This window comes from Borostomias antarcticus (assembly GCF_949987555.1).
Source record: "Borostomias antarcticus genome assembly, chromosome: 1".
In the NCBI taxonomy this organism is placed as follows: Eukaryota; Metazoa; Chordata; class Actinopteri; order Stomiiformes; family Stomiidae; genus Borostomias; species Borostomias antarcticus.
In genome coordinates, this window is record NC_140234.1 from 42,700,429 (window position 1) to 42,772,517 (window position 72,089).

A 72,089-nucleotide genomic window follows, 5' to 3' on the forward strand; every position below is an offset into this window, starting at 1 on the left:
ATCCCAAATGTAATTTGCCTCCCTTTTGTCAGCCATCACGCGCTTATGCAGACCACACACCCCTATGACCCCCAATGTTTCCCAAATGTCATCTGCCTCCCTTTGTCAGCTCCCTTATGAGCCAGTTGAGTGCCAGATGCATTCCTCCTGTCCCAGAGGCACAGTACTTCACACACAGAGCGGACGCGGGGCCTAATACCACGGTGCAAAGGCTAGACTGTCCAAGTCCACCAGATTTTTGGGGGGTGAGAAATCTCCGCCCAGATGATGTTGGCCTCGGGGCCGCTGACCCCCACGGCGAGTCTGGGTCCGATCGGAGACGCTTGTTTCTGAATGTCCTATCAGCTCGGGACCACTTCCGTCTGACAGCCCCCGCAGTTCCACACGCAGGCCTCTTGGAGTCTTTCATAGAGATATGGCGAATCCCTATGTTACACAGTAGAGAGTTGCGACCTATCGCACATCAAAGTTGGCTTTGAGGACAGTGCTACACTGGTTTGAATCCTACTTGAAGGACAGGGATTAATTTGTGTCTATAGGCAATTACAAATCTGAGCGGACAAAAATGACCTGTGGAGTTCCTCAAGACTCCATTCTGGGGCCTCTTCTGTTCAACATTTACATGCTCCTCCTAGCTCAAATTATGGACAACACCAAAATATGCTATGCTACCATAGCTACACAGACGACACACATTTATATCTGTTGTGGTTTGGCGCTCTCCGTCTCGCGACGGAGAGCACCAAAGCACACCTGGGACAATCAACATCGCGGTCAAAAGCTCTCCCAGATCGTCTCTCAGTGCGTCGACGTACTGACCTTTGTGGTAAAAGCTCTGACAAACCTACTGACCAAACCTCTAGCTAAACCCCTTGTTGTTTCACTACCTAATCACCGTTGTTTTTTCTCCCTCTCCAAGGACCCTCCCGCTGCGTCTCCCTAGCTCCCTGCGTTACCCCCTCCTCTCGTGTACCACCCCGGATGGACCTCCCTGGCTACGGATACGGACAGCCCCTCGGATACCCCCACGGATTTCCCTTGCACCGGACGGTCCCCAGGACAAACGGACACGGACCCTCGCTCTCAGACACCCCACCTCGGACACGGACTTTGTGCTTCAGCCGACACACACATTTTCAACACGCTCAACACATTCGCATGCACGCACACACATGGTATACACACACACACCTCAAAAACAGAACCCCAAGACGCACCACACATCCTCCCGCACTTCCCTCCCTATTGTAGTAAATAAACGCCCTCGGCCTTAATCTTGCCCTTGTGTCCGTCTGCCTTTTTGGTCTGTTACATTGGTCTGGCTCTGATCATAATATCACCATATCACCAGGGGACTATAATCCCTTACAAGCGCTGAGTAAGTGCATTGAACAAATCAACGATTGGATGTGCCAGAACTTTCTTAAACACAAATAAAACTGAAGTAATTGTCTTTGGAGCCAAAGAAGAACGATTAAAAGTCAGCGCTCAGCTCCAATCAGTCCAATCTATGCTAAAAACCACAAACAAAGCCAGAAATCTTGGTGTAGTCATGGACTCAGACCTGAAGTTCAACAGTCAAATTAAGACAATTACAAGTCAGCCTACTATCACCTGAAGAATATATCGAGGATTAAAGGATTTATGTCTCGGCAGGATCTGGAAAAACTTGTCCATGCGTTTTTCTTCAGTAGACTTGACTAGGCCTACTGCAACGGTGTGTTAACAGGTCTCTCGGCCAGACAGCTGCAGCTGATTCAGAATGCTGCTGCTCGAGTCCTCACTAGGACCAAGAAAGTGGATCACATCACCCCAGTTCTGAGGTCCTTACACTGGCTTCCTGTCTGTCCAAGAATTGACTTTGCTGCTGTTGGTTTATAAAGCACTGAATTGTTTAGGGCTGATCTGCTGCTACGTTATGCACCTCTCAGGTCGTCTGGCACAGGCCTGCTTTCTGTCCCTAGAGTTAAAACAAAACATGGAGAAGCAGCGTTCAGTTTTTATGCTCCACATATCTGGAACAAATTTCCAGAAAACTGCAGGTCTGCTGCAACTCTGTTCTTTTAAATGAAGACTGAAGACTTTTCTTTTTGCTGCTGTTTGTTATTAAATCAAATAATTATTCATGCATACACTAACTTTTAACTTTTGTAACTTTTATTCCTGTATTTTATTTTTCCTGCATTTTTTGGTCATTTTTTTGCATTTCATTTTATATGGCCTTTTATTGTTGCACTTTGTCTTGATGCTTTTAATGTCTCATGTGAAGCACTTTGAATTGCCTTGTTGCTGAAATGTGCGATACAAATAAACTTGCCTTGCCTATAGATGTCACTGAAATACAGCGTTGTTTTAGGTGATTTATGAACACCTATCACAGACAGCAGAAATGTATAGGAACACCCAGAGAGACAACAATTTTTCTCGCTGGGCTACCTCTGGTCCACAAATATAAAAATGACAAGGAATCACCAGCATACATGACAAGATAGAAATGACAAAAAAAAAATTTGTACATGATTTTGATCTTGGAATTATGAGTGCTATGGAATCATCTTTTTTAACTAGTCAGGTGGGAGACCGCGGGTCCATGTCGGGAAGAATATTCTATGGTGTGATGAGACTAGAATCTGACTTTTTGGCCTCAACACTAAGTGCTATGGTTGGCGCAAGCGTAACACTGCAGGTCAAGCTAAGAACGCCATCTCTACCGTGAAGCATGGTGGTGACAGCGTCATGTTACAGATGTGGGAACATAAGAATGTAACTTGACCCGCGGTATTCTAACAGGCGCTTTACGTCATTCCGCACCACCGCTCGCCTGCCCATAGGGGCGCAGTAATACCATTCATTGACCCATTGCTGTAGCTCATCTCGCACATTAGATGAGCCTACCGTTCTCAAACTCCTTGTTCTCTGTCTGGTTGTAATTTAATTATTACGAACAAAGCCTATCTATTTATAGTTTCTATCTCTGTAACTGTCGCCGGGTCTATATCTGTTAACTGTCGGGACAAGTAGAAGTTAAATACATTAGGCTAACTGAGTGTTCTCATATGGAACATGGCATCAGGACGAGTAAGATGGTTAACGGAGCTGACCAGAGATGTGTTTGAAATGGTTCTGTTTCTCGGGCAGGAACGGAGACGAACTCGCATTAGCAGCAAAGCAGCTAGAGGAATGATCTTAACATTAGCTAACTGCTTTAGCTACTGCTACCGTCTTCTTCACTTCTCCTTCGGTAAAACATGACACCGTTGTGTTGTGGTATTGTGGAGGGCTTAGGCAGAAGCAGGAAGAGAAACCACTTTTGCCCCATATAAGTAAAATAATGGTCTCATAAGCATTTTCGATTGTAAAATTGTGTTCACTTGTTTTAGTTTGCAAACATATGCAATTTTCATAGCATTCCCAGCTTTGTATGTAGTTTTAATGTGAAAGATACATCTTGAATGCAGTCAAGACAAATTATTTTGCCTCATAACTTTTGTCAAACCCCCTGGTTCCAGTCAATTGGATTATATAGGCTATAGGCTACTTTCGTTTACAATGACGTTACCTTATGAACACAAAAAGCTTAACCTATAGGCCTACATAAAAAGAATAGCCTAAAACCATGTTTATTTACAATGTATTTTCTTTCATTGATAGCATGCCAATAGGGTGAGGAAAACGACGCGCGGTCTCTTTAGCCCTGAGACCATCAGGCAGGCAGCTCAGGAGGTCATTATGTTGGTTATTATGATATTATGTCTAATAATACATTCGTTGAAAGTACACAGGCTGATCTACTATACGGAATTGGACCGAGGAGTGTTCTCATGGAACTAGGCTGCGCGCCCGCCCGCGACAAGAGCGGAATTGTAGTCAGCATTCCCCGCTGCGCGCAGGACGCGTGCGTCCCCCGCTCCGAGCGAGAACGCAGGAGGAATGTCGCTCCCCGTCTGAAACGGCCTTGACTCCTGGAATCCCAAGGTCTTTCATATTCAAATTCTCTTGATGCGAGACGTGTTAAGGGAGTGCATCAGCCGTGAGCCTTGACAGTAGGCTACCAGCCTGCGCTGCGCTCAGAACAAAGTTGGATGACTGGATGGACTTTTTGGAATCCTGGAAAATGTTTATTGCGCTCTAAAATCATGAAAGCATAAATGTAAAAATGCAGCAACAGAAGTAGTCTAGATGAGATGGTGGTTTAAATGAATGGCAACACATAAATTGAGACATAAATTGAGACTGGTGATAATGCTGATAATCTACAGTAGGGCCTACCTCTGGCTGAGTTCATGGTTACAGCCATTCATCTCTTACACATGGGCCTATACAATACTTGCACAATCTACTTTGGACGTTAATCCATCCATCTATCAATCAAACTAGCGAATTCAATGGCCGGTCATGGCAGGCTACCCCCCTCCCCATGATCCAGGGCTAGGAAACCGGTTCATCCAGTTTATTTGAATATAAAAGAATTTGGGGGGGGGGGGGGGGGGGGGTTACAATAGTCTAGTCCAGGTTCGCTGGAGGACCTGTATTTTCAGTGTTTGCTGGTAGCGGACTGCATCGATCAATGCAATGACTCTCTCAGTTTTACCCTTTTCATCAATAAAACATCATTTTTACAACCATGTCTCATTGATTGGGAAGGCATATAGAGCTGCCGGTCTATTAGCCTACATTCGGACTCAGAGGATGACATAACTGTTTATTGAGAAACAATTGGCTATATAAAGAAATACCACAATGCATGTAGTCTAGATATATTACATTATGGTTATACACTTTATGGTAGACTGCCCTCTCGCTCGCTAAGCAGGCTACATTGTGGCTGTTTTGTTCATCGCAGAAGCCTATAGCCTATAGGCTACACATTAGAAAAATGTTTTTGTTTATATAGACCTAGAAGGAATCAGAATATGTGGAAATTTAATTTTAGCCTATTTTAATACAATTCAAATTCTGCTTAGAGGGAATTATTTTTAACGGACATTATGACCTGAGCATAATTAATAATTATCTAAGTTAATATAGGCCTATGAGAACGCAACGCTTTTTACGATAGGCTAGGCCTATGCGTCTTGTGATTGTACTGTAGCCTAGGCTTATTTATAATAGCCTACATAGCGCGAAACTGTGCATATAATAGGCTGTAGACAGCGCGAAACTGCGCATTCCCTATAGCCGTTCATTGAACAGCTGGCGGCCGGTATAAATAAATAAAAACATACACGATATTTTGTTATTTGAATGATCTTGAATATATATATATATTCAAGATCATTCAAATAACAAAATATTGTGTATGTTTTTTTCATTTATAATTTAACAATAGGGGGTGCAACAGAACACAATTTTATGGAAAGTCATTGACAGGCGGACTTCAATGTTTTATTAAAATATAGTTATGTGCAAATGAAAACCCACAATCGTCCTATGGACCTTACCCCGATTTTGGAAATCAGATAAAGGCGTTCACAAGACCATTTCAATAATTGCATTATTACAATTATCGGTTGATGTCTCACTGTCAAACCTGCCGCTATGCACAAGATAGTTAATGTCCGGATATGATTGGCAATGAGTGATCTTTACTCATGGCGACTATTTCAATTTTGTATGGATCCACACCTCCGATCAAGCTTATTTTTTCTTTGTATCGTGCTGAAGCCATATAGCCTACTGCGCTCAGACTTGGCTACATTAGCTGGTGCCCTGTCTTCAAATTTACTTCCGGGGTTTACGAGTAGCCTACCAGTTGAATGCGTTCCAGAAACAAAACGCAAAACCGTCACGTTCACCACATCTTTACTAACAAATATATTAGCAATACTGTTATTTTGCGCATTTGACTTAACAGACACCACGTCTTGACCCGACGTCAGTTGCCGAGATAGATAGGCTACTGTAGGCCTAGATATATTATAGGTGTTCGTAATAATTTAATTACATCGAGATGGAGAAAACATGTGTTTGAGAACAAGTTAATAATAACAATTAAACGTTATTTGTATAGCCCCTTTCATACAGATAAATTCAGCTCAAAGTGCTTTACAACAGAGCATTTAAATTAAAGAATGTGAAATTTAATGATGCTTCATTCGTAGACTATAGGAGAAAAACTCTGAGCCCAGCCTGCTAAATCTACTCAAAGACGCCACCTGGCGGTGGTGCATCACTAAAACGAAATAACACCCGTCTGAAATCCCACGAGATTTCCAACGGGATTTCCCTGCCAAACCGCGAGGTGAAATGCTGCAGCATGTGACATTTCTAACTTCCCACATCTGTAGTGGCTCCATGTGAAGCACAAACTCGCAAAGAGCAATTTGAGCATTTTCGATGTCTGACATGCTGATACTTGATTTGGTCAGTGAGTACAGTGCAAAAGCCAGGATTAGCCAATGGTTAAAATATAGATTAGGGAGTAAACCTAGAAGGACAAACGGTGAAATGAGAAGGAAGGTCTTCCACTCACTTCCTTTCCACAAACGTCTCTGGTCTACTGATCGAGGCAGTCCAGTTACTTCACTTGGTGGTCTGACAGACTTCAGCCGCTCATCAATTTGTCGCCTCACTCTAGGTGAACTAATTTGTACAGCATCCACTTTGTTATCAAACCACAAGCCTGCGATCTGTTTAACTACTCCAAGAAGTACAGAATGTAAATAGTCAGGTACAAAGCTCTCGGCCATGTTAAAATGCTCAGGTTTTGACAGTGGACTTAAACCCTTCACCCCATTCACAGGGTTCTCTGATGTGGCAAATTCACCATCATGGAGAATGTCTTCGTGGGTTTGTGCACGAGGGAGTGGTATGGACAGTGGGTACACCCTAACATAGCCTCTCCCTTTCTTCACTCTTTCTCCTGGATGCTCACAGAAATTACATCCATACTGTCCATTGAACTGTTTTATGTTCTGAATCGGAGCCCTTGCTACTGAATCAACTGTGCACAGCAGATTGACAACTTTCGTGCAAAATCTAATCAGATCACTTTGTAACTTCTGGACGGCCCAGAAGCGGACAGGCTGTGGTCCATCAGGATTAAAATCTCTAGGCACAAAAACTGTTTCTTTTTGACTGCAACTGCCCTCATCAACAAGGCATGAGACCCCCACTGACACTGACTATTTCGTACATTCTTGTTTTATGTATTGTATACTATTGTATTTGCCACTGTTTTTTTTAACTGTCTTGTTCTTGAGCTGAGTTTATTGTCACACACCAAAAGACCAAGGCACATTCCTCTTAAGTGTTGTGTTAAGTGTAGGCCTACTTAGCCAAATGAAATGTGGCTGATTCTGATTCAGAGTTGAGCAAAGAGGATCCCCTTCCAAAAATACCACCAGTCACCAGCGCATATCAAGCACGTTACACAGCGAAATGCAAAAACATATTTATTTCTCTCATATGCAAAAAATTCCTCAAATGAACAGGAACAGTATTACAATAAGCATACTCTTTTTTTATCCTTTGACATATTCAAAAAAATAAACACTCAAACACTCTCAGTGCAAGAAAGACAAAACTGCCACATCACTGTGCTTCCTTCTTCATCTTACCCACAGTGCAAACGTATACACAAATATAATATATATACACTTCCTTAGATTCGATATCTGCCCCTCAGAGGAGCAGGAGAGTGAAAGCTAGACAGTCACAACATAACTTTCCTGTGCACATTAGAGTTGGTAAACATACAGTATTCAGATGGATTGAATAGAATTGACATCATTGATAATGTACAGTCAGTGGAGTATGAAATGGTAGTGCCCTGTATGTTACCTACCCAGTCCATCATGGATGGGAGCGTGGGAGGGCCTTGTCCTGTCTGTCTATCTCATGGCTATGACTGCATACAGCAGGAGTACCTGCCCTGTGCCCCACTCAATCCAGAGCTCAACGCTCAGCTCCCATGTTTGGCTGCTCTTTCTTAAATTCCCTAAATGTGTATCTATACATATTTCTTTTTATTTTCCACCTTGTGATCCTCTTTGATCGTACAGTATACATTTCCATCTGTGGTGATGTGTTCAGTTTTCTCATGATTATCACGTGGTCATATCTATATGATCATCACCTGGTCATATCTCTGCATGTCTGTATATCTGTGACCTTTCACCTCCGGAAGTGACCATCTCTCTTAGTCACAGTGAACCTTGGTCTCCAAGGCAACACATTTATTAAGGGTCTCCTTTAGTGCACAGCTTGGCAAACATCCTAGGTGTGTGTGTGTGTGTGTGTGTATGTACAGTATGTGTGCAAGCGTCGGTTTGGTAGGTGTGTGTGTGTATGTGTGCAAGTTTATGTGCGGTAGGTTTGTGTGTGTGTATGTCTGCAAGTTTATGTGCGGTAGGTTTGTGTGTGTGTGTGTGTATGTGTGCAAGCGTACACTATGTGTGGTAGGTTTGTGTGTGTGTGTGCAAGCATGTGTGCAGTAGGTTTGAATGTGTGTCTGTGTGCAAGCGGATGTGTGGTAGATTGTGTGTGAAGTGTATGTGCGGTGGGTCTGTGTGTGCAAGCGGATTTGCGGTAGGTTTGTGTGTGCGGTAGGTTTATGTGTGTGCAAGCGGATGTGTGGTTGCTTTGTGTGTGTGTGTGTGTGCAATGGTGTGCAGTAGGTTTGTGTGTGTGTGTTCAAGTGGATGTGCGGTTGGTTTGTGTGTGTGTATGCGGTAAGTTTGTGTGTGTGTATGTGTGCAAGCACATGCGGTTTGTGTGTGTGTTCAATGGTGTGTGCGGTACTGTAGGTTTGTGTGCAAGTGTGTGTGGTAAGGCTGTCTGTATGTATGTGTGTGTGTGGTAGGTGTGTCTGTGTAAAGCGTGTAATGTCCAGTAGGTTTGTTTGTGTCTGTGTGCTAGCGAGTGTGTGGTAGGTTTGTGTGTGTGTACTTAATGTGTGCAGTAGGTTTGTGTGTGTTTATGTGTGCAAGTGTATGTGCAGTAGGTTTGTGTGTGTTTATGTGTACAAGCGTAGGGTAGGTAGGTTTGTGTGTGTGTGTGTGTATGTGTGCAAGCATGTTTGCGGTAGGTTTGTGTGTGTATATGTGTGCAAGCATGTTTGTGTGTGTGTATGTGTGAGGTAGGTTTGTGTGTGTTTATGTGTGCAAGCATGTTTGTGTGTGTATGTGTGAGGTAGGTTTGTGTGTGTTTATGTGTGCAAGCATGTTTGCTGTAGGTTTGTGTGTGTGTATGTGTGCGGTAGGTTTGTGTGTGTGTAAGCATGCGTGTGGTAGGTTTATGTATGTGTGTGCGGTAGGTTTGTGTAGGTATGTTTCAGGAAGAACAGGGAGCTGAAATAAGAGTTACAGGCAAATCAAATGTGGGTATCATGTAGGGTTGAAAAATTCTGGGAATATTCACAAACGTCCCATTGGAATTAACTGGAATTTATGGGAATTAACAGGAATAAACTGGACAGCTGAATGTATCCCTATTAATTCCTATATATTTCAATTTCTTGGAAAGCTTGTGAAGTTTGTGAATATTCCCAGAATCGCGCAGCCCTAGTGTCATGTTGCTTATGGGAAGGGGGCGTTGGAGAGACGGAGGAGGGAGGGACAGAGAGAAGACTAAACCTCGCTGGCCGCTCCCCACGTATGCTTCACCTGTACCTCCCCTGAGCAGGCTGCACATCCCCCATGACTCCCCCATGGTCTCACAACCATCATGGCAGTGCAAAAACATCCAGTTCATCTCTACTCCAAGGTTTCTACAAGCTAGCAGGCTGTGATGCCATAGACCCTCCGGTCTAAGTTCGAGTTAAGGCCTGATGGTTGGTATCGTCCTAGTGGCCTGCTTGGCTGTGATGTGGTCATGTGACTGGCGTGTGTAGATATCGTCCTTATTAGCAGGCAGCAGTCTCCCACACTGACGGCCCACGTTGTGCAGTCTTACACACACCCCTCAAGGCAGACGGCCACTAATCTAAATGCCCTGCCACAACCCAGCCAATCACAGCGTATTAGATGACACAACCCAGCCAATCACGGCTCATTAGATGACACAGCCAGACAATTATGGGTGATTAAAATTACATTGTCGACCAATCACTCATGTTTGCATGTCTGTTTGTGCTGAAGCTATGTGGTCTGTATGGATAGAAAAGAGCCCGTCATTTATCTAGATTGAAACTGCACGGACGAAGGCCCTCGGTAGATCATCGAGCGATGTTCAAGTTCACAATTATTGGTTTCATTTGGCAAAAATACCCTTTAAATACCCTCCTATGTCTCACATCTGTCATGACATCGTGTAAATTCAAATTCAAGCCGTTCCCGCCTAAAAAGTTTTTTTTTTATCATCTTTACAGGTGTTTTTTTTTTTTTCCAAGTAAAACATTTCACTTCCATATCCATCCACACTACAGACACGTCAGCCATCGCCTGGTCAGCGGTCTGGCCTAGCACACCCACAGCTTTAGGAAGAGTCATGGATAAGTGCTAGACACTAATGTCACCCTAGGAGGAGGCAAGCACCTGATGTTGGCTAGCGTCCCAATACTCTTACATCGCTACCTGTACTAATCACACTCCTCCTGGTCTCTTCTGTGACTCCTCGTGGGCCTAGAGGCCCTAAGGAGCACTGGCATGTTACTGTGCCTGTAATACCACAAGCCTGTCTTTCTCCACAGAGCACATGGGACAATGGATCACCACAGCATTCCAATACAACAACACCTAAACTCAAGATGCCAAAATATATTCAATTTAAAATAGTGCTTTTTTCCCATTGCAATAAGAAAATTAATCTTTGAGATCGTATACAAAACCATGGTGTACTCACTGAAGCCATGGTGTACTCACTGAATTGGCTCAACATACTTTGTTTTTTTGTTGTTTTTTTAAACACAGACAAGTGTCATAGCAACAGATACCAAAACAAGGTTGCAAAATCATTTCACACTTCACCCCTATAGACTACCATTTCCAGTTAGTTTTTTTTCTTTAGAAAATAGCTAATCATACTAAGCATATCCAATATTAAGACAATTATTTCAGATACAAAAATATTAAATATAAATAGTAATAAGAAACCAGCGAGATCTCAAATGTTTCTTCTGCTACAATGGGATGAATCCTCCTTTCTTCCGGCCACTACCCAGCCAGAATAGCGCCCTGGTGAACACACTGAGAGAGAGTGTAGGAGGGTTTGTGTTTAATGTGTGTGTGTGTGTGTGTGTGTGTGCTTGCGTATGTGTGTGTGTGTGTGTGTGCATGCATGTGTGTATGGATGTGTGTGTATGTTTGCATGCATGCATGTATGTGTGTGTGTGTGCGTGTATGTGTGTGTGTGTGTGTATGTGTGTGCATGCATGTATGTGCATGCATGCATGTGTGTGTATATATGTGTGTGCATGCATGCATGTATGTATGTGTGTGTGCATGTGTATGTATGTGTGTGTGCCTGCATGCGTGTATGTATGTACGTGTGTGTGCATGCGTGTATGTATGTGTGTGTGTGTGTGTGTATGTGAATGTGTGTGTGTTGGGTCAGTCTGAGAACCGGCTGTCCCGTCAGATGGCGGTGTCCCAGAACACGGTGGTCTGCGCGGCGTAGGGGGGGGGGGCGTACTTCTGGGTCCCGTTGCTGCTCTTCTTCCAGCTGGGCAGGATGGGCATGCTGTCCTGCTTACACAGGTTCTTGTCTGGACGCTGGCGAGCCTTGATCTCCCTGCACAGGCTGCGTTTCCTCTCCACCATCTCCACCATGGTGCTGTCTCCACAAGCCCACGGCCAGGGGGGGATCTGGGGGGCGGGGGCAGAGGGGGAGAGGGGGTGCCCAACAGGTTTGGTGTTGTCACAGGTACACAGCAGCAATATCCCCAATGAGAGCGTGTTTGTGTTGTGAGCACAGAAATTGTATTTGTGTTAGATCTAGCAGTGTGTGTGTGTTGATAGTGATTGGGCAAGCTGTATTGTTTTGTGTGTAGTCTAGGAGTGTGAGTGTGTGTGTGTGTGTGTGTGTGTGTGTGTGTGTGTGTGTGTGTGTGTGTGTGTGTGTGTGTGTGTGTGTGTGTGTGTGTAGCAGAGGCTGCATAACAGCCTCTATCCTCCGCCATGTAAGGTAACAAGTGTGATGTTCCCAGATGTGGTGTCATGGCTGATATTCCGGGAGAGTGTGTTCTGGAGACGAGTCATGAAATAGTCAGACAGTGCTCGCAACAAGCGGCGCCAGTCAGCGCTAAGATGGCTGTCACCTAACTGGGACAAGCCCCACTGCACACAGAGACTGATGCACACGCACGCACGCACACACACACAGTCATATGCACACACACACACGCACACACAGTCATATGCACACACACACACACACAGTCATATGAACACTAGGGGTGTAACAATACACTAATCTCACGATACGATACACAATATTGGGTTGACGATAACAATACAATACGATACACTAAGGGCAGGTGTGAAGCGTTGCAGTAGCGCTGCTGTTCACACCAATAGTGCATTTCTCCACATCTCTACTCCACTACACTTTGTGAATTTAGAGCTTAACTGGTCATCATGGATAGGCTTAGAGACAAAAGACGTGTTTGTTACCAGCGTTGTGTAGCCAGCGTTCACTTATATACAATAAACATATCACAATATTGTTTTCACCTTGACGATACGTATTGTGACGTTTCTGTATCGCGATAAATTGTGGCACGATATATTGTTACACCCCTAATGCACACATATGCACACATGCACACACACACACACGACACACACACACACACACAGTTATGCATATGCATGTCATAGTAGTTTCACTGCAAATAAAGACACAAAAAGGAGACAACACGGAGAAGGAACAACAGGGTTTGACACAGTTTTATTTCCTTGACTCTTGTTCTGATTACGGGGTTGACAGTAGGATGCTGTTCTGATTACGGGGTTGACAGTAGAATGCGGTTTAGTTATCTATTTTCTAAGAGGTTTCAGGTCAATTGAAGAACTGGGGAGTGAGTGTGAATAAGGCAGTAAAGCGATTGGAATTATTTGGATTCGTTCCTGATTTGTGATAATATTCAGTCAATAGTGCAAATTTGTTTGAATCAAATGGGCTTCATATTTTAACTTGGGTGGATGATGTTTACATAGAATGCAATATGTGTAAATTCATCTAGGAGAGAGTGAGAGAGTGTGAGAGAGAGAGAGAGAGAGAGAGAGAGAGAGAGAGAGAGAGTGAGTGAGTGAGTGAGTGAGTGAGTGTGTGTGTGTGTGTGTGTGTGTGTATGTATGTGTGTGTGTGTGTGTGTGTAACACGCACAGCCAAAAGCGATTACTAAGCAAAGTCACATGCTGACTCCCCAGTTTGTAAAGACATGTATACATCAACATGACATGAGTAGAGCATGATCAGTCACTCACATACAATAGACACAGTTCAAGCTTGTTCAAAGACAAACGACATACACCAACACATAAGTGCGTTCAATAAACATTCCACATATGCTGTGTATATATGCATACATCAAACACAATTAGTCAAGTTTGGTGTTTTGAGAAAGGAGAATAGAAACGGCATAGCTGCTTGGGGTTTGGTACCTGACCAGGGTCTACTGGAGGTACCTGACCAGGGTCTACTGGAGGTCTGGTACCTGGCCAGGGTCTACTGGAGGTACCTGGTCAGGGTCTACTGGAGGTCTGGTACCTGGCCAGGGTCTACTGGAGGTCTGGTACCTGGCCAGGGTCTACTGGAGGTCTGGTACCTGGCCAGGGTTTACTGGAGGTACCTGGTCAGGGGCTACTGGAGGTCTGGTACCTGGCCAGGGTCTACTGGAGGTCTGGTACCTGACCAGGGTCTACTGGAGGTACCTGGCCAGGGTCTACTGGAGGTCTGGTACCTGGCCAGGGTCTACTGGAGGTACCTGGTCAGGGGCTACTGGAGGTCTGGTACCTGGCCAGGGTCTACTGGAGGTCTGGTACCTGGCCAGGGTCTACTGGAGGTACCTGGCCAGGGTTTACTGGAGGTCTGGTACCTGGCCAGGGTCTACTGGAGGTCTGGTACCTGGCCAGGGTCTACTGGAGGTCTGGTACCTGGCCAGGGTCTACTGGAGGTCTGGTACCTGGCCAGGGTCTACTGGAGGTACCTGGCCAGGGTCTACTGGAGGTCTGGTACCTGGCCAGGGTCTACTGGAGGTACCTGACCAGGGTCTACTGGAGGTCTGGTACCTGGCCAGGGTCTACTGGAGGTCTGGTACCTGGCCAGGGTCTACTGGAGGTCTGGTACCTGGCCAGGGTCTACTGGAGGTCTGGTACCTGGCCAGGGTCTACTGGAGGTCTGGTACCTGGCCAGGGTCTACTGGAGGTCTGGTACCTGGCCAGGGTCTACTGGAGGTACCTGGCCAGGGTCTACTGGAGGTCTGGTACCTGGCCAGGGTCTACTGGAGGTACCTGACCAGGGTCTACTGTACTGGAGGCGGAGGCAAAGAAGGGAGATGAGGACCACAGTGGCTTTTTAAGAATTAGTTAAAGAAACCAGGTGACTGAGGAGGCCAGTTTAAGTACAGGTCTAGGTAGATTAAAGGATTAGCTAAAGAAACCAGGTGAGTGAGGAGGCCAGTTAAAGTACAGGTCTGGGTAGAATAAAGAATGAGTTAATGAAACCAGGTGAGTGAGGAGGCCAGTTAGGGACCAGATGAAAGTGCAGGTAAAGGGCCAGCTGAAGTTGCAGATCAAGGCACCGGTGAAGGCAGGGCAGAGACACTGTAGGCTGGAGTTACAGGGAGCTAAAGGAGGAGCCAGGAGGCGCTAGTGGGAGGAGGGAGAAGGGGAGCTGGGGGGGCTTCCTCTGGTTACTTATCCTGAGATGAAAACCCAATTCTCTGAGGTTTGATGTCTGTATATATGAGTACACCCGTCATTGGATCAAATACCACAGAGGAAGAACAGGTCTCCACAAACACATAACACACACCAACGCCAAGGGCCTCTGGAGAAATGCACATGAAACAGGACAAATAGCAAGGAAACAGCGACAGAGGGGAGGGGAGGACGGGGGAGGGCAGAGCACTGGAGGGGGGGGACACACAGGTGGACACAAACGTTGACAGACGGGTCTCCACACGAGGGGGGGGGGGTGGCTCACGTGCTCGCTCGCGCGCGCTCTCATTCGGCGGTGTGCGGCAGTACCTGGCTGAGGCCTGGGTGGGGCCCGGGGTTCTGGCGCTGGGGCGTCCCGCCCGGGGAGGGAACGCCCGACGTGGAGGCCGACCGGCCCAGCTTACACACCGCTTTACACTCTGCTGGGAGACACGGGGGTCAGAGGTGAGGAGACACGGGGGTCAGAGGTGAGGAGATGACCGGTTTCCACCGCCGTCCTGATCATGTTAAGAAAACGTTTTGGGAACAGTGTTTCAGAACAGTCACGACAGGCCTTTTTTCCTACGTTATGACGATTTCATGGGGTGGGGGAACAATCAACGCACTATGAACCTATCAAATCAGAACCCAACGGCGTTTTTGCGGCAGACGTAACGTTCCAGAAATAGTCAGAAACATTTGCATCCCTCTGCTGCCCTCCCAGTAAATAGGACCTTTTTTAGTTTTTTTTTATTGATATTTTTTGGACATATCAACATTTGCATCCACACAATGCATCATGAAACAAATATAGACATACCTGTCCTCTTTTCCTTGTTTTAAACACACACTGGTAGAACAGACCAGTTCCGGTGAACATGCTAGAACTGCATAACACAGTCAATATAGGCACATACCAGAAAATATAAAATCTAATAAATAAAACACACACAACAAATAAAATAAAAAACACATTAAGAAAAACAAAAAACAAAACAACATACAGAGTCAAGTACATAGCCAAAAAGCTCATCATAACATCACCATATCATATTTTTCAGAGTCCAGTATTACGTCCCTCAATTTCAGTGAGGAATAAGCCCCAGACCTCATTAAATATATTCTCTTTACCCACAACTCTGTAAGTGACTCGTTCGTATGCTGCCATCTTGCGCATTGTTTCTAACCATTTATTGTAGGTAGAAGGAGTGGGACCTCCAGGGCCTCAGGTTTATTCTACAGCCTGTCCTCAGAGCCTATTCATCCTTAATCTCCTACGATTAGACATGTTTATGTTTTCTGGTAATAGTCCCAAAAGACACAATGCTGGGGTTTTAATCACTGATAACTTAAACAAACATAAAAAATCCCCAAAACTCCAAATTATCTAGACCATATTCTATCTCCACTTCTTCAAAGGATCTCATCCCATCTTTCCCAAATAGATCTCGAAGGAGATGTATTCCTGACTCAGCCCATTTTTCCCACATGAATGTCTTCTTGCCTATCTTAAGTTTCTTACTGTATCATAAAGATGCTTTAGGTGTAAGATACAGACAAGATTTTGTGATATGATGTGCCATTTTCCAAGAATCCCTGGCAAAAGATAACACTGGATTCCTAAATGGTAATGCCCATCCCAGTTGTGTTCAAAAGGCCTCTAAGGAAGTACCAGCTCTTCTTCAATCCTAACCCAAGTTGGAGCTTGGTCTGGAGGAACATATATACAGTACCAGCTCTTCTTCAATCCTAACCCAAGTTGGCGCTTGGTCTGGAGGAACATATATACAGTACCAGCTCATCTTCAATCCTAACCCAAGCTGGAGCTTGGTCTGGAGGAACATATATACAGTACCAGCTCTTCTTCAATCCTAACCCAAGTTGGAGCTCGGTCTGGAGGAACATTCATTTTAGAAAGCTGGGAGAGAGAAAAGGCATAGTGGTACCAGTCCATCCTAGAAAGCGATAAACCCACCTTCTCTTTAGCCGTGTATAGTTCAGAGCGATTAAATAAGGGCTTTTCCCCCATCCAGATGAAATTCTGAACTACTGTATTATACTGCTTTAACAACATGCATGGAAGTGATAAAGGTATTGCGGAAAATGGCTGTTTTCAGAGAAATGTCTTGGTTTAACCTGATCCTGTTAGCTGTTTCTAATTATGATGTTGACTCCTGAGTGTGGCTGTCCGTCAGAGTTTTCTGTAAGAAAAGTGTCTCCCTTCGCATAGACATACATCCCATCGGAGATAAGGGTGACATTCCATGGTTGGTACATTCTGTGGACAACAGTAATTGTTGTGGTTAGAGATAGAGACCTGGGCGCCGAACTATCGGCCGGTTATCTCGGCTACAAGGCCATAAGCCGCAGGAGAGACCAGACCAGTCTGATCGGGGAAGGGGGGGGGGGGGAGGGTGGAACGCCCCCGAACCATAAGAACTTTGCTTGAGCTCAGATGCTTTGATTTGGAGCCAGACAGCCACAGGCAGGCAAGCTGATTAGACTAGATGCCATCATCTTTTGTATGCTATAAATCTCCTGTAATAAACAGCTTTTGATTGTCGCTCAAATCCCGTGTTGGAGAGACTAATTTTTGGGATACATCAGAACGAAGGGACACTGGAATGTGTGGTATTCGTGAGACATTGGGTGCCGTCTTTTATTGAAATCAAAATACAACGCAGAGCTGAACAAGGACATCATAAAAGACAACGAAAGTCAACACTATCATAATATGTATTATACAAAACATACTGTATCTTAGGCGCTATAATCAGTCACCAGGTTCACTTTACCCAACAATGATATATTCATTTTAGTACAATTATGTAACAGAGATTGTATGTTTTGAATGATGGGAGCAATATTACATTTCATGATTTTATTCACACCCGGTGTTAGTTTAATCCCCAAATATGTCAGACCAGATGGCATCCATCTAAACTACCATTCTTCCCTAATGAGTGGGGGGCATAATTTAGATAGCGGCATGGCTTCTGATTTTGTCCAACTGATTGTATATCCAGATATCTCAGAAAAGGGAGCCAATTACTAAATTAATCTCTGACGCAGCTGTTTCAGGATTTCTAGAAACCACTAAAATGTCATCAGCATAGTGTGGAGTTGCAAGGAGCTAAAGCCAGGAGGCGCTAGTGGGAGGAGGGAGGGCGGGAGTCAATCTTGTCATTCTTTGACCTTTCATTATAGCATCTAAAACCACCCACCTACCTTCTTTATCTGAGACGTGCTTCAGCACTTGAAAATCTGTTTTTTCTTAATGAGAACAATCACCCCTCTTTTCCTAGCAGAAAACGTGCTATGCTAGACCTGTCCCACCCACTCCCTTTTCAAACTATCAGATTCCTGCTCATTCAAATGAGTTTCCTGAATAAGAGCTATATCAGCCTTCTTCTGTCTGAGATATGTCAGCATTTTTTCCCTTTTAATAACATGTGTAATGTTATAATAACATATGTGCACCCCGCTATATTCCAAGACACTATTTTAAGTGAACCCGCCATCTCACATTACTAAAGTATTCTTATGGAAAATAAGGGTTGCCCTGTACACACGTATCCCCTGAATCTGAAGGATATAACCCACTTGTATTGGACTAGTTGTATTGGACTAGTTAATACTGCCAGTAATGTATTTGCTTGCAGACTCGAATGGCTAGACATCTCACACACAAACATAACTTTGAAAAACACTGAAACACTGAAAAAAAAAAAAAAAAAATAGAAAACCAAAACTAAACTGGCACATATGCCAGATACTCTCACAGTGTCTATCAGTGAGTCCATGGAACTTGTAGGTCCCGGTGACGGCTCTATCATCGACTCACCAGTTCCCCACCAACCCTTATATAGGCCTAGATTTACATGACTTATTAACAATCATAACGTTTCATCCCCACGCCATAGAAAGGATGATTAAGTCCCCTCATAACTGATATGATTTTCTGCAAAGCCTATGAAGTAACGACCTCAAACTAAACCATTTAACGGAGAGTCCCGGTTAAATCGCCGGTTAGTAGCTACTTTTTTCCCTTAATAATAAGCCTATCCTGGGCTAGAGCTATATTATATGCCCGGTGGAAATCAAAAGAAACAATCAAACTAAAAGATTTTCTACCAATAACATTAATAAGTAATGAACTCAGACATCAAGTTATTAGTGAGAACATATAGGTTAGCCTACAGCCCACCCGCTTAACTTGCAAGTAAGGGGGCGAGTCTTATTCTGCCATCATACATTGAACTTGTGTTGATGTCACGTTATAATGAAAACACACAGCTACCAACCCCACTTTACATGCAAGGGAGTGGGCAAATCTTACCCCAAAATGTAGACCATAGATGGAATGATAGGCTAAATAAAAAGTCCACGTCGTAGGCTGTCATAGCTGATACTTCCACTTGTTACGGTCCCTTAGTGAACATGTCATATTTTCTGCGGGCGCTTTTCACATCAAATAGTCAATCATTGCCGTAGGTCAAGATCAGTCAGCCAGTATCTCTCTCTACTCTTCGCCATCTGTGCTCGTCCCTCTCTCCTCTGTGTCCTCTCATGCGGCCCAGAAACTTCTCCTGGGCTGGAGAACTCGCATCGCCGCTTGTTCAGTGTGAAGGTCATGGTGGCCGGGCAGCGGAGGCCATACTCCATGTTACGTTCCTGCAGCATCCGGCGCAACTCATCATACTTTTTGCGTTTCTCTTCTCCTGTCCTGGGCGTAGTCTTGGAAGACGTAGATCCTAGCATTTCTCCACCTAACCTCTTTCTTCTTTCTCGCTGCTGCAAGCACCGCCGATTTAGCCTTATCCCGTAGGAACCACACAATGATATGTCTGGGCCTGGAATTGTCATTCGGAAGTGGGCCCACGCGATGAATCCTGTCAGCTTCGTACCACCCATCCACGTTTATTCCCAGACTTTCATGCAGCAGCGTTTTGACAAAGGCATCAAAGTCTTGGCCCTCCAAACCCTCCTTGACACCAGAAATCTGAATATTTTGGCGTCTGGAGTAGCCCTCCAAGACCAGCCTCTCCCGCAGTAGCCTGTTCTGCTTCACCACGTCCTCCATGACCGGGCCCCGTTTGGCATTATCGTCCTCCAGCACTGATAGTCTTGACTCCGCCTCGGTAGTTCTCTCCCCAAGTCTTATAACATTCAGAGAGTCCATTCCGTTTTTCACTCCTGACACATCTGTTGCTAGATTCTCAAGAATGGTACGAATGCCTTGTAGCTCAGGAGCCACATTAGCAAGCGTGGTATCTGTTGCAGTCGGTGTAGCCATCTTTACCGTTGGCCCGGGATTATCTTGAGTAGCTTTATTTTGCTGGTTTTGAGATGGATTGCGAGTAAAATAATGGCTTTTTTGGGACATAGTCAGTCACCTAACAGCTTAGCATAAGATAACCAAAGTTATACGATCATTATATACGATCATTATATATATATATATTATATATATATATATATATATATATATATAGAGAGAGAGAGAGAGAGAGAGAGTTTTAAGGAACTGGTAAAGCCCTTCTCCTCCTATGCGACCATCTCGGGTGAGCGTACCACGTGACTCCAAGTAGGACCTATTATGATGTTCATACAGCATTTAATTTGCTCAGATGTTGAAACAACTCCAACTATGACCCCCCCCTGCCTCCTCACCTGATCCCCCGCCCCCCAGATCCCCCCCTGCCTCCTCACCTGATCCCCAAGACCCCCCCTGCCTCCTCACCTGATCCCCCACCCCCCAGACCCCCCCCTGCCTCCTCACCTGATCCCAGACCCCCCCCTGCCTCCTCACCTGATCCCCCAGACCCCCCCTGCCTCCTCCCCTGATCCCCCAGACCCCCCCTGCCTCCTCACCTGATCCCCCACCCCCCAGACCCCCACCTGCCTCCTCATCTGATCCCCCACCCCCCAGACCCCCACCTGCCTCCTCACCTGATCCCCCAGACCCCCCCCCCCCGCCTCCTCACCTGATCCCCCACCCCCCAGACCCCCCCTGCCTCCTCACCTGATCCCAGACCCCCCCCCCCTGCCTCCTCACCTGATCCCCCACCCCCCAGACCCCCCCCTGCCTCCTCACCTGATCCCCCAGACCCCCTCCTGCCTCCTCACCTGATCCCCCACCCCCCAGACCCCCCATGCCTCCTCACCCGATCCCCCAGACCCCCCCTGCCTCCTCACCTGATCCCCCACCCCCCAGACCCCCACCTGCCTCCTCACCTGATCCCCCACCCCCCAGACCCCCACCTGCCTCCTCACCTGATCCCCCAGACCCCCTCCTGCCTCCTCACCTGATCCCCCACCCCCCAGACCCCCCATGCCTCCTCACCCGATCCCCCAGACCCCCCCTGCCTCCTCACCTGATCCCCCAGACCCCCCCTGCCTCCTCACCTGATCCCCCACCCCCCAGACCCCCCCCTGCCTCCTCACCTGATCCCCCAGACCCCCTCCTGCCTCCTCACCTGATCCCCCAGACCCCCTCCTGCCTCCTCACCTGATCCCCCAGACCCCCCCTGCCTCCTCACCTGATCCCCCAGACCCCCCCCAGCCTCCTCACCTGATCCCCCGCCCCCCAGCATCATGGTGGGGCTGACAGAGGAGCGTCCCAGGCGGCTGGATGATTGTCCAGAGGGCCCGTCCCACTCCTGAGCCTTCAGGGCCTCCCTGCTGCCCCCGTGGTGAGCCCCCCTCTCCTTGCTCTCATGCCTGGGGAGGGGCTCCGTACTGTGGCTCCTGCACTTGGCCTCACCTGGAGGTGGGAGGAGGAAAACAATAAGAAAAGGTTCATGGATATACTGTCCATAATCAGTATACAGGGTGTATAACATCACCGTACTGTTTTTTGTATTGCATTTGCAATGTCATGTCTTTGCACTGTCCTGTACTGTCCTGCACCCTGCCCTATGTCGTCTGCAACAGCGTACGCCTTTACCCTAGACAAATTCCTAGTATGTGTGTGTCATATACATGGCTAATAAACAGATCTTGAATCTTGAATCTCGTATGTGCTGAAAAACCTTATTACAACACATTTACCATGACATTTTCCCAGATTTGGAATTATACTGAATTATAGAACTGTTTGAAAAGGTTAGCCAACAAACTGCATTTGTGCCATACTATTGAGAAACAACACCTATTTTTATTTAACCTATATTTAACCAAGGAAATGTTTTTATTTTATTTTTCTAAAGAGCTCTGGCCAAGACAGCCACAACGTTTCTAACAACATACAGCAACATCAAACAACACAACAGTAATAACATTTCAACAACACATTAAGCAGTATTAAAGGGACATAACACAGGACATAGCAGCAGCACTAACATTTCAACACAGCATAAAACAACAACAAAGCACATACTGTAATACACAACATAATACATAGTATGCCTGAAAAGGTCAAAAAAAAAAAAAGAAGACAAGTCTGACATGAGGAGACAGAACTTAGCCAGGGAAGCAACTACAGGCTCCAACTGAATTTGCCTCCAAACCCTTCACTACATGTATGAAAGCCCTAATCTGGCTCAACTCAGGTACTGTCAACACCACATACAGCGTTTTGACCAGTGTAGTACTGTAGTACCGTGGTACGGACACTGAGTGTCACTGTGCAGCTCAGGAGAGGGTGGAGACCATGGCTGCCTTCTATTAGTCCTAAAGCACCACCTCCGCTCTGTTACTATCGACTCCTTCACTCCGTGGATATGAATATGCATGAGGGTCGTCAAGCATCATATCACCTGCTGTCCCAACACTGAACGTACAGTAGCCCACCTCCAAGGATGCCAACATGGAGGATGCGGATGGGTGTGCTTTGAGAAATCATTCTTTATCTGCGACCCGCAGCTTCGTAGCTTGGTCAGTCGGTCGTAGCTCGGTTGCTCGGTCTGTTGGTCGGTTGGTCGTTCCCCAAAAATGCCCCCTCTCTAGCTGTGCTGTACTGGTCACAGCTATTGTGAATTTGCACTTGTTCATACCAGAACTCACACCTTCAAGCATAAGCCAATCAAACGTGCGCCAGCGACACACATGCCCCTCCTGGAGGTAAGGGGAGGAGCTTGAAGAGGTGACATTGACGGTTCTGTGGCGGCGTCATGTTTAGTACACACACGTGAACATCCGCTTCCTGTTCCACAGGCTTTGAATTAATTAACACATTCATGGATTAGCCAAATTAATCTTTATAAACATGTATTGAGCTTCTAGTCAGAAGTTTAATAAATGACATGGGAAATGGTGAACGATGGAAAATAACCAATGTAGCCAAATTATTTCTCTCATAGGTCTACAAATTCAATACTGCAGATGTTTTCAGAAAGCTTCAGCAGGCCAGGTGTGTTTTAATGTAATCTAAACCCGTTAGCCATTTACTATGTGACTGATTTAATCTCACACTGGCCTACTTTTGATAAGGAGATACTAATCTGTGCATCTTAATTTCATAAAGCTTTATAGTTTATTTCATAGATGAGAAATGTTTCAACTGCAATCACAGTGTGTTTCAATTTATAGTAAAACTAATACAGAGTTCGATGTTAGAAGAAAATAATCCTGATTCAGAGCCTGAATTGGCACATCGTCAGTATTTGTCGCAGCACATGATGCAAGAGTGAACGGTGTGTCCTGTCCACTTCTATGCAGGAGTGAACGGTGTGTCCTGTCCTCTTCTCTCCTCCCTTGCTCGCCCGTCCTCTCTTCTTTCCCTCCTCTCTCATACGTCCGGGTAGTGAACGAGCGGTAGTGAGCGAGCGGTAGTGAACGAGCGGTAGTGAGTGAGCGTTGGTGAACGAGCGGTAGAAAAAGATTTTGGGACACACCCCATGAACAGAGCACACTAGGAGCACCTCATGAACAGAACACAGTAACAGCACACACTCTGACATACAGTTGTGAGAGAGGTGTATATTGTTATTCTTAGCAACAGCTAAGGTCAACAGGAGCCAGAATACAGATGAAGTGAATATATATGGTTGCCATGCCAAGAAAATAAACACTGTAACAATATCAGAGATCCCTTAGCCTATACTCTCTATACAGCCCATTGAAGTACATTAAATGACTGTGCTACTGTACATATAACTGCTCTGTTCTTCCATTGTGCTCTGGACGTCTGTCTCATTCCCCTCATGTCCTCTCCTTCCCCGTTCACACCCCTCCCTTCCTGTCGTCTGCCTCACGCTGGCTTTGCCCCTGCGCCCCATGCCTACATAGCCGCCACATCCATCATGGCCCTCATGTGCACGGAAGGCATTAAGGAAATTGCTTTGCTAGCAGATGAAAGCTTTTCAATTATTCCTGCTGGCAAGTGATGAACTGTAATAACCTTCTTGAGCGTGGCCCATAGGACAGAACAACCTGCTCTTCACCAACACTGGGTACTTCTGAAGGCAAAGCCTCATACTGACACAAGGACAAGAGCCCACAAGTGTGTGTTTTTGGATACACCGCTTATTACACAAACAGGCACCTACACTGACACCCCAGTAGGAGAGACACACTGACTCAAGTGGCCAGTCCCAATGTCCACCCTTACAGATTTACAGACTTTGAGGCGCGTTTCCGCTAAGAGCGTGAGGGCTTAGGGATGTCCCACTATCAAATCGTCAAGTGCACAAGGGCTCTCTGGCAGACATTTTGAGCCCTTAATGCCCCCTTACTTTAAGTCCGCACTTCTGCAGACTTTGCCCACATTAATTACCCACAGTTCATATCGTTGTTATGTGAAACACTGGGTTACTTGAAGAACGGATTAACCTTAATATTGACGTTACAAATATGTTTTCATGTTTTGAGTTGGACTTGCTCATCTGCACAAGTAGCCTCATAATTATTTTGGTTTCAATATTTATAGGTTATCAATCCTATGGGTTTGTACAATTTGATTTGTTTGAAAATATGTATAGTAGGCTCTCGGTGCAGTGCTCTTTGAATTTCCAATATGAATATGAAAGAGTTGTGAAGTATTTGTGCAGAAATGTAAATACTTCTGGATTCATCACAAACAAGAATCACAGGCAGTAATGTAGTTCACTTATGACCACAAATTAAATAATTTTAGGGGATTTGACTCACCCAAAATGAATTTACATGTAGCCCTACAAGACAAACAACATAAAATCGAAATGTAAAATAAAAAGTCCCAAACCCACAATAGTATAAAATATGTTTTGGCGTCATTTTGAGCCCTCGCAGCCTCTCACACTCAACCACTTACCAGGTGACGTCAATAAGTCTGTGAGGGTTCAGGGGTTGAGGGTTTAGGGGGGACATTGGGCCTACAGGTCTCATGGGGAGCCCTCCTCTAGACATATAGTACCTGGGCCCTGCTTTGCCCTGGCCTGAACACCTGAGATGGCGCCATGCTGTTCGATTAACCTCTGTTTAATTAGCCTTCCCTATCATTAAAGCGCAGAAGCACAGCCAAATCCCTCATTTCCTCTTGTTAATGAACAAAGGGAATCAGCAAGAGATCCAGTCTTGATATCGCCCTATATGGATGTGTGTGTGTGTGTGTGTGCACGTGCGTAACAGTGCGATTGTTTGAGGATGTACTCTGTGTGTGCCAAGTGTGCCATCTGTAATGTGTGTGCGTGTGTGTTGTAGTTCCTCTTCATGTGTGCCCCTGCTGCTCCCAGTGAGTCTCAGGATGCTGCCAGGGCCAGGCAGGTGTGGGCCAAGCATGCTGGGCTCCACCGCTACGCTAACAAACCACTACCGCACTCCTCACTGGAAAAAATGTATGGATGTATTCCAGTATATAATTGTAGTTGTCATTTCCTTTTTTCTGAATAATTAGTCCTGTAAAATGACAGTAATAAGCTCTAATTAAACCTATTACCATGATATGTAAATTATTTGTACAATTATTTCCATTTTTTTCAAGGTAAATCATTCTAATTGTACAAATGTGCATTTTTACATGGAAATCAGAGTTTATTAAATTCACTGAAATAAAATAAATGATGTTGAAATTACGTCAGTTTATTACCAGACAATTAATTATTTGTATTGATTATTTTAATGTTACATTTTAATTTCCATGTAGTAATGTTGTGATTGTTGTTTTTTCTCTGGCTGTGATGGGTTATTGTTGAAGGATATCTAGTTCTATGAATGTTACCACCGCCCTAGCAACAGCGCAGGACAAGAGGTCATGTTTTTGGTGGCGTGTATATTGTAAATGGTAAATGGTAAATGGACTGCACTTATATAGCGCTTTTCCACCTTAGCGGCACTCAAAGCGCTTTACAATGGCCTCTCATTCACCCATTCACACGCCAATGGCGGTAGCTGCCATGCAAGGTGCTAACCTGCTCATTGGGAGCAATTTGGGGTTAGGTGTCTTGCTCAAGGACACTTCGACATGTGGACAGTCGGAGCTGGGATTTGAACCGCTGACCCTTCGATCATTTAATGACCCGCTCTACCAACTGAGCTACAGCCGCCCCTTATTGTACGTCTGGCAGCAGGATTACGCAAAAACTACTTCAACGATTTTCACGAAACCCGGTGGAAGGGTGTAGCATGGGCCACCTTTGAACCCATTACATTTTGGAATGGATCAGGATTATGGGGCAAGTCTACGAGCAAACAGCTGGCCATTGACCGCCATTTTTTGGACCAGGATTACACAAAAATTACCAGACCGATTTTCATAAAACTTGGTGGAGTGATGTAGCATGGGCCGACTTAGAACCCATTCAATTTTGGAGTGGATCTGAATCACGGTGTGTCCATGGGTCATTTCTTGGTTTGTTTGATTGCTAGCAGGATTACGCAGACATTACCAGACCGATTTTCGTGAAACTCGGTGGAGGGGTGTTGCATGGGTGAACTTAGAGCTGAATAAATTTTGGAGCAGATCTGAATCACAGGGCGGGTCCACGAGCCGCTCAAAAATGGCCAGTCATTCACCAATCAACTTCATGATTTTCATGAAACTCAGTGGAGGGTGAGTGGATCCAAATCACGGGGCAGGTCCACAAGCCACCCAAACATAGCCAACCATTCACCGCCATTCATTTTTGGGACAATTTTGGGACAATTTAGAACCCATTCAATTTTGACATGCACAGAGCCACGAAATGCATTCCAGGGTGGAGGTCTGTCAAGTTCAAAAGTGAAGGCCTATTGAACCGCGCCATCTTGGCAAATTTTCGTTGTTTGATGCATGTCCGGTTCCTTTTGTACTTGCGCAGTTGTGCTTTTCTGGCCTACTTGCGCGTCCACGAACAGGTTCACGCTCATGTGAAATGTAGATGGGCGTTCCCGGCTCTCCCCGCTTTGAGTTAGCAATGAAAACCAGCTTGCATATTAACCTGTTTTTGTCAAATATATCCATTGGAGACATTCTTTTTTATCCAGGCATCTTAGTTTTAACAGGTTAATTATAGCTGAACATGTTTTGTTTGCTAGTAGATCATTCCGTTTGTGATAACGTTATTGCAGCCAGGCTAAATTCCTCCAGGGAGCCAGTGACAGGCGAGTTGAAAAGCTTCAGTCCCCGCCAGAAGGAGCTTTGGCCGCTGCTACCGCATCTCGGATAACCTGCTGAGTTCGTGGCTGCTATTTCACATTCACCCTTGAAAAACATCCTTAGACAGTTGAACATCTTTAAACAGGCCCAGAGACGTTGGCTGTTTGGTGTTCAGTGTGCATTCCACTGGCGTTCATGGCTGTCAGTCTGCTGAATGTGGCAGCTGGCATCCACTAGAGACATGTCTCTTTGCTGAAGTTTCAGTGAGAGGCTCTGCAGTTTAAGCAGTATGTTTTTCATACTAGCCAGATTCACTAAAACCCCAGAGTTTGTGAGGTGTTTGTGTAGCAATTTTTTTTGTCTCGGTGTCACTGCGAGATGCGTCCTCGTTTACTGTTTTGAAGCAGCATGCTAAAGCAGGGCAGTTATTCCAGACTGACTGCTAAAACTACTCGCCACCCACCATATGGGGAATATCTGACAGATTCTCTAAATTAGCATATTTAGATCTGTAGCTTCTGTACTTCCTGGAGCAATCTTGGAATCTCCTGGAGCATTCTTTACAGAATGGTGGTACAGAGAGTACAGTACAGCTTGGATATAAAAACCGCAAGTGGTAACCTCTTTGAGAGAGTTATGTACTGCCAATTCAAGGCAAGGCAAGTTTATTTGTATAGCACATTTCAGCAACAAGGCAATTCAAAGTGCTTTACATGAGACATTAAAAGCATCAAGACAAAGTACAAGAAACACATAAAAGTTCATATAAAATGAAATGCAAAAAAAGGACAATTAAAACAAAATGCAGGAAAAATAAAATACAGGACTAAAAGTTACAGTGCAGTGTATGAATTAATAATTATTTTATTTAATAAAAAGAAAGCAAAAAGAAAAGTCTTCAGTCTTGATTTAAAAGAACTGAGAGTTGCAGCAGATCTGCAGTTTTCTAGAAGTTTGTTCCAGATATGTGGAGCATAAAAACTGAACGCTGCTTCTCCATGTTTTGTTTTAACAGATTTAAGCAGACCTGTGCCAGACAACCAGAGAGGTCTGGATGGTTCATAACGTAGCAGCAGATCAGAAATATATTTTGGCCCTAAGCCATTCAGTGCTTTATACACCAACAGCAGTATTTTAAAATAAATTATTTGACCGACAGGAAGCCAGTGTAAAGACCTCAGAACTGTGATCCACTTTCTTAGTCTTAGTGAGAATTCGAGCAGCAGCATTCTGAATCAGCTACAGCTGTCTGATCATGTGAGACCTGTAAACACACCGTTACAGTAGTCGAGTCTACTGAAGATAAACTCATGGACACGTTTTTCCAGATCCTGCTGAGACATAAATCCTTTGATCCTTGATATATTCTTCAGGTGATAGTAGGCTGACTTTGTAATTGTCTTAATGTGACTGTTGAAATTCAGGTCTGAGTGACTACACCAGGCAATTATTCAATTAATTGCTCCAAAGACAATTATTTCAGTTTTATTTTTGTTTAGTTGAAGAAAGTTCTGGCACATCCAATTGTTGATTTGTTCAATGCACTTACTCAGCGCTGTTATGGGATTATATTCCCCTGGTGATATGGTGATATACATGTGTGTGTCGTCTGCGTAGCTATGGTAACATATTTTGTTGTTTTCCATAATTTGAGCTAGTGGGAGTATGTAAATGTTGAATCATTCCAGCGGTGTTGCCAGTAAGACCCGAAGCCCCATCTGTGGAGATGCTGATGAGGTGTTTCCCCCCAAAATCATCATCTAATCCCGCTTGGCGAAAGCTCGGTCTAAAGCTGTTGTATATAGATTCTTGTTGTAAATAGATTATTAGATCTGTGCCCTGTGTCTAAAAATACATTGTCCACACCTCCTTTCCCACTCACATCACATCTCACATATAACGAGATAAGCACATCCGTGTACTGTGCTTTCATCAACGGTGATGATGGTTTTTGTATTGATCTCTTTCATATTTGAAACACTATCGCTGTGCATCACGGCCTATAATTTCAGCACACGAGTGATATGATTTATATACAGTGCCTACCTTTGCGCCATTGAGCTCTTGAGGCTTCATCAATGGAGAGAGCTTTTTATAAGCCAGCCTGTCCTTGGCCACTGTATAGGCGAATCTGAGTGTATATAGCACTGAATGGTCTATAAAGCACTGAATGGTCTAGGGCCAAAATATATTTCTGATCTGCTCATATGCTATGAACCATCCAGACCCCTCAGGTCGTCTGGCACAGGTCTGCTTTCTGTCCCCAGAGTTAAAAAAAAAACATGGAGAAGCAGCATTCAGTTTTTATGCTCCACATATCTGGAACAAACTTCCAGAAAACTGCAGGTCTGCTGCAACTCTTGGTTCTTTTAAAACAAGCCTGAAGACTTTTCTTTTTGCCACTGCTTTCTAAGAGGAGCTATGTTTATCAGTATACTGCACTGTAACTTTTATTCCTGTATTGTATTTGTCCTGCTTTTTGTTTAAATGTCTATAATGACTTGCTTTTTGTTTTAATGCTTTTAATTTGTCCTGCCTTTTGTTTTAAATGTCTATAATGTCTTGCTTTTTGTTTTAATGCTTTTAATGTCTCATGTAAAGCACCTTGAATTGCCCTGTGGCTGAAATGTGCTATATAAATAAACTTGCCTTGCCTTGCCTTGCCTTGAGTGAAGTTGCTGTTTCCTCCATTCACTGATCTCAAACACAGTACCTTGTTTGGCAGAATCCCCTTTTGCTCGTTTGCTGCGACCTCAACGGCCCTTTTATGTGCTACGCTATCAATATGTTTGTAGATTCTGTGTAACTGGTTCTGTGCATGGCTGCTTACATTCCCGTTGATCCACTCTTCAGATAAGTGGCGCCAATTACCTTTTCAGAAAGCAGAAGGGTCTTTGGATCTCTGCATACTGGGCATTCCAAGCGTTCACCCTTAACGAATAGCCACGTGTCCATTCTCTCCACAGCTGGCTGGTCCAGTTAGCCGGGATAGAGGGGCAGGTGGGATCATCATCGGCCTCTTCCTCTGTCGAGCTGTCACCTCGCATTTCCAGGTTCTTCTGTCACCTTGTCCTGTGTTGTCACTCTGGTTTGTGCCGATGGCAGCCCCCGCAGGTTGTCAGTGTCGACTGTCGTCAACCTAACATTTGCGGTAGAAGACGCCTCTGGCTCTGATTGCTATTCGAGCAGTAGTAAACCAGTTAGGCTAGGAGCTGAAAGTTCACTACGCTTGTTATAAACGTGTTATAAAAGATAAAACACTGTGACATCTTCTGGGACAGACATCCCGTTTGCCCTGGTCTTGGATGGATCTGCTTTGAGCAGATTCTTATGTCTTGTTTGTTTGTTTGTTTTTTTAGCTGCGAATAGCTGCTCTATAACTTGCTCTGTCGGTTGGTTGGTCCACAACAATATCCACAAACGTGCGCGCTGCACATGTGCGTACGTGGTCACAGCTTTTGTGAATTTGCACTTTCTGTTGGCTCATCCTATCAGGCAGTGCTTTGACTCTCTCATTGAAGTAGGACACTATTAGGATGCTATAGCTCAATGAAACAATCAGATATCATGTGGTTTTAATGAGTTTTGACAACATACATAAAATCAGTGAATGCAGCTTTAAGTTTTTCCACAATTTCCTCGATTCCGCCTTCTGTGTAGGGAAACGGCTACACTGATGGTGATTTTAAAAACGCCTACACACAGAATTTAAGCTTTTAATCCAAATAATATTAAAGCAATACATTGCGATATTTGGACCTTTAATTCTACAATTAGATTTACTAAAAGTAAGATGAATCGTCCAAACAGTCTACTCAGAAAGCATTCAGTCGAAGTGCTCATGCGCAACGTTGTGCTTAAACAACATAGTAGTAGCTAACTATTCCAGCGTCTATGGATATCATGCGTTTTTTAGCTCAATGATATCATGGCGGAGGTGAGAAACCGAAGCAAAACATCACGGAGGAAGCCAGAAAAAGACAATCTGATAACGTTACGACAGTACGACAGTGCACTTATTCGCAGGGCCTGTGGGGGCGCAGCTTTAACTTAAACAAGCGTGACTGTGCCCCTTTAACAAAATGCCTAGAAAAGCCTTAAGCAGGCAACTCCTGTAAATCGTTTAATGCATTTCTCCATTTTACATCTTAGTCATTGGCCAGATGCTTTTATCCAAAGCGACTTACAATTATGAGCAAGTGTCGGGGTTAAGTGCCTCGCTCAAACGCACAATGGTACAGTAGGCAATGATTCATAGGAAGTCTCGAAACCAGTCTCGACCTGTCGGTCGATGGTCGACTGCTCTTAACTACAGGGCTCACCTGCGCCCTGTTGACCAAGCATTTCCTAGGCATGCTTAACAATGGAGAACAAGCTGAACGTTGGGGCTTGCTCTTGGCTGAGCTCATTTGCATATGAAAAAAGCACTCAAATCGCTCAATCTGATCTCGTGGTCAACGGGGGGGATATAGAGGCATGCTAGAATACTTATTCTGAGTGGTATTTTCAGCAAAAATACCCAAAGACATGTTTTGGGGAACCCAAAGACATATTAAATTGTTCAAAATTAGCATAATAGGACATCTTTAAAGTACTCACTTTCACTAGTCTTCCTGGCTGCGGAGCCCTTCTTCAGCATGTTCCTGCCGCTGGTGAAGAGGTTGGTGAGCTCGTCCAGAGGGCTGGTGGGCGTCCGCGAGCGCGACGCCACGCTCTGCGCGGAGCCCAGGGCCGAGGAGCCGCCGGGCTTGGCGCCGCCCTCCTGGTCGGCAGAGGCGGAGGCTTTGGAGGATGTGCTGCGGGGCATGCTGCCCCCCGCCATGAGTGCGTCGTAGGGCGGGGGGCGCTTCAGGCTGAGCGGGGTGAGGGAGCGGCCCATGCTTACGGGGGAGGGGCAGGCGGAGTGGCTCCGGGGGTAGCCGTGCGCGGACGGCGGCGACTTGTACAGGTTGGACGGCAGGGGCGGGGCGGACGAGCGGCCGGAGGAGGTGACGGTGGCGTGGGAGTGCGCCGGATCCATCTCGCGTTCTCGTTCCCTCTCCCTCGCGTCCCTCTCCTGCTCTGCTTTGCGGGGGTGCGAGGTGGAGGAGGAGGAGGAGGAAGGCGCGGGGGCCTCGGCGGCTGTGGGCGAGCCCCCTGGTTTGGCGAAGCCCGCGGTCTCCAGCACGGGCAGTTTGGTGACGTCCAGCGGGGTGAGGGGCGACTCGTCCGAGTTGGGGGAGCACTGGGCGGGGGCCGGGGGGAAGACCAGCAGTGGCGGGCGGTGGGTCAGCAGGTTGGGGAATGGGGCCGGGATGTCGCAGAGCGACCCGCGGGGGGTGGAAGAGCGGCTGGGCTCCCCGTCCAGCATCACGGTGGGGGGGGCAGGACTGCTCCCACCTCCTCCTCCTCCTCCGGGCTGGTCCCACCTGAGGGAGTCGTGGAGCGGGTCGTCGAACATGGGATACTTCATCTCCTCGTACACCGACTCGCTCTCCTGCTCTTCCGCCTCCTCCTGGCGTTTCAGGTCGCGCAGGATGTTGCCCACCATCTCGATGTAGACAGGCTCGTCCTCGTCCGTGTCACGCGCCGGGCTCTGGCTCTGGGACAGGGACTTCTCCCTCTTGGACGAGGACCTCCGGGAGCTGCCGTGGTGGTCCCTGATGTAGGACTCGTCGAACGACGTGCTGAGCTGCGTGTTGGGGTTCCTCTTGGGTTTGGGAGGAGGGATCCTCTTGTACTCCTCGCTGAAGGGCCTGGACTTGGAGCCTGGAGGAGATGCCAGACAGAAGGGGAAGATGTGAGTCTGACAGGAAAAAAGATCTCATCTGCTCTGAGCTTTAGTGAGCGCATTCAAGGGACACGTATGATTGTGTTTGATATAGTTTTTCAGACCTTATGTAAGGGAAAGAGAATGTGTGTGTGTGTGTGTGGTTAGGAAGGGTTGCGATTGTGCTACACACTCCACTTCTGATATGTATGAGCATGTATGTATGTTTGCCTCCACTATGCCCTTCTCCTCTCATTCCACCCGCATGATATCCCAGTCACGCCCCCCCCCCCCCCCCCTCCCCCCAGGTAGCCTAACCCAGTCACGCCCTCTCCTCCTGCCCCCCCCCCCAGGTAGCTTAACCCAGTCACCCCGGCCCAGCAGCAGGGGAGAGGGCTGTCGTGGCCCAGGCATGTGAGGTGAGGTGCCCATCCCTGAGCTCAGCTGATGGCTCTGGGAGATCACAGGCTAGCAGCCAGAGAGGTGCGTGTAGACTGGGGACGTCTCTCACCTCTCTCGTACGCACTATCTCTCTCTCTCTCCTCATTCTCCATCTCACCATCTCTCCTAACCCCTCTCTCTCCTCACCCCTCTCTTTCCTCCCTCCTCTTCTGATCTCAAACATCAGACATGTCATGCTGCACACTCACAATGACACACACACACACACACACACTGTCAGAGGCTGCACCATGGAGAGACCTATGCAGATCCACTCAGTGTACAGCTGACTAGCCAAGCAGATCATGACAAAATGAAAAGGAAATTCAAATGTACTCTGGTTCTGCTTCCCATTCCCACACAAACGCTGTTGACAGTGACAGGATCACAGGACGTCTGTGAGCTGGAGTGGTTTTGTAAAATGGCGCAAGTACAGAGAGCAGTAAGACGAGGACGGAGGATGGAAAGATCGGCAGGAGAGACCGATGAGAGGCAGGAGAGACCGATGAGAGGCAGGAGAGACCAATGAGGCAGGAGAGACAGATGAGGCAGGAGAGACAGATGAGAGGGAGAGACAGATGAGAGACAGGAGAGACAGATGAGAGACAGGAGAGGCAGGAGAGACAGATGAGAGACAGACGAGAGGCAGGAGAGACAGATGAGAGACAGGAGAGACAGATGAGAGACAGGAGAGACAGACGAGAGACAGATGAGAGACAGGAGAGACAGGAGAGACAGATGAGGCAGGAGAGACAGATGAGAGACAGGAGAGACAGATGAGAGACGGGAGAGACAGACAAGAGGCAGGAGAGACAGATGAGAGAGACAGAGGGAGAGAGATGAGAGGGACAGACAGGTATGTCTTGTAAAGGAGGGTATTGGTGTGTAGTGCCCCCTAGTGGAGATGCACTTTGAAAGAGTAAGAAAAAGACTCCATTCTGGGATGCTCTATGTGGTGGGGTAGGGGCAGCGTGAGTCAGGGATCTGAGATGGAACAAGCTGAGAGGAGAGCGTTGTGCATAACGACGCTCTTGTTAAAACATAGGAGAACCGCATGTGCTACACATGCATGTATTCCTGTTCCAGCGTGCATGTGTGAGTGTGTGTGTGTTAAAGTGTGTGCGCACATAACTGCTGTGGAGCCTGCCTCTGATGGGCTGGGGTCAGAATGAGCGTCACTGTTGACCTTGTGGAATATAGGTCATGAATGACATCATCGTGTGTGCCGTGCTGTCGTCACCATGGGGAGTGAAGTACAGCCGCCCGCTCAGCGCAGCCATGAGAGACACAAACAGAGCCGTTTAGAGGGGGGCCAGATCCATGGATAACCTCTGATAAACTCTGTATGGATTTTTGTGTGAGGCAGATTGACTATTCAACTATTAACCATTCATGCGTGCGTGCTGCGTGTGTGTGTGTGTGAGTACTGTAGGTGTGTGATTTGTTCAGGAGGTAGGCTGTATTTCTATGGTTTGGTTGTATTATCCTATTAATGTGGTCAGTGAACTGTGCTGCAACTCTGTGATGATGATGATGCCAAAGGAAAATGGAGGGCTATAATTATGCCAGTCTTAAATAGGTCATTTTTACAAGGCAGAGAGAAATGGTATGGAACTGCTGGCTTTGCGTTCTCTCCATGCGTGGGCATCCCCACTTGACTGTGGACGCGCCCCCAACAGCAGAGAGACGGAGGGCTCAGTCTGTGTGACAGAATGAGTGAACCTTGAATCCTGTATCTGGAATATGTAGGGGTGGCACCTATGCCCCCCGCCATTGCTCTCTTTAAGAAGCGCATTGTGTTGCCCCTGTGTATGAAATGCGCTATACAAATAAAGTTTGATTTGATTTGATTGGAACCTACACGAGCATAAGCACTGAAACAAGGATGGTGCTGGAGAAGAGACAGATAGAAGAGAGAGAGAGAGAGAGAGAGAGAGAGGAAAGAAAGAGAGAGGACATTTGCATACAGACAATGCTGAGAAAACAGGAGAATCCAATATGACTGATGTCATGAGAGCCCTGGAGCATGACTATAGTCATTAGAGGGGCGGCACCCCCTACTGGGTATTAAGAGTTGAGCAGTTCTCGCATAAAAAAATAATATTTAAAAAGCTTTAGCTTCGTTCTCAGCCATGCATTTCCTTGTGAAAAATGTACACACTGACTCATAATAGCTCTATTCTCACAGGATTGATTTACTGGGGGAGAGAGGATTATTAAGAGCGACCCCCGAAATTGCATGTGTGTGTACTGAGCGCTGTGTCGCTTCTCACTGTGTGTGTAATGTGTGAGATGAATAAAGACCCCCCCACTCCCCTTGGGTCCTGTCATTTTTATGAACAGTCGGATTGCAAAATTCTGGGATAAATATTCAAAGTTGTCAACTTTCAATGGGAATTAACGGGAATTAACGGAAATAACCTGGAAATGTTGGGGTTATTTATACCAAATGTATTTGGTATACGACTGTGACTCAGTGGTAGAGCAGGTCGTCCAATGATCGTAGGGTCGGCGGTTCGAATCCTGCCTCCTCCTGTCCACATGTCGAAGTGTTCTTGGGCAAGACACTGAACCCCAAATTGCTCCCAGTGAGCAGGTTAGCACCTTGCATGACAGCTGCTGCCATTGGTGTGTGAATGTGTGTGTGAATGGGTGAATGAGAGGCCATTGTAAAGTGTTTTGGATAAAAGCGCTATATAAGTACAGTCCATTTACCATTTACCTTGTCATATACAGACATAAAATGTAAACATTTTGTTTTGTCAAGATTATAATAATTATTAGAATTGCTGGTTGTCAGATGATCTCAATCACTTAATCCTCTCGATTTATCATAGCAATATTTAAATGTTTAAAATCACCTTCACCCCCCATACACCCCACAGGCCATGCATGGCCATGTGACGAAAGGACCATCGGAGTGAGTTTTAACCCTCACTAGGACGTGCAGTGGTCTGTATGATTGGATGTGATGTGAAAGGTGAAAACAGGCTGACTCACAGGAGGGTCAGAGGTCAATCATGCTCATACTTTTAAGCTGAAAATATACCAAGCCCACGGTCTGAGGAAACCAGTGGTGTTTCTGAGAGTCAGGAGGAACTGGCTTGGTGGGGCTGCATTTCAGCTGCTGTGTGGAGCAGTCAGGAGCTCCAAACCAGCGCAAACCCCCCAGTCAGGAGCTCCAAACCCCCCAGTCAGGAGCTCCAAACGCCCCAGTCAGGAGCTCCAAACCCCCCAGTCAGGAGCTCCAAATGCCCCAGTCAGGAGCTCCAAACCCCCCAGTCAGGAGCTCCAAACCCCCCAGTCAGGAGCTCCAAACGCCCCAGTCAGGAGCTCCAAACCCCCCAGTCAGGAGCTCCAAACCCCCCAGTCAGGAGCTCCAAATGCCCCAGTCAGGAGCTCCAAACCCCCCAGTCAGGAGCTCCAAACCCCCCAGTCAGGAGCTCCAAACGCCCCAGTCAGGAGCTCCAAACGCCCCAGTCAGGAGCTCCAAACCCCCCAGTCAGGAGCTCCAAACCCCCCAGTCAGGAGCTCCAAACCCCCCAGTCAGGAGCTCCAAACCAGCGCAAACCAGGAGCCCACTGTCAGCTTCTGTCTGCGGAGGACTTTTGTCAGGGACACCGTTGGCTTGGTGGATTTCCAGCTTTAAACACCCACACACACACAGGTACTGTATGCATACAGTCACGCAGCCCCCACCCCAACACTCAGGGCTCATCCACAATAATGACCCTAGGCAGCCAAAGGTCAAATGGAAGACCACAGTAACACTATGTACATTTACTACAAATATTATTGTCCTTGTTGTTGCCTGTTGAAGGTGCATTTAATTGTTATGTTTTGTGTTTGCTTGTACAGTTGTGTCTCATATGGGCTGGACACCAGTTGGTAGGGGTGTGGGAAAAATTGCATCGCTCGACGCGGAAAACTCAAAATCGTTTTTTATTTTATTTTAATGTTTAAAGGCCCGCGCTGTAAGCGTGATGGGGAAACTTTAAAACAATGATAGCTGCTGCGCAGCACTGGGTCGGGGCCGGGTGGAGGAAGAGGAAGGTGACAAATGACAAATACATGAGGGTCTAGGTGGACACATATACACAAACTGGTGCAGGCATGTTTTCCTGTTAACCGCTAGTTAGATGGAACAAGGTTTGAGGCTGTGACATGGCCACAGCTCTTTTCTGTCCTGTTAACTGCTACAGTTAGGAGATGGAACAAGGTTTGAGGTTGTGACATGGTCACAGCTCTTTTCTGTCCTGGCCACACAGTGAACTGACCACCGACATCAGGACTGCTCATATTTCACCATAGGCTCAAAACTCACCTCTTCAAGAAGTACCACCAGGATTGTCCCTCTTAAGCACCTATTGTTTTTTTTGTTATTTACTTTTGCACTTTACCTTAAACACTAGATTATACTCTTAGTCACTTGTTTAGAAAGGAGATGCACTTGTGAATAGTAGTACACTAATGTCTTATGTTAAATGCAATTATTGTAAGTCAGTTTGGATAAAAGTGTCACCAAAAAAGACCTGGACAAGAGCCACACAGTATGCAAGTTGTGTTGAGCTAAAATGAAATACAACACACCAATAAAAAATTATGATGCATCAAGATGCATCGATAATAGTTTTATATTGAGAATCGTTTTATAATTGCATCGTTGCCCTCTGAATCGGAATCAAATTGTGAGGTGCCAAGAGATTCCCACCCCTACTAATTGGTGTGTGACATGGAAATAAAATCAATCAATCAATCAATCAATTAATCTAGATGTCATGGTGTGGCAGATATACCAGGTCAAAGGTCACTCACCATCACTCTTGTCCGGCTCGCGGGGGGTCTTGTTGGCGGTGGAGGCGGAGCTGCTGTTGACGGTCTCAGAGGAGATGCTGAGCTTGGTGTTGGGGTCCCTCTTGGGTTTGGGCGGGGGCTGCCGGCGGGAGTTGGGGCCCACGCCGTCCTCGTCCCCCCCCCCTACGGAGTGCAGGGACTGGGAGCGCACGGCGAAGCCCTGGCCGCAGGAGGGGGGCAGGCGGTCCTGGGGGGCTGGCATGGTCATGAAGCCCATGCGGAAGTGCTTCCCCACATAGCCACCCTCCGTGGCCCTCACCACGTCCTCGCCGATCCTGCCAGGACACACACAAACACACACACACACACAAAGCATACACACGCGCACACACACACACACACACACGCGAGCACACACACACCATGTTCCAGCCTGTCAGGATAACAATTTGAATGCCTTTGAGCAACTTTCATATGTTCGCATGGGCTGATTAACACATTGCTATAAGCTATTCACATATTATTCCAACGAATATTACTTCGGCTAATTCAATGGCATTCATTCCCATTAGCAAATATATAAAGTAGTATTTGCAGGACAATACGACCAATTATAAGCTATCCAGCATTCACAATGAATTTCAATTTGATATGAACCCGTTCGAATGGCTGGATTAATGCATATAAATATTAAAGGCATTCCAGTAGTTAAATGACATTCCTTCACATTAACAAATACTTAAGGTAGAGGTAGTATTTACAGGACAATATGACCAATGAACTATTCAACGTATCAGGCATGCCATTCAACGTGCAGAAGGCCGCGCCCCCATCTGTGCACTTGATTTGTTTTAGCGTGAATAACATGGAGAGAGAGACCAGCCTGTGAATAACGTGGAGAGAGAAGAGCCTGTGAATAACGTGGAGAGAGAGACCAGCCTCTGAATAACGTGGAGAGAGAGACCAGCCTGTGAATAACGTGGAGAGAGAGACCAGCCTCTGAATAACGTGGAGAGAGAGACCAGCCTGTGAATAACGTGGAGAGAGAGACCAGCCTGTGAATAACGTGGAGAGAGATGAGCCTGTGAATAACGTGGAGAGAGAGACCAGCCTGTGAATAATGTGGAGAGAGAAGAGCCTGTGAATAACGTGGAGAGAGAACAGCCTGTGAATAACGTGGAGAGAGAGACCAGCCTGTGAATAACGTGGAGAGAGAACAGCCTATGAATAACGTGGAGAGAGAGACCAGCCTGTGAATAACGTGGAGAGAGTAGAGCCTGTGAATAACGTGGAGAGAGAAGAGCCTGTGAATAACGTGGAGAGAGAAGAGCCTGTGAATAACGTGGAGAGAGAAGAGCCTGTGAATAACGTGGAGAGAGAAGAGCCTGTGAATAACGTGGAGAGAGAAGAGCCTGTGGTGGATTGGGCGCGTCGGGTATAAACAGTCAGTATATAGAGCACAGCCACACTGCCAGAGAGCAGCTGTGGCCCGGAGCAGACCGGGTGAAAGGTCAGACCAGACGTACTCGTTCAGTCACCCCATCACCAACGAGGAAGAAGCTATCTGATTGATAATCAGGGACGCGGGGCAGCGGTGTTCATGGCTATTTTCATGGTAAGTCTCAAGTGTCTGTCTGTTAATGTCTGCCTACCACCAGCCCACACACATACACAGTGCATGCAAATATATCATTATGCATAGCCTACCTACATACAGTACATACAACCACAAACCCAACACACACTCACAAACAGGCAAATACTGCATATAATTATGCATAGCCTTCATACACTACACACAAGCTAACACACAGTCACAAATATGCAAATATATCATTATGCATAGCCTACATACAGTACAGCTACCCAACCCCTCCCCCACTCTGCTCTCTGGTCCTGGTGAGGAGAGGTAATCACATCAGAGCTGTTGGAATTAATCACAGCCACTGGAAATCGAAGCCCAGCCTTTTACTCCCACAGACCTCGAGACCCTCCTGATCTTGCAAGCTCATATTCTGTTTTTCTTCATAGATCAGTCTGAACTTCCCCATATCGAGAACGATTTTCAGAGATGGTATTTGCAACTGGTAGGCCAATTAGGGACTGCGTTCTGTCCCCCCAGTGTAACACAGCCCCTGATGGGTTCCCGCAGCTGAAGATGTGAAAGACATGCCACTGCTGGCAAAGTAGTCATGGCATCTCCAAGCCATGCAACGAGCGGTAACGGTAAAGCTAGTAGAATAAGCCTAGCCATAACTGCAGTTATTGCAGAAATAGACTAACAACTAAACAAGGAGAGCAGAGTTTGTTGGAAGAAACGCCGTTCTCGCCGTTCTTCTGACTGGGTTTGACAAAAGTTTGATTTATCAAACACTGATTAGCTGAAGGAGTTAGTCTGTCAAGGCAAGATAGTTCTCTGAGATAGTTCTCAATCGGGGGAAGGCCAGACGGATCTGCGGAGAGAAACAGAATGTGAGATCAGGATGGTCTCACACAGCTAACAGAGCTCTACTCTGCGTGGTAAAGCAGAAGCCATCAAATGAATGCACATGTACCACACGTCCCTAGCTAGAGACAGAGCGACTGACATTTTGAAAAAGACACCATCTTCTCCCTGACCCCCAACTGCCATTGTTGAGCTCACTGGCGCCTGCGCTACAGTATAGAGCAAGAGCTGCAGCTGCACCCACACTGTTCAAGTGGAGGAGCAAATGTGCTTTTGAACCCCCAATTTTCATCACCACTTTGCCTTTATGTTGTGGTTATTTTGTTGTTGATTAATATTTGAGCTAGTTTGGGGGAAAAATAGTTATCTGTCAATATAGTCTAAAATGACATTAGTAGCATACCGGAAAAGACAACATCTCTGTGCGCGCGCCAGTCCCTATTTCATTTTACTAACTTCCCGAGGTTCATTGTGGAGATTTTCCAGGTTGATGTTGTCGCACTTGGGTGAGCAAGGCAATGTGAAAAGAGTAAGACGCAGGCAAACAACCATTCATTTTCAAAACATGCCCAGCAAAAAGATTTAAAATGCCGAAGAACAAAAACAGGTTATGTTAACTTGCTGGACTGATGTCAAATCTTAAAAGATGGTCTGGACGCTCACTAGAAAACATTAGCTAGCTAAACACCAAAAATTGTTAGCTTAGCTAGCTTGCACACGATTTAGCTAGCTCGCTTGCATTGTTAGCTCAGGTTATAACGTCAGGTCTGGTGTTGGTGTGCAGGCTAAGGGAATTGACATAGGTTTACTGGATTGATGTCAAAGCTAGAAAGACAGTCTGGTCGCTAACTAGCTTGCACACTGTTTAGCTAATGTTAGCTTGCTTGAATTGTTAGCCACAGGCTAATGAGGTGAATTGAAAAAGGCAACTGTTTAGGTAGGATTTGAATTGAGAAGCTGTTTATCTAATTTCAATAACTTCACAAAATATGTTGGGGACTAAAAGTGCCAAACCAGTACAGTACAGTCTGTTAATACCCTTAGGGCCAAATTTCACAAAAGGATTGTGTGGCTTTTGCAGTGGCAAAACCCGTGCAAATGAGAAAAAAAAGCATCCAATCCACAAAGCACACTCAAAGGGTGAAAAGTATTGCAAACTGGACCAATGAGCAAATAGCTTCACGGCTGCGCCAGTCTCATTTGAATGTATGCAAATGAGGTGATTCCATGCAAAATTGCCCCAAATAAACCTTGCGTCTGATCCACAAAGACCATGAGCTAGCTGCCACACGCGGTTAGAGAGGTCTCTCCTCAGAACTTGTGAAGTTTGAATGATATTGAATTGATATTGGATGATATTAAGGGTCAAACATAAATATAGGGGGATTTAAAAATAATTTCAGCCAGCTGTGATATCAACAACAACATAGCAACAAACAGAACTGGGCCGCGTTTCCCAGATTCGCCGAACTTCTCCGCGCTACAACGCTTCTCAAGGTATACCTTGGCGAAGGGACAGTTTTTCCTGCGAGTGTTTCCCAGACTATCCCTTAGTGGGCGCCTGAAGATACATCGTTCCGGACCCAGAAGCTATCCAATCCGGACCGTGTCTATAACCCGCTAAATCAATGAGAATTTCTCCCTTTTGACGGAACGGCAACCTTTGTAGTATTTTACAGCATTTGTTTACTATCTCACGCGTCACTAGCCAATCGAATCTGTGTGTTCATTGCCTGACGTCACCCAGTCTACATGTGACAGCCTAGCTATCGTTAACGTTACTGTTATCAGAGCGATTCCTTGCTAACATTAGTTGGAGTTGGACACTGCATGACCAGAGAAACGAAACGACAAACGAAGAGGGAAGTGAGATACTACAAGACAGACATAACGTCAGCCTATACATGCCGTGCTCTAAAATAAGAAAAATAGATGTTGAAAATAGGGTGTTCCATCAAGTGGACCGAATTGTATTAATTCTCCCCGCGGGTAGTTCTAAACCTGTTTGTCTCATATGTTCCGAGAAATGTAGCCTACTTTATTTGATTTTAAAGTAAGTTGGGGACCATACAACTGAAGTCAACAATATTTTAACTTCCATGCGTATTTCACAGTAACATACCTACTGCTATACAACAATTTGATAGGAATATGCAAGGAAACAAATCTGCGTTGAGGGCATAAAAAATGCATGCATCACCACCGGACCCTGGCTTGAGGCCATTTTGTCAAACTGGATCTCTTAGAACTTTACTTGATTACCCCTGATATAGAATGAAGTGACAGTACACAAAGAGAGAGAGGAGTCAGCAGACATGAGCAAGGGACCCAAGAGTTACAGGTAATGGAAATGTCAGTCAGCTTCAGTGAAGAATAACCCACAAATACTTGTATCATATCTCCCACCCTTTCTTTAAAGAGAAGCATAAAGATTGTGTGTCCAACACAATTCAGTGTAGCCTATTCATAAGTGTATTGCTCTCCTTAATGTAGAATGGTGAAGTGACAGTACACAGAGAGAGGAGGCAGCAGACATGAGCAAGTTACTCATAGTTAAAACTCTGGCGCTAACCTACAGGGCAATGAAAGGAACAGCCCCCTCCTACCTCCAGGCCATGGTCAAACCCTACACCCCCTCCCGACCGCTACGCTCTGCTACCTCAGGGGGACTGGTTGCCCCGTCACTCCGAGGCTCCTGCGGTCGATCGACACGGTCACGGCTCTTCTCTGCCCTGGCCCCGCAGTGGTGGAATGAACTGCCCACTGATGTCAGGACAGCAGAGTCACTGCCCATCTTTCGTCGCAGGCTCAAAACTCATCTCTTCAAGAAGTACTACAACAATCCTCCCACCTAAGCACTTATTGTATTATATTATATTGCACTGTACTTTAGATTGCGATTCTTGCACTTTGCCTTCAGCACTAGATTACGCTCTTAGTCACTTGTTTTAGAAAGAAGATGCACTTGTGAGTTCTGGCAAGTAGTAGTACATTGGCTCTTCCTACATTAAATGCAATTATTGTTAGTGGCTTTGGATAAAAGCGTCTGCTAAATGACTAATGTAATGTAATGTAATGTTACAGGTAATGGAAATGTTCATCTATCGTCGTCATCCACTTATCTGGGGTCGAGTCGCGGAGGCAGCAGTTCCAGCAGGGGGCCCCAGACATCCCTTTCCCTGGTAGCATCAACCAGCTCTGCCTGGGGAATCTTTAGCCGCTCACAGGCCAGTGCAGAGATGTAGTCCCGCCACCTGGTCCTGGGTCTACCCCGCGGCCTCCTCCCAGCCGGACACGCCTGGAACACCTCCCTTGGGAGACAACCTCACTAGATGCCCGAACTACCTCAACTGACTCCTTTCGACGCAAAGAAGCAGCGGCTCTACTCCGAGTCTCTCCCAGATGACTGAACTTCTCACCTGATCTCTCAGGGAGACCCCAGCCACCCTCCGGAAAAAAATCATTTCGGCCGCTTGTATCCGTGATCTCGTTCTTTCGGTCATGACCCATCCTTCATGACCATAGGTGAGGGTGGGGATGAAGATAGGCCGGTACAGTAGATCGAGAGCTTTGCCTTTTGGCTCAGCTCTCTTTTCGTCACAACAGTGCTGCCGTGACTGCAGAACCGCACCAGCTGCTCCGATTCTCCAGCCAAACTCCCTGTCCATGGTTCCCTCACTCATGAACAAGACCCCCAGATACTTGAACTCCTTCACTTGGGGTAAGGACTCATTTCCTACTCGGAGTGGACAAACCAACAGTTTCCTGCTGAGAACCATGGCCTCAGATTTAGAGGTGCTGATTCTCATCCCAGCTGCTTCACACTCAGTTGTGAACCAATCCAGAGAGTGCTGGAGGTCGCAGGCCGATGATGATGCTGATGTAATGGAAATGTCAGTCATCTTAATGTGTAGGATAACTACAGGGGAAATTCCAGCCCCAAAATTCGCTCTGCGCATGCAAAAACATTTTCTCCACTCTCCAACTCTGCACCCCCACTTACAACTATAACTAGGCTCCCATGCTTGAGCTGTAAATTAACCCCCCAGTCCCCTCTGGCTGAATGCGGGCTGTAATGTGCGGCTACTGTAAGTATGAGAGGTGACAGCCATAGGCAAGCATTGCTAATGGACTCAGATGGCCAGTTATCAGTTATCGATCTGTGGTCCACCCCCACCACAGAGCCACAGCTACCTAAGCACCAATCAAACACTAGTGGTCAGCAACCACAAACTCTCTCTCTCTAGGTGGTCCTCGGACGAGCCCTCCAAGTAATCCCCATCCTCCATACATCTCGCTAGCTCACCGGTACTTTTCACGCCTGCATCCTTGTTAAGTACGTATGTACACGTATATGTTAGTGTGTGATGCCCTCGTGACCGATGCCTGTGTGTTGGCTCCCACAGCACCAGTTTGCTGTGCACACACATACACCTTTCACAATATAACTTAAGCAGCATGCATTTGATTTTTGGGATTAAGATATTTTGTGTGTTAAATGGAATGCATCAATTGATTGGTGCTCGTGGGTAATTGATGTTTGTTTACTCTCTTTCTGTCTGTCTCCGGGGGATTTAACACGCCTCTCCATCTCCCTCTGTCTCCTCTCTCCACATCCGGCTATCTGTATTAAGTGTGATAAACTGGTCAGTCTACCTCAGTGTGTCTATCCTGATTGACAATAATCCCTGCAGTCCTGTAAGAGCAGGGGACTATGAACTCTGGGGGAAAAAACAGTTGTGTCCCATTTTTTCTGACACAGAAGAGATATAAAAAAATGTAAAAATGGAAGGCTATAACTACCAGTATTTACAAAATTAGAACAGAGTTTATGACTTGCAAAACTAAAATACACATTGTTCACTTTGCGCACTCAAGTTCCCAGCAAACTTTGTTGAAAGAAAGAATAGCATTCCCCAAATGTGAACACATGTACATACTATGAATACTACATGCTGAAATATAAGCACACTGCTCAAAATCAAGTACATAGATTAATACTTTATAACAGCAGTAGAGCGGGAGGTAACAGCTGCTGGATTAGCTTTCTCTATGTGGAGTGGCTGGAGGTTACTGGATTTTAGAAGATATATATGGCCACATCACAAATGAAACTAAGTCATTGGGTTTGAATACTTAATTTCGTGGGAGGTGAAACTTGCTTATGGAAATCAGCCGACTCTTTGGTTCCAGCATCAAGCCAATACTGCTCTAAGGATCAGAGACATGGAGGATAAGCAAGACCGCAATGCCTAAAGTACAGACATTCATCAGCAGGCGGTCACTAAGGCAGATCTTGGAACATTCGCTGGCCAGATACCATAAAAAAAGAAAGGTAGCTCGGGAAGTAGAGCAGTCGGCTAGGGATCGGAAAGTCCCCGGTTTGAACCCAGCTCCCAGCTGCGTGCCGAAGACACTGAACCCCAAAATCGCTCATCTGCGTCACGGTGGCACAGTAGTTAGCACTGTCACCTCACAGCATGAAGTTCCCAGGCCTTTCTGTGTGGTGTTTGCAACGTCTCCCCGTGTTCGCAAGGGTTTCCCCCATAAAGAACCCAATATAAAAATATGCAAAATAACAGATCGCTAACGCTGTCTGTCCCTGACGAAGACGGACAGGAGCACTTGGATTGGTCCCCAGGCGTAGTCCTCGTGCATGCGTCCTGTCTGCTCCCAGCAGCCCTTGGGGGAAGGATGAAAGGATGGATTAAGGGCAGAGAACATTTCATCTGTGGCAGCCTACTGCATGTATGTGTGTGTTCATGTCGCCCGTTGCACATGCGTTTTTGAGTGTCGAATCGTTTGACAAATAAAGCCTTCTTCTTCTTCTTCTTCTTAAGGGCTGTCAGGTCAGGTCACGGTATGCTCCGCGCAACCAAACAATTTGTAATTATAGCCTAAGCAAACAAAGTTATTAAATCTCACCAACGCCATGGAAGACAAAGTTAAGAGTATAGCGAGCAACATCGCAGAAATGAGAAAGTCTCTCGTGCTTTTAACAAAAGATGTTTCTGATGTTCAAAAGCAGCAGCAAAGAATTCTGAATCTGGTGGAGGACGTGAAAAAACTTCAGACTCGGAACAATGAGAAAGATAAGAAAATTGAGATGCTGGAGTATAGAGTCGAAAACCTTAAGCAATATTCTAGAATGAACAATGTCATAATCTCTGGATTGGAGATCAAACCCCGATCCTATGCCGATGCAGCGCGACGAGATCAGGAACCTACTGAGCAGGACTCCAGTTCTGTGGAGGGACAGGTGTCTACCTTCTTCCAGCTACACGGAATCAAGCTGGATACAAACAACATAGAAGCTTGCAACCTTCTGCCTCCGAACCGCGACAAGAGTTAACGTTACCGACAAACCAGCCGTAATTATGCGGCTCGCAAATAGAAGGTTCAAAACGGAGTTACTAAAACAAGGCCGAATGTTGAAAGGAACCATGTCTATCTGAACGAGCATCTGACAAAACAGAATGCCGAGATCGCTAAGAAGGCCCGTTTACTACGAAAACAGAATAAAATACAGTCTACCTGGACATCAAACTGCAAGATCCTCATCAAACTCAACAGTTCTACCCCTGATCAAGCAAAGGTCCTGATCGTCAGAAGCGTGGGGGAGCTGGATACGTTTCAATGATACTAGGCCTACTCCATGGTAGGATGAATCATTTTTTCTTTTTTGGAATTATAAATCCTTTGCTCTTTTTTGAAATGAACCAAAGTGCTTTGTGGGTGGTCGCATGGAGAATTCCACTCATTTTTGTTTGGGTTTTTTCTCTCTTTTTGGAATTGGAATTATCTTTGACATGGAATACATCTGAGTCCTTAGGGCATGGTTGTGCAGAACCATGTTTCCCATGCATTCTTGTGACAGTCTGGATAGTAAAGGATGAGGATATAGCTTTTTTCTGGGCCAAATATGGCCTTGCCTACTTTTCCCCTCCTGAATACAAAGCCGCTATTTTTCGTGATTTTTTCTTATGTTCTTTACTATTTTTCTTTCTTCTTACCCTTTTGGGTGGACAGAAACTGGTGGAGTGTGTGGTATGGTGGTGTTTGTGTACGTGGGTGTGTGTGGATGTGTATGGGTGCATGCGAGCGCTCAGAAGTCCGGTGGGAGGAAAAGTGGAGTATAGCCTAAAGGGCATGTGAGTAGCTTATGTGTGCGCACACCTGTGCATGCGTGACAACCGGATGGAGGAATCTCAGTACACTTGGACATGGGATTGATGTACGATGTGTAGGCTATACGCACGCGGATCCAGCAGCCCTTGGGTTACAAACAGATCATTTGAGCATTATCTGTGCGAGGATGAGTGACAGGGCGGGTGAGAGCGGACGTGCGGATGGAGTGTGGATGTGTTTGTTTTTTTTGGTGCATGTCTGTGTTTAGACATACAGGTTACATAGGTGAGGTATGTATGTACGTAGGTATGTATGTTTGTACTGTATGTATGTATGTATGTATGTATGTATGTATGTATGTATGTATGTATGCATGTATGTATGTATGTATGTCTGTATGTGTATATGTATGTATATATGTATGTATGTATATATATGTATGTATTGTATTGTATTGTGTGTATCTATGTAATGTGTATATGTCTGTATTCGTTCTTATCAGACTGCTTATTTTGTTTGACTTGCTAAGATCTTAGAAACGAATAGCAAAGAAAATAAAAACAAGGGTTCGCCAGCGTAAGCTTTGCTTCAGCCGAAACCCTTTTCGATCAGCCATACCTTATTTTATTTTTTTCTTGTACTTAAATGATTGTTTGAAAATGTTTTGCTGCTGATCGAAATAAACTATTCATTCATTCATTCTTCTTCAGAGAACGGGCCAATAACCAGTGGAAGAAGAAATCAAGAGCAGAATGTCTCTCCTATGTTGTTTTTTAGCTTCTCTTACTCTGAAAATGTAATTTAATGTAATTTATTTCTTTATAAATGTTCTTATCTCAAACATACTCCAGGAGCTTGCTCGATCGCCTTATTGAGAGGGGTCAGGGAAGAATTTTTACAGCTCACTTATCTGGCCCCCGGGTGATTACTGTTTTTTTGCTTCCCTCTGGAATATGTAGGGGTGGGTCGTATACCCACCTCCCTTGTTCTCTGTAAAGCGCATTGTGTTGCCTCTGGGTATGAAATGAGCTATACAAATAAAGCTTTGATTGATTGATTGATTGATTGATTGAGAAGGTGGGGATGGATCGGCCACACGCTACGGAAACCGAACACCAGCACCACCAGGCAGGCCCTTAGATCTGAACCCCCGATGCACAAGGAAGAACCCCAGCACCACCAGGCAAACACTTAGATCTGAACCCCCAATGCACAAGCACCAGCACCACCAGGCAAACACTTAGATCTGAACCCCCGATGCACAAGGCCCTTAGATCTGAACCCCCGATGCACAAGGAAGAACCCCAGCACCACCAGGCAAACACTTAGATCTGAACCCCCGATGCACAAGGAAGAACACCAGCACCACCAGGCAAACACCTAGATCTGAACCCCCAATGCACAAGGAAGAACACCAGCACCACCAGGCAAACACTTAGATCTGAACCCAAGGAAGAGAGGCTGGCCCAAGAACACCTGGCGCAGGGACCTGGAGACGGACATCAAACAGCGCGGCCTGACATGGAAACATCTGGAAAGAAACACCCAGGACAGAAGACTTTGGTTGTCAACAGCTTATGCTCCATGAAAAAGGAGTGAAAGGCGTAAGTAAGTAAGAAGCTCGGCTAGCCTCGTAAAACCATCCTGAGCTCACAGTCTGTTTATCTACACAATGTCAGGCTGGTAACTTTCAAGAGAAATTATTTTGTGCTCGGCCACGGTTTGGCCTATCCAGTCAGCGTCCAGTTTAGTTGATGATGAAAATAACAAAGATAGCTTCAGGATGCTGCATAGGAGCACTTCTATTAGAACTGGTGGGCATAACTTTATTGAAAGAACAGCGAATTCAAAGCTTTTCCCAGGGGAAAATGTTTTTGCTATTGACCCGACTGCGTTCGAAAGCTCCACTGGCAACATTACAATGGATTGATCCAATTGTCTGCTAATAATTTTGATCGACAACCACTGGCAATGGTTGTGTGGCCAGACTGGTCCGTGGAGACAAACAGAATGTGAGCTCTCGATATTCTCGATATCAGGGTGGTCTCACAAAGTCACCCCTCCCAACCCCCTACTAACCTATCCCCCAGGCCGGCTACAATGCCTCCATGACAAGTGGGGGGGCAGTGGGGTTATCCAGATACAGAGCACCAGAGAGGATTCATCTGAGCCCACGGCACGGTGCACATACTCAACACCCCAGGGGTCATGGGTCACATACTCTCCTGGTGGACTACATCCTCAGCTTGTCAGAATGCATCGTGGGAAATGTTTATTTCTGATAGAAAGCAACAAAAATGTTGTTTCTCCAAGGAAGGGAGGACCGGGGGTCAAAATACAAAACCCTCACACGTCAAGGGGAGATGTCAATTATGTCCGAGGGAGGGCTGAGACACAAATCCAATGGACACTAGAAACACATACACAAAGGCCTATATATGCCGGCCCACACTAATGCAATGAAATGAAACACAATTTCAGGGTAAACTGGCATCATTAGCAGGTTGACACTCGTTATTCTGTCAAAGTTCAGCTGGGATCACAGTGCAAAACCCTCCCTTTGATCTGATCTGCATAACATGTTACATAAGAGAGGAGGAGAAATCAGACTCCTCATACTAGCCAAGTGAGACCATCCTGATCTCGTGAGCTCAAATTGTTTCACTTCAATGATCAGTCTGGCAAAGCTCGATAGAGATCCGTTTGTACTAGATCAGAAAACGATCTAGCCAATCAGCGCTCTTTGAGGAAATACAGGTTGGAGTTAGCCGTTGGTACTGTAGGCGGTGACGGACAGTACTAAGTGATTTTGAAACCGTTTCCAACTTTTTCAAACAGTTTCCAACGAAGCCCTCCCAGATGGTTGAGTGGAAGCACCCATCTTGCATGTCAGGTTATCCTGGGTTATCCTCAATCTGGAGCAGCCACCTTTCTCTGGCGCAGCAGCACCAACGCATCTCTGCACTCTGAGACGTCTCACACACAGGGAGGATGAGTGACAAAGCAGTCAACAGAACAATGAGAGAGAAAATCATGATCGTTGGTGTGTGTGCTCTGCCAAAATGTGTGTGTGTGAGAGAGAGGGAGAGAGAAGGAGAGAGAGAGAAAGAAAAATACATTAAATGCATATTATTTAGCTTCATGCACATCCTATGTGAGCGAGTGCACACAGAAGAGTGTGTACAGTATGTAGTGTATACTGTATACAGTATGCGTTCTCTGTTTATAGCCTAATCTTGCTGCTAGCATAAGATGCATTGGTCAGATTTCAAATCTGCCTAGCAACTAGTCTCATGGAAACCAGACACAAAGCCAAGCTCAGCAGAGCACAAAGCAGGAAGCGACAGATGTGAGGAGATCACTCTCCACTCCTCCAAAACACTAACCTGCAGTACACAGGCCCCTGCTTCAACATGCGGATCACTGTACATTATTGCACTATTGTATATACTAGACAACACTAATACAATATTACATTACTGCACTATTGCACAGTGATCCTTATGTTAATATTCTGTAGACACGTGTCCTTATGAAGGCCATGTACTGGATCTACATCTGACCACTATACAGCATTATAGCATTTTGAGCTGCTGACTTGCTGACTAGGGTTAAATCGGGATCCCGGGTCCCGGCCCAGAAAATAAAGCTGCAAAGGTTCAACCTTAACAGGGAAAACCACATTGTCTACTGAACAAAGGAACGTCAGTTATGGTGAAGTTTGGGAGACTGGTACTACCAGAGCTACAGCTTTGTTATGCACATGCTGTTCATCTAGCAGCTATGGATTTGCTGTACGGCTAAAGAGAAAAGCCACTTGACAACGGCAGCGAAATGAACGAGAGTGAGGAGGAAGATGAGCAGGATGACGATGGCAGTGACACTGCCTTGTGAAGCGTGCCATTTAGGCAAAAGTCAGGCATTCTATCTTTTACATTATTAGTGTGAGTATTATGAGTGAGTAGCCTATTAGTGCCATGCAGGCATGATTTTATTTTTGTATTTTGTATTCGTCACTTTATAAAAAGATTTTGCACATGATGTGTTATATCCTGAACCTCTGAAAATAAATCGTCTGTAAACATTGAGCAATGAGTGGTCATTTTGGAGCAGCGACCTACTTGATTTATTTAATGAATTTCTTAGTTCATTGTGTAGGCTAATATCACTTACATGAAGCAGAAGGCTGTTCTGTTCTTCCCTGCAGACGGATCACATTACCGAAGTAGAAGCTGCTGATTTATAGGCCTTTAAACTGTGTTTGTATACAGTGAAATCCTCTTATCGTGTGAAAAATACATCATATTGTTACATAAAGTAATGAAAACAGAGAGCTTTGCTATTTTCGTCATTTTATTGACTGATTCAAAGTGGGCTCCACACCAAAGTGTTGTACATGCAGAAAATAAAAAATAAACAACATTTCCCAGGAAAAGGATAAAATACAAAAATAAATGTATAGTTAAAAAAAGAAAAGAAAATGAAATCTGATTAATTGAACCAATTGGCTCTTTGTCAGGGCATTAATGACTACAAAACAAGAGCCAACGGAACAACCCCCTTAACCCCACTCTTCCAGACAAACTCAACTCAAGTACTGAGAATGGGCACCAACTTATCCATGCCATCTGGGAATTAATTTTTGTGTGTCTATTGATAATGTTCCGATTATCCGATATATCCGGTTATATCCGGCTAATAACATTTTGTGACATTTTTGTTGTTGCTTGCTAGATTCTCTGGTGTCAGTAAACATATATCAATGTTTCTAATTCTTTTGAATAAAAAATATGTCAAAAGAATTGAAAAATCCTGTCCAGGAATGTTAGCTACCAGTCTTGTCCACAAACGTTTTCCAGATAGCTAGCTCCCAACATTAGCTACCAGCTCCCAAGTAGCTAACATTCATGGTTGAGATTTTCTATAGATTCTCATTCAAATGGCATTCGAAACATTGATATTATGTTTACTGACACCAGAGAAGCTAGCTAGCGAGCTAGCAACAACAACAAAAAGTCACAAAATGTTATTAGATAATCTAATTTCTTATCCCAGACACTATTTGGTATGACAGCCCCAGCAAGGAGGGAGTTGCAGTCCAAGCAGGAGATGACAAGTGCCTGGATCAGTACATGCACTGTTTCATCTGTGAGGAAAGGGTGAATCCTCCTGATGTTGTTAAGCAGGAATCTACAAGAGTGTGTAATGGATGTGATATGTGCCGAGAACAACAGTTGGTCATCCATGGTCACACCCAGATTCCTTGCAGTCCAAATTGGCGTTACCACTGTGTCACTCAATGGTGATGGCCAGGTCATGGTGTGGCTAGCCCTTCCCCAGGAGGAACAGCAGCTCAGTCTTTTCCAGTTTGAACTTGGGGTGGTGTGTCATCATTCACTCCGAGATGTCAGCCAAGCACGCAGCTGTGCGTGCCTCCACTTGCGTGTTAGAAGGGGGAAATTACAGAACCAGCTGGGTGTCGTTGGCATAGCAGTGATAAGAGAAGCCATGCAAGCAAATTATAGAATCCAGAGACGTAGAGGGAAGAAGAAGAGGACCCAGGACAGACCCTTGTGGAACCCCCATAGTCAGACTACGTGGTTCCAACACGGACCCTTTCCTTGTCACCTGGTAGGAGCGACCTGTCAGGTAGGATGCAAACAGGGACGGTGCAAAGCCTGTGATGCCTTTCTCCTTGAGGGTGGAGAGGAGGATCTGGTGGTCTACCGTGTAAAACGCTGCTGACAGGTCTAGTAATATCAGGATGGAGGAGAGAGTTTGCTCTCACGGCGTGGATTGACTCTGTCACTACAAGGAGGGCCATCTCTGTCGAGTGGCCAACCTTGAACTCGGACTGGTGGGGGTCCGGGAGGTTGCTCTGGTGGAGAGCCAGAGGCAAAGCATCCTGATACAAGAGATGTGTTGATGAGGTGGGTTAGGAAGGGAAAGAGTTTGGGTGCAATAGACTGAAGGAGGGAGGAGGGGATAGGGTCTAGGGAGCACTTGGTGGGGCGGCTAGATGTAACAAGGTTGAGGACCTCGTTAGGGGAGAGGGGAGGAAGGTAAGGTAAAATGGGACGTGGAGAGGGGATGTTTTTTAGCCTTCAGTATTCACCCTTGTGTGTGCACTGTTTTACCTAACTTAGGGTAAAGTTAGAGTTAATTAAGTAAGTAAATGTGGTGTGTTGCTCTATGCTTATTCCCTAAAAACTACGGTTTTATAGGTCAAGGGCGTACTTTATGCTGCAGTCAGAAGTAAACGGGAAATCACATATCAAGCCCAGTGTTTATGAAAACAAAAACAAGTTCTGTCTCCAAACCTTTGTGGCAACCCAGGGGACAGGGAAGACCACAAAACCCCAAAAGGCACTGATCCAGGGTCTGGGTTTTAACAGTCTCTAGTGAGGGGGCTAGGGTTAGGGTTAGGCTGATTGCTGATCCAGGGCAGGTGTGCACATTCAGCTCAGGTCCCAAGTCCAGTCATTCAGCTCCACTGGGGTGTGGGGTTCTGGGAGCTGTAGTCCCTTGGGCGGCATACTTTTTGGGATGTAGGCTGCCCGGGGTGGCCATTTTGGGGATCGATGGCCCCAGGTTGCCACACTGTGTTATTACGTACAGTACCGTATTGTTGTATTTTTAAGTGGGCATACAGAAATCCTGGATCTTTCTTAGTGGGTATACGGATTAGTCTTGCGTATCCCAATAGAACACACCGCTGTAGGTGCCCCATATCCTTCCCAGCTTTCCACCTTCCCGTTTCACAACTCATACAGTCTGTGACCTTGAAGCAGACTCAACAGTGCCCCGTATGGAAACACCAATTATAATTGATCACAATGGCAACATATTCGGGCTTCTGCAGAATTGCTACCACACAAACCTAATATTTGTGAGATATTGGGCTCAAAGAACTGCTCTAATCCTACTCCTAACATCAGCCACAAATTTGATTTCTCCTCCTACTCCCAATCCTTATAGGCCCCTACAAAGAGACAGGCAGGTAGCAGAGTACCCTCGGCTAGCCAGCAAACACGGACACACAGCCACAGATCTTATTATGATAAAGACCTGCCTACTGCAGCTCATAAAAAGGGGTGGGGGCGACTCGCTTCTCCAAAGTCACTTTCCGCTTGCGGTCACAGACAGGGAAACATGAGGTGCAAGCACAACCAGTACGCCCATGGGTCATTTTGAATTAGGTTAAACCTACCATAGTATTTTACAATAAGTATTGAAATATGTATCTTTGATCAATCAGACAGATCAGTCAACATGGACCTATGTGAAAACTGTCTTTGTAGATTTGTAGGCGCATTTCTAAAATTTGTGTCAGTCGACATCATAGCTTTAGAAAGAAAAAGCATCATGGAGCAGAGGGGGCCTCTTCCCGTAGAGGCGTGGCCACACCTGGTCCAAACCGTGCATGCGTACTGAGATTCAATCAACAACATGGGCCATTTCTTTTCTGATGTACTCAAACTGCACAACGTTTTTGGCTGTATTACAATTTAATTTGCTATGTTATGCAGCGTTTCATTAAGCCCGTGAAGTTGTGATTCACAAGATGCCACTCGCAGTTTTAACTGGAATGCCCCTCTCTACTTGTTTTCTCCACTCGTGAACGCTGGCCACTCAGCCCTACCCCCAGGTCGCTCTGGAAGGCATGAGCAAGATCCCTGTCTAACTAGGTGAAACTTTAGCAATACGGTTGACTGTTTAACTTGTTTTTTGTTTTTTTTTTGTCATTAAAGTTTTTTATTCAAACATATTCGAACAGACAGTAATATTATTTTCAATTACAAGACATCCATAGGTCTACGAAAAGTGCACATGCTTAGGACAGGCAAGCCAATAATAGGAAAGAAAAACAATAATAAATAATAAAACATTGCTGACTGTTTAACATTTCTGTCTTATTTGTGTCTCATTAAATCAGTCGTACACACAGTATTCCCCAACTGCTATCTGAGGACATGTTCGCTACCTCTTTTGTATGTGCAAAATACTGTGTAGTGCGTTGTTTTCTACAGGTTTGGCAAACAAAAGCTAGCTAATGTCCATCTTTGTTCCAAACTGTTGTTGGTGTCTACTGTAATGCTGTTACCTCGGGTTTAGTCTCACTCAACGGATGTAGGTTTTGGCAATAAACCTTGTCATTCGTTGTAACACTGCCCAATCAGTGGCGAGACTGGCGACGCAAATTAATCTGATTCGGGCCGAGAGATTCTCTCGGCACCAATCAGGTTCGATCCAGACTATTTTGCAAGAGCACCATCGCTGCGCCTGGGGCTGGCTCCGCCCAAGACGACTGTGATTGTCCCAGCCAAATGGAACGCACCATTATTCTAGTGTGGTCATTGGACCCCATGCCTTTCTCCTAGTCCTACACACACCGTACCTCTTTATGGCTTCCTCCTGTCGTCTCTTCTCGTGTTTCTCCTGAAGGTACGCCCAGTTGGTCTCGTTCCTCACGCGGTCACTCTCGCGGGCGATGTCCGAGGCATTCTGGATGACCAGGCCGTCGTACGCTCCGAGTCCGCTCTCCTCCACGTACTGGAAGAACCTGCCGAAGGCCTCCTCCTCATTAGAGTTCATTGTTCCTCAGAGGCCGTGGGGGCAGTAAGCACTGCAAAGCGGATGTGTACAGGAGTGAGTTGGTTTACTACGTAAGGTTAAAGGTCGTCAAGTCAATAGTAACCATTGTAATTATACGAGGAGAACACACATGCAAATGACCTGTGTTTGACATGCAAAGTGCAGGTGAATGACTTGATGTATTTGGATTTGAGATGGGATTGCTATATGACGTATACGTGTTTGTGTGCCTGTCTGTCTGTCTGTCTGCCTGCCTGTCTATCTAGATTTTTCCCATTTAAGATTCTAGCAGATATTTTAACTGTTCAGATTTGCTGATGTATGGTTTGACACTGATAGCTAGTGCTAGCGCTTTGGCAATGAAAACGCTGCTAACAAAACCTGATACGATGATGCTGACAGCCTAGTCTGGGAAACACCAGAAACAGGACACTTTCACCTCGGTCCTGTTCCATCTCTGCTTTAAACGTGCTTACCAGAGGTCGTTCCACCGCAGCAGGCCCACTTGTTGGCAAAGAGAGTCTCAAAGTGCCATTCCCAGCTAGACCCATACACAGTGTGCAGCTATCTCCGCCACTGACTCCCGCTGTGGACTCCTCCTGTCCTACCCCTACGCCGGCATATGTAACATCTGTTGAACAACACAGTGGGCTTTTTATAAGAGCCCTGGCCTGTTAGTTTCGCCTTGAGCCTCTCTGCATTGTAGCCTACATTTATTTTATTTTTTTAGATTTTTTTATTTTTTTTATTTGTTTATTTTATTATTTTTATTAGAGCCCAGAGCTTGCCTGAGCCTGTTGCTGGCCAGTTATTATTTTATCTTTTCAGCATGCCGGATGGCTCCATTAACCAAAGCTGTTCCCGGGACCCTCCATCTCCCACCCACTGCTCCCAGTATGATGGGAGGATCAATACGATCGCTACACTGGAGGGGGAGGTGAACCAGCTGAAGGAGATGGCGGTGAGCTGAACCAGTGTCTCACATGGGTGAGCCTTTCCCTCCAGCCCCGGTCGCCTGCTCCACCCCGGCTACCTCATCACGGAAATCCACTTCCTGGTTCCAGCCCTGGGAGAACGTGAAAGGAGTGCGAAAGGGAAAGAGAACCAACAACCTCCTCCCACCAAAGGCTAGGGTTCATGTAACCAATAGGTTCCAACCCCTGGTAGCAACTAACGGGGGGGATGGGCCCTCTGGAGATCTGTGTTCGGCGAGGGAGCTGACATCACCATGCAGATGGCATCACCTCACAGCCTGGGGTCAGCACGCCGGGGACAGGAGATGACATCGCTACGCAGCCTATCCGAGCCGAACCCCCTCCACACAGTCTCCTCCCCAGCCCCCTGCCTCATGCTCCTGCCCCTCCTCTCAACCGGCTCCTCCTCGCCCCCTCCTCCCCCCTGACTCGACCTCCTCCTCCATTATTATTGGCAGCTCTAATAGTCAGACACATTTCCATCTCTCCCTCATCTGGAGCCTCCAGAGTTCACTGCTTCCCAGGGGTTCGAGTTTGTGATCTCCACCACAAACTAGCAAGCATCCTGGCTGGCTACACCAAGGCTGAATCCATCATCCTACATTTAGGAATAAATGACATCAGAGCCAGGTAGTCAGAAGTTTTAAAATATGATTTAAAGCACTGATAATTTCCCTGCAAGACACTGGAAACCCTCATCTCTGGGTCCCTCCCTATATACCGAAGGGGTGCTGAGAGATGGTCCAGACTGATCGGGCTTCACAATGGGCTACAGGACTACTGCGCTTCCCTAGGAGTCCCGTTCATCTCCAACTTAGACCTGTTTTGGGAGAGGCCTAGACTACTGAAACGTGATGGTCTCCACCCAAACTGTCTGGGGGCCAGGCTGCTCTCTGAGAACATGGCTTCTTCCCTCAGGCGCTGACATTGTGTTGAAAGTTCTATCGATCTATCGATCTCAGGCCCCGATCCTGTTGACCCAGTGCACACAAATGGATCTGGCGACATAGTAGCTATCTCTGATCTGACAGTTTTTAGTGATCCTAGTGTTCCTAGTGGAAGGTGCGTAAACACTATTGCACACTACATTTCTCTTTCAAGATCCCACAGAGCCAGTCACAGAACAAATGGAGTATGCACAGACAATGTGATATCTGTGCCTCTAACAAGATGTAACTCAAATCAGTCCCTCTATCCAGAGAATATATCAATGGCAATGCTAAATATAAGGTCCCTAGTTGGCAAATCGTTTCTCATTAACAATCTTATATGTAAACGTAAATTAGACAGCCTATTTTTAACTGAACTAAATGCAAATGGGTCAGCAGCCCTTATTGAAGCCTCTCCTCCAACTATAGTTTCTCTCAGTCTACTAGAAGTGGAAAAAAGCAGGAGGAACAGCTACCATAGCTTCAGATGCTCTGAGCTGCAGTAACACTTCCTTTGATGATTTTGCCTCTTTTGAATATCACGCTGTCATTTTAAAGTTCTGACAGTTACTGTGTATAGGCCACCCAAGCAATGTCCAACCTTCTTAGCAGATTTCTCTGAACACTTGTCCATCATCCACACAAACTGATAAGATTATCATCTGCATGTTGATAATGTGGGTGACTCAAAGGCCAAGGACTTTATCAACCGTTTGAATTCCATGGATTTTACTCAACACGTAACTGGACCCACTCACTCACAACTGAAGTCACCCTCTTGACCTTGTGATCACAAAGGGTCTTACGACTGTGTCTACTATCAGTGACCTTGCCGTACTATCAGTGACCTTGCCGTTTCTGACCACTTTTGTATTTTCTTTACAGCACTGTTACCCAAAACTGAGATTAGCACACAACGCTTTGTTAAGAAACACTTTCTGAACTCAGTAGCAGACGATAATTTTGAAATAATGATGAACACAAATAGTGTAACAATCCTGGAAGCGTGGTTTTCACATGTTAATGATCTAGTGGCCACTTTTAATACCAAATTGAGTGCTGCCCTTGACTCTGTAGCACCTATGAAACTGAAAAAGGTTGCGGCCAAACAGAAAGCTCCATGGAGGAATGAGGAGATCAATCAACTCAAGAGAACATGCAGAAGAGCTGAGAGCACAGGAAGGAAGACAAAGCTGCAGGTTCACCAGAATATCCTTACAGAACATCTCTTTGCCTTTAATAAGGCAATAAAGAATGCTAGGAGAGATAACTTCTCGAAATTGATCTCCAGAAACAATTCCAGGAAGCTTTTCTCAGCAATTCACTGCCTGATAAATCCCGCCCTCTACACACCTGTCAACATGCTCTCTACTTCCAAGTGTGAGGAATTTGTAGCATATTTTAGATACAGTAGGACCCCACTCATCCGAACTTCAGAGATCCGAACCTCCCTGTCTACCGGACAGGCATAAAAAACGTTTTTATTTTTTTAGCCTGCTATCTGGTTACTGGTGGGATTTTCATTACAGTACTGTATCCTACTGTGAATAAAAACAGAACTGTATGTAGACCTACATGTTGCCTGTAGGCTGTAGCCTACTGTCATGTTTCATTCTTTGTTACTATTAATGTCGAGCGCAAAACGCAAACGAGTCTGCTGCGCGAGAGCTGCATTCCTTGGTAGCCAGAAAGCGTGTCAGCAACCTGAAGCAGAGGAGCATCGAGTCATTTTTCGTTCCCAGTTAATGGACTTCAGGAACACAGACGTGTTGTGGGCATGTAGATTAGCCTACTAGACCTACTGTATTTGTTAAATAATAGCCTACAGACTAGGCCACGTTAGCCTACATCGGTTGTTTTAGAGACTTTCTTTTAGGCTACAATAGGCTAAGACACGACAACTTGTCTGTCATTTCATTTATTTATTTATTGATTATCATTTGCTCTAATTGTTCTAATGTTGGGTTGTTTTTAGTCTATACCATTTTGTTCTGCGAATACAGTAGCCTATCGATGCAGCGTACGCCTCATTTGAGAATAAAGTACTGTATTTGATCAAAGCACGCACTCAAGTGGAAATTCGTTTTTTTTTATTATAGGCTACTGTAGGTCTATTATAGGCTAGGCTATGAGTTTAGTTGGCTATTTGATTGCAATTTTGATGCATTTTCACAAGTAATTAAGGGTATTTATTGGTCAATTATAAGTCTATATGAAACAAGTATACCACTTATTGAATTTGGTGCATTTTAACATAAGTTTCAGTCATCCGGACATTTCAGAGATACGAACGACCTTCGGTCCCGTTGGGTTCGGATAAGTGGGGTCCTACTGTATAAGATAACTGACATTAGGATGAATATTACCCTGGCAAGACCAAATGTTCTATTTGCTGACCCTCCTCCTCCACCATGGAGCAGTGGTATGAGCTTGTTTACACCGGTTAACTCAGAGATACTGAGCAAAGTGGTGTGACAACTTCAGTCATCTACTTGCCCTCTTGATCCTATGCCGACCAAGTTTTTCAAGACTATTTTTAACCTAGCTATCGTTGACTGCTCCCTCAGTACAGGCTTTTTCCCAACGGCTCTTAAAACTGCTGTGGTAATTCCTGAAGAAAAATAACCTAGACTCATCGTTCCTCAGTAATTTTAGATTGATCTCCAACCTCCCTTTCTTAGGTAAAATCCTAGAAAAATCGTATTCAGACAGTTAAATGACTTTCTAGTAATTTAACTGTTTGTATCATCTTTGATACTTTTCAGTCTGGTTTTTGCCCTCATCATAGTACAGAGACAGCACTGGTCAAACTTGTAAACAACCTCAGAATCAACGCTGATGCCAAAAAGCTCTCTGTCCTTGTCCTTCTGGACCTGAGCGCTGCTATTGACACTGTAGATCATGATATCCTTATTGGAAGACTTGAGAACTGGGTCGGCCTCTCTGGTCCAGTCCTTGACTGGTTCAGGACCTACTTAATTGGCCGAGCGTTTTTTGTTGCCCTTGGTGATCACAGCTCAAAAAACACTTCAATGACATGTGGGGTCCCACAAGGATCCATTCTAGGGCCTTTACTTTTCAGTCTGTATATGCTACCCCTACATGATGTAATTAGGAGGCACATTATTAGCTAACATAGCTATGCAGATGACACTCAGCTCTATATTTCGGTGACACCCAATGACTACAGTTCAGTTGACCACCTGGTAGAATGCATTGCTGATATAAATGCATGGATGTCATAGAACTTCCTTCAGTTAAACCTGGACAAAACAGATTTGCTGGTCATTGGCAGGGCTGGACTGGCCATGTGGCGTACCGGGCAAATGCCCGGTGGGCCGGACCTACTTGTGGGCCGATCTAAAAAAATTTTTTTTTTTTTTCTTTGGGGGCTAACGAACGGCCCATAGAGCAGGGACAGCGGCCCATTGGTCCATTTTCTATACTGACACTGGGCTGGCCCAATCATATGTAGGCCCCACCCCTCCCTCTGTTAGTTTCAGGTGTCATTTGCGTGGGCCGTTAGAGAGCCAAAAGTCAGTGGATGGAGAAAGAAGTATTGAGGCGGATGCTGCAACATGTGCAAAAATTACTGATATGTTTGCGCCAGGGGCTGCTTCAACGTCTACAGCCTCAGCCGACGTTGTGCAGCAACACCATGTTGAACACGAACTTGAAGGAGAGGTGGCTGGTGGCCATGGTGGCCGAGAGCAGGACAGGGAAGCCGAGGAGGGACAGAGACATGACAGGGCCGAGGAGGGACAGAGACATGACAGGGCCGAGGAAGGACAGAGTGAGCAGGAGGAGTGTGCAGTTGAAACGGTAAGGAAATATAGCTGAAAGCTAAAAAAGCTATAGCTAAATATGAATATGGGTGACGGCTATCTGCTGGCTAGCGCCAGCTAGCATTAGCTAGGTACAGCTAGCTAGCATTATCTAGCTACCCACCTCCCTGCCAAGCAAATCGGGTTGTAGCTAGCTACGTTTGAGCTAGCTAGCGTTAACACTGTTTGTCTAGGCCAGCCAGATAACGTCAGTACTAGAAGTGCTAACATTAGCACGTTAGCTTGGCAATTAGCACTAGCGCTATTACTAACGTTATCTATTCTGGCCTAGCCTAGCAGTGTTGCTGCTGCTGGGCTACTTAACGTTATATCTTCGAAGAAAAAGAGGAGCAGGCTAACGTTAGCTGTGTGTGGCCATGGTCCAAAATTAACCCTAGCCATTTACTAGCCAATGGCTGGCTTCTAAAAATCTATTGGTAATGGATAATTTACCAGCCAGTTGACTGGTAAGCCTAGCTCCTTTCAGGACTGTTACTAAGGGGCTAGGTTAAAAAATTATTTTTCATTCTCAACACTGAAATATATCAAAAGCAGACTGAGGAGCAGCCTGTCTGCCAGCAAATTGGAAGCCTTCATGTTGATGGCCACTGAAAAAGACGTCCTTGTTGCTTTGGACACAGACACTGTCATTGACAAAGTGTCAGAGAAGAGTGAGCTACTGAGGAAACTTATAGTAAGTTGATATGAAATTGTTGTTATTATTATAAAATCATTCATAATAATGTAGCAGCTTTTTAGACTGAAGATAGTGTGATCATGTGACTCATTATTACCCCCCCTCCCCTGCCTGCCCGGCCCTAACTTGTGTGGTTCATTGTCCATTGTTGATGAGGGTATTCAGAGGGCCATGCAGCCTTTTCCACTAAGTAAGTATACAATACATGCAACTATGTTTTTATATTTTCCAGAATCTGTCATTTAATCATTTATAATTTAAAAATGATCATTGATCATGTCTCATCTCTCTCTCACTCCCCCCCCCTCTCTCTCTGTCAGGATATTATTGTTGAGGGTATCCAGAGGGTCATGCAGCCTTTTCCAGTAAAGATAAAGGTATTATGATCATGTAATTACCAGTACTGTGATCAACTATCAACATAACTGATCATCAATTATAATGTCTCAGTCTCACCTTTCTCTCTGTCTCCCCTTTTCTCCCTCTCTCTCTATCAAAGGTTGCCCTAATTTGTTTGAAAAGAAGCACTTTGCTTTTAACTGGAGTGGACTTCACAGGCATCCTTTTTATGTAAGTAGTGAGTTTACAATCTATGCAACTGCTTACATTTTCTAGAAGATATTGTTACTATCTGAATCTATAGTTTATCTCACTTATCGTGTCTCATCTCTCTTCCTCCCTCTTTCTCACTCAGGATGCCATTGTTGATGAGGGTATTCAGAGGTCCATGCAGCCTTTTTCCAGTAAGTAAGTATACAATTCATGCAACTCTGATCATCTGAATCTGTCATTTAATCATGTATGACTTATCATTGATCATGTCTCATCTCTCCCTCTCTCTCTCTCCCCCCCTCTCTCTCTCTATCTCTCTCTTTCTCTCTCTCTCTCTCTCTCTCTCTCTCTCTCTCTCTCTCTCTCTCTCAGGAGATGCCATTATTGTTGAGGGTATCCAGAGGGCCATGCAGCCTTTATTACTAAGTAAGTATCAAATACATGCAACTATCTCTCTACATTGTTCTCAATTGAAGATACTGGACCAGTACTGTGATCATTTAACTCCATCAATTATCATTCTCACCTTTCTCTCTTTGTCTCTCCCTCTCACTCTTTTAAAGGTTGCCTTGTTTGAGGAGGAGATCTTTTCAGCCCAGTGGAGTTCACAGGCAACATTTTGAGTTACTTGTATACTTTGTACATATATTTCTATACTTACATTTGAATAATAATAATAATAATTTAATAAATAATTTGAAATTATACTTTGACTTCTATCAGAGCTTTTTCTTTGACAATTTCTTGTACTTCTACTGTAACTGTTACTTGAGTATGGAGATTGTGTACTCCACGGCCACGTCTGATCACCAGGGAGTCAAGAGTGAGTGAGTACACTCGTCCATTTGCACTGGTACACTTGTCCACGGAACTTACTCATCTTTGTAGTGGTTTGGGGAAATAGTACGGTGGTATTGCATATTTAAAGGGAAATAGTACGGTGGTATTGCATATTTAAAGGGGCCGCAAGGATTTCGTACTGGTGGGTGGTGTCCGACCGATTGTGGTGAGAAACATTGCTAAGATGAAACCTTTTCTCTCCCAGGCTGACACTGAAAGACTAATGCATTTGCTTTTATCAGTAGCAGGTTGGATTACGGCTGGATAACGCTCTCCTATCTGTTGTACCAATGAAAGCGATTAGGCAACTTCAAATGATACAAAAAGCTACAGCATTTGTCCTCACTAAGAACAGTAGGAGGGTACACATCACACCAGTCTTACAATCACAACACTGGTTACCTGTCAGTTTTAGAATAGATTTTAAAATTATTTTATTAGTTTATAAAGCACTCCATGGTCATGCACCTGAATACATATCAGGTATGCTTTTACGTTATACAGTACACCAAGTAAATCCCTGAGATCCTCTGGCACTGAACTTTTAACGGTTCCTGGAGCCAGGACCAAGAGACATGGGGAGGCAGCCTTCAGTTTTTACACTTCCAGCCTCTGGAATACCCTGCCAGAATACCTAAGAATGGCCGAAATTATGGGAACTTTTAAGCGAGATTTTAAGACATAACTTTCGTCATGTAGTTTTACCTATAATCTTCTTCTTCGTTTGGGTGTAGATGTTTCACTCTCCTCCAGGCTCGTGGCCGAGGGGCTATCCTTTTACCACCCCGAGCCTGGGTGAGGGCTTTATTGATTTTATTTTTTACATACTCACTTTTATTTTTTTTTATATATATATTTTTTTAACTTACTTTCTATTCTCTTACTTTGTATTCTCTCTTACCATCTATGATTTGTCGTGTTTTATTCTCTTATTTTTATCTACTATTGTAACTGTTTTAGATTTTTCTGTAAACCACTGTGCTACATTTGTTTGTATGAACAGTGCTATATAAAGTTGACTTTGCCTTTGACCTTTTTGACTGTGTGTGCGAGAAAGAATGAGAGCTGTGGAGAGGGATAGAGAGTGTGCTCTTCGTGAGGTCATGCTATGTGCTCTGTTTTGGGTGAATTTTAGCAGGCTGCTCCCATCCAATAAGCTACACTAGAGACCATAGAGAGCTCTGATTGGATGAGCAGCCACTCAATCTGCTTCAGTTGCATCATGCAAGAGACAATTTCATCATGCAGCTTTCTCTCTCTCTCTCACACACACACGGCCTGAGCGGCTGTGTGTGTGTGTGTGTGGGGGGGGGGGGGCAGTGTTGGAAGGGAACTGGCGTCTAGTCAGATGAGGTTCGCCCAGCTGCTTCCAGTCTAATAGGCAAATCAGAGCAGCCCGACATCTGGGCCTCTTCCTCATGTCTGATCCCGTTCCCTCTCTTCCTCATGTCTGACCCCTTCCCTCTCTTCCTCATGTCTAATCCCGTTCCCTCTCTTCCTCATGTCTGACCCCCTTCCCTCTCTTCCTCATGGTTGACCCCCTTCCCTCCCTTCCTCATGTCTGACCCCTTCGCTCTCTTCCTCATGTCTGACCCCTTCCCTCTCTTCCTCATGGTTGACCCCCTTCCCTCCCTTCCTCATGTCTGACCCCTTCCCTCTCTTCCTCATGTCTGACCCCTTCCCTCTCTTCCTCATGTCTGACCCCCTTCCCTCTCTTCCTCATGGTTGACCCCCTTCCCTCCCTTCCTCATGTCTGACCCCTTCCCTCTCTTCCTCATGTCTGACCCCCTTCCCTCTCTTCCCTCTCTTCCTCATGTCTGACCCCCTTCCCTCTCTTCCTCATGTCTGACCCCCTTCCCTCTCTTCCCCCTCTTCCTCATGTCTGACCCCCTTCCCTCTCTTCCTCATGGTTGACCCCCTTCCCTCTCTTCCTCATGTCTGACCCCTTCCCTCTCTTCCTCATGTCTAATCCCGTTCCCTCTCTTCCTCATGTCTGACCCCCTTCCCTCTCTTCCTCATGGTTGACCCCCTTCCCTCCCTTCCTCATGTCTGACCCCTTCCCTCTCTTCCTCATGTCTGACCCCCTTCCCTCTCTTCCCTCTCTTCCTCATGTCTGACCCCCTTCCCTCTCTTCCTTCCTTCCTCATGGTTGACCCCCTTCCCTCTCTTCCTCATGGCTGACCCCCTTCCCTCTCTTCCCTCTCTTCCTCATGTCTGACCCCTTCCCTCTCTTCCTCATGTCTGACCCCCTTCCCTCTCTTCCTCATGTCTGACCCCCTTCCCTCTGTTCCTCATGTCTGACCCCCTTCCCTCTCTTCCTCATGGCTGACCCCATTCCCTCTCTTCCTCATGTCTGACCCCCTTCCCTCTCTTCCCTCTCTTCCTCATGTCTGACCCTCTTCCCTCTCTTCCTCATGGTTGACCCCCTTCCCTCTCTTCCTCATGGCTGACCCCCTTCCCTCTCTTCCTCATGGCTGACCCCTTCCCTCTCTTCCTCATGTCTGACCCCTTCCCTCTCTTCCTCATGTCTGACCCCCTTCCCTCTCTTCCTCATGTCTGACCCCCTTCCCTCTCCTTCTCATGTCTGACCCCCTTCCCTCTCTTCCTCATGGCTGACCCCATTCCCTTCCTGCCCCCAGCGCTACTCTATGCAGATGACACATGGGTCCGCCCATGGAACTGCAGAACCATAGGCAAAGACGAGTGCTATAGGCATTTTGGAATTCCCCCCCCCCACCTCAAGGTGTGACTGCCAGGATCGCACAAAGTCTGACTCAAAGTAGGTGGAGCTGTTCATGGGATAGTCAGGAAGCAACGCTCATCATTGATCGCTCTCACAGCGGAGGATGAGCAGGGACTGAGGAGGATGAGCAGGGACTGAGAAATTATTTTTTCACAGGGGAAGTGGAAAATATATACATAAAAAAACAAACATTCTGATAATATTTGCATTTGGCACTGTGACCACCATTATATAAAAAGCTTCTCGCATGCAAAATAGCTCTCATCAAAAACACAAAGACTCATGAAAATGTTTCTTAATCAGGTGTTAAAGTGTGACTGATGCTGTCTCAGGGAAGAGGTATGGTGTACTAAGCCACGTATTTAATGCATAACCATTGTCTCTATCTTGAGTCATACCAAAGACTGTTAAAAATGGTACCCGATATCTCCCTGCTTGGCTATCAGTATCAAGGGTTGGATTGGGGTAAGTCCCTGTGACATACTAGTGTCATGTCCAGGGGGTGTACTTGTACATAAAGCCGTCTCACGCTAGAAACAGGAGATGGGCTCCTGCCCCTATGGGCCACTAGGCTCGGGAACCATTGGTTCTCATGGCTTACTTTACTTATTGTCTCTATACACCACCCGGACAGAGCTTCGCCCTGGAAGACAAGAGTGATCTAATAGGAAGGAATCATGCGCTGAACCAGGGTAATGTTTGTAGAGATGAGTGGTGAAACCTTGTGCATCACACCTGAACCACCTGAATATGGGGAGGAGACCCTTAACAGATACGGCACCATTACATGACTGGTTGGCTTATAGGAGACAATGGTTATCCATTAAACATGTGGCTTGTTAAGCAATAAATTGCCCCCTCTTGCAGGGGGCAGTGTATTGTTTAGTCACCAGAAAATGTATTCCAGGTGTTTGGATAGATTGCAAGGACCACTACAATACAGATCTCTGAATGTTTTTTTCATTTTCATTTGCCAACCTATCCCGTTGGCTAAACGTTGGCCTATTACCAATTTTGTATAAGCCTACAAGCTGATACATCAATAGCCAATTACACTAAACAAAATGCCCTTTATTTAACAACTTTATTGACATAGAAAACAAACCAGATCTTTCTGCAGGCCTACAAACAAGCAACGTGAGATCCCTGGTAAATAAGATGGACAAGCTTATGGCACTTAGAGTCAGACAGAGCACCAGGAGGGTAGTATTATGCTTTTCTAAGACATGGCTGCATAACAGCCTCAACTTACTTAAATGTTACCATTGGCGGTGTTCTCACTGTGCAGGCAGACAGTAACCAGGCTAGCGGTAAGCATAAGAAACCAGGCTAGCGATAGGCCTTAGCAGAATAAACCAGGCTAGTGGTCAGCATAAAAAAAACAGGCTAGCGGTGAGCAGAAGAAACCAGGCTAGCAGGCAGTAGAAGAAACCAGGCTAGCGGTTAGTAGAAGAAACCAGGCTAGCGGTTAGTAGAAGAAACCAGGCTAGTGGTTAGCAGAAGAAACCAGGCTAGCGGTTAGTAGAAGAAACCAGGCTAGTGGTTAGCAGAAGAAACCAGGCTAGCGGTTAGTAGAAGAAACCAGGCTAGCGGTAAGTAGAAGAAACCAGGCTAGTGGTTAGCAGAAGAAACCAGGCTAGCAGTTAGTAGAAGAAACCAGGCTAGTGGTCAGCATAAGAAACCAGGCTAGCGGTGAGCAGAAAAAAACCAGGCTAGCAGGCAGTAGAAGAAACCAGGCTAGCTTTAGACGTAAGCAGAATAAACCAGGCTAGCGGTAAGTAGAGGAAACCAGGCTAGTGGTCAGCATAAGAAACCAGGCTAGTGGCAGGCCTTAGCAGAATAAACCAGTTTAGTGGTCAGCATAAGAAACCAGGCTAGCGGTCAGCAGAAGAAACCAGGCTAGTGGCAGACCTTAGCAGAATAAACCAGCTTAGTGGTCAGCATAAGAAACCAGGCTAGCGGTCAGCAGAAGAAACCAGACTAGCGGCAGGCCTTAGTAGAATAAACCAGTTTAGTGGTCAGCATAAGAAACCAGGCTAGCGGTCAGAAGAAGAAACCAGACTAGTGGCAGGCCTTAGCAGAATAAACCAGCTTAGTGGTCAGCATAAGAAACCAGGCTAGCGGTCAGCAGAAGAAACCAGGCTAGTGGCAGGCCTTAGTAGAATAAACCAGGCTAGCGGTCAGCAGAAGAAACCAGGCTAGCAGTTAGCAGAAGAAATCAGGCTAGCGGGCAGTAGAAGAAACCAGGCTAGCGGTTAGAAGAAGAAACCAGGCTAGCGGTTAGTAGAAGAAACCAGGCTAGTGGTTAGCAGAAGAAACCAGGCTAGCAGTTAGTAGAAGAAACCAGGCTAGCGGTAAGTAGAAGAAACCAGGCTAGTGGTTAGCAGAAGAAACCAGGCTAGCAGTTAGTAGAAGAAACCAGGCTAGCGGTAAGTAGAGGAACCAGGCTAGCGGTAAGCAGAAGAGAGGGAGGTAGGCCATGTTTATGAACAACAAGTGTTGCAAACCTGATCATGTTATTGTAAAGGAACCAATCTATAGTCCAGACATTGAACTGATGGCTGTTAGCCTGCACCTGTACTATCTAATGGTGTTCTCACACAGCATTACTATGGTTGTACACATCTCCCCTCTGCCAGTGCGGGATCTGCATGTGAGGTCATCCACTCAGTCATAGCAAGACAAAGCAGCCCAGAGCTTTGGTGGCAATATCTGGCAGCTTCAAGCATGCCTCTCTCTCATCCACCATGACCACCTTCAGTCAATTTGTGAAATGCCCCACCAGAGCAACAAACCACATCTTTCTACAGGCCTACAAACAAGCAACGTGAGATCCCTGGTAAATAAGATGGACAAGCTTATGGCACTTAGAGTCAGACAGAGCACCAGGAGGGTAGTATTATGCTTTTCTGAGACATGGCTGCATAACAGCCTCAACTTACTTAAATGTTACCATTGGCGGTGTTCTCACTGTGCAGGCAGACAGTAACCAGGCTAGCGGTAAGCATAAGAAACCAGGCTAACGATAGGCCTTAGTAGAATAAACCAGGCTAGTGGTCAGCATAAGAAACCAGGCTAGCGGTGAGCAGAAGAAACCAGGCTAGCAGGCAGTAGAAGAAACCAGGCTAGCTTTAGACCTAAGCAGAATAAACCAGGCTAGCGGTAAGTAGAGGAAACCAGGCTAGTGGTCAGCATAAGAAACCAGGCTAGTGGCAGGCCTTAGCAGAATAAACCAGTTTAGTAGTCAGCATAAGAAACCAGGCTAGCGGTCAGCAGAAGAAACCAGACTAGTGGCAGGCCTTAGCAGAATAAACCAGCTTAGTGGTCAGCATAAGAAACCAGGCTAGCGGTCAGAAGAAGAAACCAGGCTAGTGGCAGGCCTTAGTAGAATAAACCAGGCTAGCGGTCAGCAGAAGAAACCAGGCTAGCAGTTAGCAGAAGAAATCAGGCTAGCGGGCAGTAGAAGAAACCAGGCTAGCGGTTAGAAGAAGAAACCAGCCTAGCGGTTAGTAGAAGAAACCAGGCTAGTGGTTAGCAGAAGAAACCAGGTTAGCGGTTAGTAGAAGAAACCAGGCTAGCGGTAAGTAGAAGAAACCAGGCTAGTGGTTAGCAGAAGAAACCAGGCTAGCAGTTAGTAGAAGAAACCAGGCTAGCGGTAAGTAGAGGAAACCAGGCTAGCGGTAAGCAGAAGAGAGGGAGGTAGGCCATGTTTATGAACAACAAGTGGTGCAAACCTGATCATGTTATTGTAAAGGAACCAATCTATAGTCCAGACATTGAACTGGTGGTTGTTAGCCTGCACCTGTACTATCTAATGGTGTTCTCACACAGCATTACTATGGTTGTACACATCTCCCCTCTGCCAGTGCGGGATCTGCATGTGAGGTCATCCACTCAGTCATAGCAAGACAAAGCAGCCCAGAGCTTTGGTGGCAATATCTGGCAGCTTCAAGCATGCCTCTCTCTCATCCACCATGACCACCTTCAGTCAATTTGTGAAATGCCCCACCAGAGCAACAAACCACATCTTTCTGCAGGCCTACAAACAAGCAACGTGAGATCCCTGGTAAATAAGATGGACAAGCTTATGGCACTTAGAGTCAGACAGAGCACCAGGAGGGTAGTATTATGCTTTTCTGAGACATGGCTGCATAACAGCCTCAACTTACTTAAATGTTACCATTGGCGGTGTTCTCACTGTGCAGGCAGACAGTAACCAGGCTAGCGGTAAGCATAAGAAACCAGGCTAGCGATAGGCCTTAGCAGAATAAACCAGGCTAGTGGTCAGCATAAAAAAAACAGGCTAGCGGTGAGCAGAAGAAACCAGGCTAGCAGGCAGTAGAAGAAACCAGGCTAGCTTTAGACCTAAGCAGAATAAACCAGGCTAGCGGTAAGTAGAGGAAACCAGGCTAGTGGTCAGCATAAGAAACCAGGCTAGTGGCAGGCCTTAGCAGAATAAACCAGTTTAGTAGTCAGCATAAGAAACCAGGCTAGCGGTCAGCAGAAGAAACCAGACTAGTGGCAGGCCTTAGCAGAATAAACCAGCTTAGTGGTCAGCATAAGAAACCAGGCTAGCGGTCAGCAGAAGAAACCAGGCTAGTGGCAGGCCTTAGTAGAATAAACCAGGCTAGCGGTCAGCAGAAGAAACCAGGCTAGCAGTTAGCAGAAGAAATCAGGCTAGCGGGCAGTAGAAGAAACCAGGCTAGCGGTTAGAAGAAGAAACCAGCCTAGCGGTTAGTAGAAGAAACCAGGCTATTGGTTAGCAGAAGAAACCAGGCTAGCGGTTAGTAGAAGAAACCAGGCTAGCGGTAAGTAGAAGAAACCAGGCTAGTGGTTAGCAGAAGAAACCAGGCTAGCAGTTAGTAGAAGAAACCAGGCTAGCGGTAAGTAGAGGAAACCAGGCTAGCGGTAAGCAGAAGAGAGGGAGGTAGGCCATGTTTATGAACAACAAGTGGTGCAAACCTGATCATGTTATTGTAAAGGAACCAATCTATAGTCCAAACATTGAACTGGTGGCTGTTAGCCTGCACCTGTACTATCTAATGGTGTTCTCACACAGCATTACTATGGTTGTACACAT

The 72,089-nt window shown here is 45.8% G+C and overlaps 1 protein-coding gene across 1 annotated transcript; it reads right to left on the minus strand.

Annotated features, from left to right (window-relative positions):
- Positions 1-11,513: 11,513 nt before the first annotated feature.
- On the minus strand, positions 11,514-56,450 carry nyap2a (neuronal tyrosine-phosphorylated phosphoinositide-3-kinase adaptor 2a; the record flags this gene model as incomplete). Its single annotated transcript, XM_084443286.1, has 6 exons — positions 11,514-11,744; positions 15,132-15,241; positions 21,376-21,567; positions 31,897-33,045; positions 38,303-38,616; positions 56,254-56,450. 6 exons carry the CDS (start codon positions 56,448-56,450, stop codon positions 11,514-11,516), a joined length of 2,193 nt encoding a protein of 730 aa, XP_084299412.1.
- Positions 56,451-72,089: the final 15,639 nt, after the last annotated feature.